The sequence below is a fragment of the Haliotis cracherodii genome, unplaced genomic scaffold (assembly GCF_022045235.1).
Source record: "Haliotis cracherodii isolate W230 unplaced genomic scaffold, xgHalCrac1.p SCAF_13, whole genome shotgun sequence".
Lineage (NCBI taxonomy): Eukaryota > Metazoa > Mollusca > Gastropoda > Lepetellida > Haliotidae > Haliotis > Haliotis cracherodii.
The window spans coordinates 36,877,969-36,942,787 of NW_027266268.1; the positions used below are offsets into that span (position 1 = coordinate 36,877,969).

General features: G+C 42.1%; 4 protein-coding genes and 1 long non-coding RNA gene across 5 annotated transcripts in view; 4 read left to right on the forward strand and 1 right to left on the reverse strand.

Annotated features, from left to right (window-relative positions):
- The window catches only part of LOC139459284 (uncharacterized), a 9,813-nt gene extending 2,070 nt beyond the window's left edge, over positions 1–7,743 (forward strand). The window contains exons 2-4 of the mRNA XM_071240734.1: positions 2,664–2,766; positions 4,465–4,591; positions 7,539–7,743. Coding sequence (XP_071096835.1) covers positions 2,664–2,766; positions 4,465–4,591; positions 7,539–7,650 — 342 coding nt within the window. The 3' untranslated portion in view covers positions 7,651–7,743. The remainder of the gene's footprint in view (positions 1–2,663; positions 2,767–4,464; positions 4,592–7,538) is intronic.
- A 7,728-nt stretch (positions 7,744–15,471) lies between these two features.
- On the forward strand, positions 15,472–20,896 carry LOC139459285 (uncharacterized). Its single transcript, XM_071240735.1, has 3 exons — positions 15,472–15,631; positions 19,134–19,251; positions 20,183–20,896. Exons 1-3 carry the CDS (start codon positions 15,511–15,513, stop codon positions 20,301–20,303), a joined length of 360 nt encoding a protein of 119 aa, XP_071096836.1. The 5' UTR covers positions 15,472–15,510; the 3' UTR covers positions 20,304–20,896.
- A 17,924-nt stretch (positions 20,897–38,820) lies between these two features.
- On the forward strand, positions 38,821–44,976 carry LOC139459286 (uncharacterized). The gene is made up of 3 exons (XR_011652684.1): positions 38,821–38,857; positions 39,848–39,884; positions 44,669–44,976. It is a non-coding gene; the product is annotated as an uncharacterized lncRNA (long non-coding RNA).
- Positions 44,977–47,124: 2,148 nt separating this feature from the next.
- Positions 47,125–57,406, forward strand: LOC139458682 (uncharacterized). The gene is made up of 3 exons (XM_071240096.1): positions 47,125–47,223; positions 53,812–53,851; positions 56,085–57,406. The coding sequence occupies exons 1-3, from the start codon at positions 47,125–47,127 to the stop codon at positions 57,404–57,406; spliced, it is 1,461 nt and encodes a 486-aa protein (XP_071096197.1).
- Positions 57,407–58,272: 866 nt separating this feature from the next.
- Positions 58,273–60,744, reverse strand: LOC139458683 (collagen, type I, alpha 1a-like). Its single transcript, XM_071240097.1, has 3 exons — positions 60,597–60,744; positions 58,824–60,488; positions 58,273–58,652 (listed from the first exon to the last, which is right to left on the reverse strand). Exons 1-3 carry the CDS (start codon positions 60,742–60,744, stop codon positions 58,273–58,275), a joined length of 2,193 nt encoding a protein of 730 aa, XP_071096198.1.
- Positions 60,745–64,819: the final 4,075 nt, after the last annotated feature.

Sequence of the window (64,819 nt, forward strand, 5' to 3'; positions counted from 1 at the left end):
TTGGGCGTTGGGTAGCCTAGTGGTTAAAGCGTTCGCTCGTCTCGCTGAAGACCCGGGTTTGGTTGCCAATTCTGGGTACAATGTGTGGAGGCCATTTCTGGTGTTCAGCCTCCATAGGGAAATATTTGCTAAATGCGGCTCACGCCACGGCTAAACACCATACTCACTCACTCTAATGTGGACCAGCCAGCAGGTCGAAAGCGACTATAATGATAGCATTACGCTGTGACATAATGTCTGTTTAGATATCATTAAACATGACGTCATGGAAATTATGTTATACAACAGTACTGGATATTACCGTGAAATTACGCTTAATTGTACGCGTGATGTGAATAAATTTATTCACAAGTTTATCTTTAATTATATGGGTAATAACGTGATTTAATGAGGATGGGTGAATTATGTGGTAGAGCTCCGCTTTGAACATCTGGTCTATATATTAGATACCTTAGACAACTGCCACACACCAACCCCCACCCCTTGTCCCCGACACACCCCCTTTGTTACCCCATCTTGTTCAATAAAATAGATGCCTCAGACAACTGCCACACAGCAACCCCCACCCCTTGTCCCCGACCCCACCCCTTTCATACCCCCTCTGGTTCAATCAAATAGATACCACAGACAACTGGCATCCCAACCCCGTGTCACAGCTCTCATATCCCGTCGTGTGATTGCTGCAACAGGTCTACAAGCGGCATAAAACATCATCGTCTCAATCAGTCATCCTCAAGAATCGGAATATATGGGCACACACAACGTCCTTATGATCAAAGTCTCCCTTTTTGAACGCTATTCTGCCACAGCAGTACAACAGTACCACTCGCAGGGTTAATTCATGCCAAGTCCGTTGAAGAGAACATTAGCTGATTCTATAATCTGCTACAATTACCATTTACATAACGCTGACAAGTAATCCATATATTAGCAGAGCAACCGAATGGGAAGCTTGGACTGTAAGCGGAATGAACAGTTCTTTAATAACACGACAGACAGTCGTATTCCGCTGCCTTAAGTTAGAAGAGACAAACATCTTAAGTTTATTGAAACAAGGGACAAATCCGCATTTATATGAAAGATGCTCTTTCTACATAGATGTCAAAGAGCCTCATAAACCTAATGCCAAAAGTTGGTTGAGCATGGTTACAACATTCAAGGCCTTCGAAAAACTTTCAAAGAGTTTTATGCCAGATATATATAAGACATACCTTAGTGACAAAAATATCTGATGTGATGACATATTTTTGCTTTGTACCATATATTCCCTTACTTCGTCAGGTCAACAATTGACTTGCCTTTGCATGTGTTTGTGACGGATGCGGTGGGCAGAGTACGCTCACCTTTTCATTCATCTGGTATCACAATTTGAGTGATTTATTAAACCATGGTTATTATATGGACGGAATCGTTCACTGGACTACGTGTTAGACAAATATTTGTTTATTACTGTAGGCAGGACTGTGTCGCTTTTAGTTATATCTTACATGTGAATGAGAAGGGTTTAGATATATCATGACAGGACATTATGATAGTGTCCAGTCATTATAACGCCGTGGGAAATTGAACTCGGGGGTTTCAGCGTACCGTACTGACCGTTAGGCCTCCATTGTTCCTCTTCACATGAAGAAATGTCTTGTTGGTGGTGTCAGGCTCGCGATTTATTTCTAGTGTAAAGGCTCTGTTCACACTAAACGCTGCCTCCCAGGAATCCCATGCCTGTATCAGGTGAGTTATGGGTCTCGGGGGAGGGGAGAGGGGGGGGGGGAGGTGTTTACAGTATGTGTAATCTGAATGATTACGTCTCATTGAAACCTAATGATGGGTAATATGCCCAGCTCAGATGGCATTATGACATAGCTGGGCCTCCGTGACATAGCTGGAACTGTGAGAAATAACATTGACTCCACTCACTATTTCTCTTGCAGTCCTTGGAGTGCATGTTTAACACTGGATATTTATATTGTACCACCGTCTTGTGTTACTGTACACCCCGAGAAGAGTCTGGGGTAGAATTGTTGTTTAGCAATCTTGTCGTAAGAGGCGACTAACGGGATCAAGTTATCAGCCTCGGTGAAATGCAATTTAAATTGCGAAGATCGATGCTCATGATGTCAATCACTAGATTGTCTGATTATTTACAGACCGTCATCATAATGGCTGGAATATTGCGGCACTATACAACAAGCATACAAACAAAGGTTAAAGTAATGTTACGTATCGGAGATGCAGACACATTGAACGTCCCCAGATAGATTAGGAAAAGATTAAATAAGGAACACTTTCTTCCAATATCTGAACCAAGTGGTGACTTCGGCAAAGCTACTCAGTTCCTGAAAATCTAGTTTTTATCACTTTGCTGACCCAAAAAGTTAATCCTGCGCTAGATCTGGGGAATGGCTTTATATTGACAACGTTTATGTTGTTGTTTTTCACTTTTGTATTGAAAGAAATGGTTCAATACACGATAGGTACCTATAGAGTTGACATTAGGAAAAATGATTCACTGAACCAAGTTTTATTTGATACTGGTAGTAATACATTCATTTGGGATTTTTTACAAATCCGTCACAATATTCAATGCTATGCATGTATGTTTGACCTATATTAACATTAGATTGGATACAAGGATGAATACCTCTAAAGTGAGGGTTTTGTTTCAGGGCATCACCATGAACCAGTCTCTGACATTAGTCATCCTGCTCTGCCTCCCCTGCCTCATCACAGCTTCTTGCATGGCCGGCCGGGTCAAGACGAGGACAAACCGTAAGAGACGTATTCATCACTCACTGGCATAGACAATAAGAAATACACGTATGTTATACTTCAGGTTACCCTAAGTGACCTTCACCATAATTGTGACCTTTTACCAAATTAAATCAAGATCCAATTCCCTTCCATCGATGTCATTTTTTTCGCACGCATTGTAGTCTTACAGTCTGAGTTATGACTTATTCATTATCAAGTTTTTTTCATTTGTAGAGGAGTTACGTACGTGCGTTTAGGAAAGGGGACTCTTGCAATTTCCCCTTAAATATTATTTTCGATAAATATAAATATCCTGCACACGCCAGGAGTTGTGAAGTCGCATGTTATCCAGATGGTCGCTCGCTCGTCACGCCGAGGATATAGGTTTGATTTCTTAAAATGGGCGGCGGGGTATCCTAGTGGTTAAGCGGTCGTCCTTCTCACCGAAGACTCAGGTTCCACTCGACATAGGTACAATGTGTAAAGCCATTGGTGGTGTCCCCCGCCGTGATATTGCTGGAATATTGCTTACGGCGGCGTAAAACGATGCTCACTCACTCTTACAACGGCACAACGTGTGAATTAGGTTCTTCACGTCCCGTCTTGTCAACCGATGCTTGACGTAAAAGGCGGCTATGCTTGACGTAAAAGGCGGCTATGCTTGACGTAAAAGGCGGCTATGCTTGACGTAAAAGGCGGCTATGCTTGACGTAAAAGGCGGCTATGCTTGACGTAAAAGGCGGCTATGCTTGTCGTAAGAGGCGACTAACAGGGTTGGGTGGTCAGGCTCGCTGAATTGGTTGATGCATGTCATTGGTCCCAATTGCATAGATCGATGCTCATGATGTCAATCACTGGATTGTCTGGTCCAGACCCGATTATTTACAGACCGCCGTCATATAGCTGGAATATTTTTAGCGCGGCGTTAAACAACCACAGGCAAGCAAACAAACAAGCACGCAAACAAACAAACAAAATCATATCCCACGGGGCAGTTGGTTGGAATGTTGCATGGTGGCTATGAACGGATTGCTCTCATCTGGCCTACACCTTATATCGCCTACACCTCATATGGCCTTCACACAGACTCTAGTAGACTAAAATCTAGTCTCTGAAATGAACATATCGTACATAAAAACAGTTGTTCAGTTATCTTAATAAAAATATAATAAAAAGGAGCCCAGTGACTCTCTTCATTTTCAGATACTGCAGTGATCTAGACTTGCCAAACATTATAGACTTGCATGGGCTGTATTTGATATATATTTGTATCAGGGTCTGTAAGACAGACTAAGACTCTAGCACACGCCTCATTTGGGTTGATGGCATGCCATATTTTTCTGAACATATAAAATCCCATTTCGCTCGAGTGAAAGAGGCACCACTTTCTGTCGTGGTGTTTGCTGATACTAAGATGGGTAAGAATAATAAGTGGTAAATTTGGCTTTTCTTGTAACATAATAATGTTAACCTAAATATTGAAACAGGAAGATGTTACTGCCATCAGGTCACTCGATATGGGAAACATGTTATTTGATAGGAGAAGTCAAATATCTTTTATTGATTGAAAAGTTACGTTGTTGGATAAACAGCCAAGAGGTAATTGTATATTTATTCTAACCGTCAGTTGTGGGGGTTGAACATGTCACACGGTTATTCTAATATGCTCCGGAATGAAACTACCAAGGGGACGTAACCGCTTCCTTGTATTTGCAGAATGGACTGGAGAACAGGAAAAGTACTGCAAGTATGGGTCAAACACGTTCGGCGTGAACGAGTACTACTTTGACGAATCGACCTGCATGAACTGCACATGTTCATCGTACTCGATGTCATGCTGCGGGTATGTATTTGCTGACTTGTTTCATGTCCTACTTTATCAATTGTATTGCAAATTCAGATTGACGGGTGTCGCGCTCACCATATCTATGCTCCCTAACAGTCATTGAGTAAGTGAATGTGTGAGTATTTGTGTGTGTGTGTGTGTGCGTGTGCGTGTGTGTGTGTGTGTGTGTGTGTGTGTGTGTGTGTGTGTGTGTGTGTGTGTGTGTGTGTGTGTGTGTGTGTGTGTGTGTGTGTGTGTGTGTGTGTGTGTGTGTGTGTGTGTGTCTCTGTGTGTGTGTGTGTTTGAATGTTTTAGTGTTTGAGTGAGTGTATAAGTGTATAAGTGTGTGAGTGAGTGTTTGAGTGAGTAAGTGTTTGAGTGGGTGAGTAAGTGAGTTGTTGGGTGAGTCGCGCTCAACACATCTATGTTTCCTAGAAACCAGTGTGTGAGTTTTTGAATGACTGAGTGAATGTGTGAGTGTTTGAGTGTGTGAGTGAGTGTGTGTGTGAGTGAGTGAGTGAGTGAGTGAGTGGGTGAGTGAGTAACTGTTTGAGCTATTGAATGAGTGAGTGTGTTTGTGAGTTTTTAAGTGAGTGGGTGTTTGAGTGAGTCAGTGAGTGGTTGAGTAAGTAAGTGGGTGTTTGAGTGTCATTGAGAGTTTGGGTGTTTGAGTATTTGAGTGAGTGAGTGTGTTAGTGAGAATTTGTGTGCGTGAGTGAGTGAGTGTTTTAATGAGTGAGTGTTTGAGTAAGTGAGTGAGAGAATGACTGTTTGTTTGAGGAAATGTGTGAGTAAGTGAGTGAGTGAGTGTGTTTTGAGTGCGTGTATGAGTGAGTAAGTGAGTGAATGTGTCAGTATTAAGTGAGTGTTTGAGTGTGTGAGAGAGTGTTTGATTGCGTGTCAGATTAAATGAGTTGTGTCTGTAGTAAGTGAGTGAATATGTGAGTGTTTGAGTGAGTGAATGTGTCAGTGTTTGAGTGAGTATTTGAGTGTGTGAGTGAGTGTTTGATTGCAATTTTTCGTGTCGTGTTTTTGAGTGTGTGAGTGACTGTGTGAGTGTCTGAGTGTATGAGTGAGTGTTTGAGTGTGTGAGAGAGTGTTTGATTGCGTGTCAGATTAAATGAGTTGTGTCTGTAGTAAGTGAGTGAATATGTGAGTGTTTGAGTGAGTGAATGTGTCAGTGTTTGAGTGAGTATTTGAGTGTGTGAGTGAGTGTTTGATTGCAATTTTTCGTGTCGTGTTTTTGAGTGTGTGAGTGACTGTGTGAGTGTCTGAGTGTATGAGTGAGTGTTTGAGTGTGTGAGTGAGTGAGTGAGAAGTTTTTGAGTGAGTGAGTGATTATTTGAGTGTAGTGATTGAGTGAGTGAGTATGGTTTTACGCCACCTTTAGCAGTATTTCAGCAGTATCACGGCGGGTGACACCAGTTATTTGAGTGTATGAGTGTGTGTTTGTGTTTGAGTGTGTATTTGAGTGTGTAAGCGAGTGTTTGATTGCGTGTCAGATTGAGTGCGTGCGTGCATGAGTGAATGGTTGAGTGCGTCTCTGAGTGAGTGAGTAGTTTTTGAATGAGTGAGTGAGTGATTATATGAGTGTATGAGTGTGTGTTTGTGTGTGAGTGAGTGACTGTGTTTGAGTGTTTGAGTGAGTGTGTGAGTGTTTGGAGTGTATGAGAGAGTGTTTGCGTGCGTGAGTGATTTAACATGTGAGTGTTTGAGCGTGTGACTGAGTGTTTGAGTGTGTGAGTGAGAGCTTGGAGTGTATGAGTGCGTGTTTGAGTGCGTGTCTTAGTAAATAAGTGAGGGAATGTTTGAGTGTGTAAATGAGTGTTTGAGTGAGTGCATGTGAAAGTAAGTGTGTGAGTGGGTGTTTTACTGTGTGGATGAGTGTTTGAGTGTGTGTGCAAGTGAGTGATTGGGTGAGTAAGGGGGCGTTAGAGTGAGTGAATGTTTAAGTGCGTGTCTGAGTGATTCGGAAGTGTATGAGTGTTTGGATTGAATGAGTGAGTGTGTGATTGAGCGACTGTCCCCACATGAATTTGTCACGCTGTGAAATAAAAGCAAACACTCATTTGTAATCCGAACTGGCACAGGTTGTCAGTGGTTGATAATGTAAGCATCGCTTCATGCATCGGGCAGAGTGTTCGCTTAACGAACGTTTCGTCCCTATAACTCTCTTGTGTGAGACCGCCTCTGCACATACCTGGTCCAGTGGTAGAGCGTCCGCCCGGAGAGCGGAAGGTATGGGGTCTCATCCCCGGCCGCGTCATGAGACGTTAAAAGATGGTACTTGTTGTTACCCTGTCTGGCGCCCGGCATTAAGGGCTAAAACCAAGGCCCTGGCGGCTCGGAGTCAGTATACTGTGTCTGAGTGGGGTATTCATGTTAAACTGCGGCATGCTATCTCAGTTCGCTAGCACTATAAATCGGCATCAGTCCGGACTAGTACTTCCACATCCACAACACACACACACGTGCATATACGTCGCTATATAAGTGCAATAATCTTGGACCCGAAGTTAAACCCCATTTCACCTCACCCTCACCTCTCTTCGTTATATTGGGGCGGTCGGGTAGCCTAGTGGTTAAAGCGTTCGCTCGTCACGCCGAACACCCAGGTTCGATTCCCGACATGGGCACAATATGTGAAGCCCATTTCTGGTGTCCCCCGCCGTGATATTGCTGGAATATTGCTAAAAGCGGCGTAAATTCATACGCACTCACCCCCACCTCTCTTCGTTATAACGGGGGTTCGCTGTAGAGGCATCATGGAAATGTACAACAGTACATGTATATTGCCGATGTAGCTGGTATTATTAAGGGTGACTTTTCTAACTAATGTGTGATTGGCGTGACTTTTTTTTTGCAACAGTGTTAATTACATAGAAAACGTGTTTCTACCGTCCATTTTACACAGGCTTAGCTTGTATTCCAATATCCAAACAACGTCGGGCTTTATTTGTTTCAGAGTTGGGCAATCAGCTGGAGTTATGCGAGTAGCCCCTCCTTGTAAGGTGAAGAAAGTCGGCCAGTGTGGGGTAGCCATCGTCAGAATAGACAACGAAGACATCCCGTGCTAGAATATAGTGTTGATGGCTTGAGTGACGGCCAATCTTACTCGGCATCTTATGCTGGTCTACAACAGCTGGAATAAACCATTTTACAACTATCAAGGACTTGTTTATTGTTGTTATTTTCTTTTTAAATGAGTGAGTGAGTGAGTGAGTGAGTTGGGTTTAACTTCGCTTTAAACAGTATTCCAGGTTTTCACAGCGTTTCAGCTTAATGTGGGGGAAAAGCCCGAATAAAACCTTTTCTGTGTTTCGAGATGACAATAACATTATATATGATCCAAGATGATAATACCATTACATATAAGTTCCCAGATTATAATAACATGATCTATATGGTCCCAGATGATAATAATATTATATATATCTTCCCAGATGATAAGACGATTGTCTTTATGTTGCCAGATGACGATAACATGTTCTGTATGTTCTCAGATGATAATAACATTATCTGTATGTTCCCAGATGATAATAACATGTTCTGTATGGTCCCAGATGATAATAACATTATCTGTATGTTCCCAGAAGTTATTACATTATATTGGGGTTTCCAGATGATAACATGATCTGTATGTTCCCAGATGATAATACCATTATCCATATCTTCCAAGATAATAAGACGATTGTCCATATGTTCCCTGTCGATACTATAAATAATAATAAAATAAAATAATAAAGTCCACGTCAGTCCAACATCTTCTTTATATCAGTTTCAGACATAGTACTTTCACTGTCTCATGACAGCTATTCTGTGTGACTGACAATGACATATGAATGACGTCATACTTATGATTAGGTCATAAATTACAATTGTCATAATGTTTTTACACACTCCAGGGACGACACCAAGTACTTGAACAATTTTAGGGAGACATTTTAATTAAAATATACATTATTTGTAAAGTAGCAGTGCAACATTTTCGATTGAAATGACAAATGTATTTATACATTCTAGAGTTCAAGTTGGGTTTCATCAACTGGATAAACATTTGTTCTTTTTCCAGTCTCTGCTGCTTGTTACTGGTAAACAATTTATAAAACGGAAAAATACTAAATTTCTCGTTTCCGCAATCACCAATGTGTTTGTTGACACTTAAGCACGCAACGTTAGGGTCTCTAATCTGCTGTTTGTGTATAGTGATTCGATCTTTTAATTCCATGCCGGTTTCACCGATGTAGTTTTCGCCGCATCTCGAACATCGCATAACATACACCACATCTTTGCTGCGGCAGTTCATGTCGGCTTTCACAATGAAACCCTTGTCATTTGCAAAAAGGAAAGTAGTACCTTCACTTATGATGTTACACGTGCCACATCTTGGTGTGTTACATCTACTTACACATGATACACTCTCTGTACAAGAATATTTGGATGGACAAAGAAGTTGCTTGAGATTTTTTGGTTGCCTGGTACTTTTTATAATTTTAAATTTATTCAGTCCTTGTTTCATTTTATCATTTTGCTATAGAATTGGGAGGTTGTCCCTTATGACTGGCATGACATCACAGTTATTAGGATGTTCCCAGATGATAATACAATTGCCTATAAGTTTCCAGACGATGATGGCATTATATATCTCTATCCGAAGCTACAAGCCACAGACGCCATCAACATTTTTAGGTCGACAATTAATTATAAATCGCAACACCACAGCAGGATAGTTAGCCTCTGGCACTTTGACATTCCGTAAAAGCCAACGGCGCATTAAATATAGAGTTGTAGTTTGCATACAGCTACCTCACATTGATGCAAACAAACTCTGCTCAAGTGGATTATATTATTATCTTTATTACTGTTATAGTATACAAATAATTATCATTCATCTGGAGAATGTTTAAGAATTAACTTTCTCTTTGTGTGACTTCATTGGAGTATTGACCTTCATGGCGAGAGAACCAAACTGTGTGATTGTTGAGATTACGGCTCTTGTTTGGCCCTCACTCTATCAACTCACACAAAGTGAATGTCAGTCCTTATTATTTTTCTATCACCATTTTTAAGCTAGACGTAATAATGATTAAAATGTGTGACTTCGAATTCACACTGACTGTATACTACAACCAGCTCTATCGCGGAATGAGGTGAGGTGAAATGGGGTTTAACGTCGCGTCCAAGATTATTGCACTTATATAGCGACGTGCATGTACGTGTTTGTGTTTGTGTGGCTGCTTGTACTAGTCCAGATTGATGCCGATTTATAGTGCTAGCTCACTGAGATACCATGCCACAGTTTAACATTAATATCCCACTCAGACACAGTATACTGACTTCGAGCCGACCAGTCCTTGTTTTAGCCACTTAATGCCGAGCGCCAGACAGGGTAACAACAAGTACCATCTTTAAACGTCGCGGAATGAAGTAGTGCCTCAACAGGAGAGGTTTCATTAGCATGCGTATGCTCAAGTTGCTCTACAATAGCACCTGTTGTTTGATTACAACAAATAGATTGAAATAGCATATTCATTAGTACTAGTCCCGACAGATACTGAATTTTAGTGCTAGCCCACTGGGATACCATGCCGCAGTTCATGAATACCTCCCAAGACACAGTCTACTGCCTCCGAGCCGACCAGTTCTTGTTGTGGTCACTTATGCCGAGCGCCAGACAGGGTAACAACAAATACCGTCTTTTAACGTCTTTTGGTATAACGCGGCCGGGGATCGAACCACTCTACCACTAGACCACGGTCGCGTCTGTAAGAGGGAAGTCCCAGGGGTTTCCGCAGGAATGTGGAAGGAGTTCGTCAGTGTTTACGTAATTTCCAGGGATTTCCGCGGGAATGTGGAAGTAGTTCGTCAGTCTATACGTTATTTCCAGGGATATCCGCAGGAATGTGGAAGTAGTTCGTCAGTGTTTACGCTATTTCCAGGGGTTTCCGCAGGAATATGGAAGTAATCCGTCAGTGTTTACGTTATTTCCAGGGGTTTCCGCAGGAATGTGGAAGTAGTTCGTCAGTGTTTACGCTATTTCCAGGGGTTTCCGCAGGAATGTGGAAGTAGTTCGTCAGTGTTCACGTTATTTCCAGGGGTTTCCGCAGGAATGTGGAAGTAGTTCGTCAGTGTTTACGTTATTTCCAGGGGTTTCCGCAGGAATGTGGAAGTTGTCCGTCAGTGTTTACGTTATTTCCAGGGGTTTCCGCAGGAATGTGGAAGTAATCCGTCAGTGTTTACGTTATTTCCAGGGGTTTCCGCAGGAATGTGGAAGTAGTTCGTCAGTGTTTACGTTATTTCCAGGGATTTCCGCAGGAATGTGGAAGTAGTTCGTCAGTGTTTACGTTATTTCCAGGGATATCCGCAGGAATGTGGAAGTAGTTCGTCAGTGTTTACGTTATTTCCAGGGATATCCGCAGGAATGTGGAAGTAGTTCGTCAGTGTTTACGTTTTTTCAAGAATACAGTCTCGTGAAAAACGTATGAATGTCAAATTGTGTCATTCACACACTTCTAAACGTCAGTTTCGCGGCCGCGTAACCGACTTTCGTCCAAAGGAAAAGCCGTATATCGTATAAACTTCCCATTTGGTCCATTTGGACGGCTCTCACGGCCAGCATAGGATGCTGGGGAGCCATTGTAACCTGGAATCACCACTGTTGTTTTCGAAACGTGTTACGAGTTGAAAACGTACTGTCAACAGTTTACATATAAATCAACTATATAAAACAATTCATGGGGATTTAGGTTAGATATTTATGTTGACAAGACTGGCATCAAGTGGAGACATGAATTGATTACACTTGGACGATATTATATGTCATGTGAAACGACATCCCTCCATGTTCCCCCACGAGTGCTGTCCGACACACCAGCTGACTGTAAATCAACCACGCCAGGGCGTGTGTATTGACACAACCCGTTGTTTATTTCAGAGTAAGTGACGTAAATGATGCGATGATGGATGAACACATTCACTGGACAGTCAACCAGCACGCTAACGAAAGGTCACAGGAGTCTATGCCATTCCTTCTCATTATCTCCCCTTCCTGGCAAAAGTTGCAAAGAGGCGCTCGTTCCACTTAGAGAACCCCCGGAGTTCATGAATATGTATGACGCCGTGTTCCTGCGCAGTACACTCTGGAGGCCTACTGTGACGTGGCACTTGTCACATTTACACAGCGGTTGGATATATTTGTGTATTGTGTTTCACAATATATACATATGATTTGTGTTGTTAAAAGAAATTATAATTCCGTGCGTGAATAGGTGACAGGCCAATTTGGGGGTCACTGCCCTTTTTACAGCATTTCAGTAAATTTACAGCATAACGTGGTACGAAATTACAAAACGGCCATGCGCCATGATAACGATGGTGTGGTGAGAGACCAAACATCTTCATCAGGGTGAGATAGGGATTCCAAGACACAACCACCTGGCGGTAAAGGGACGTAATTCAAATTACTCTGCCCCGTCTCTAAAAACATCTTTTGTTGCCAAATTAGAGTTTCTTTTTCTTTGGTTTTGGTTGTGTGGTACCTGTGTCAATGTTTGTTGCATAAGATATGTGTCACAGGGCCTTTTAACGGATATGTTGCCACGTGTTTGACCTGTTCTATAGATTTTTGTCACTGTAAACCTAAAATGGTGCTTCAGTGTAATTTGATAATTGACTATTCATTTATCCTGTGTGGTCATTTACTGATTTCGCAATATAAGTCTGTACGTACTTACTTTTGTAAGCCAGACTTTCTTGTAGATTCAATTTAGATTAATGATGGTGAACGTATTTTTCTGGGTTTTTTTTATAGTACCATTTCTTTTAATTGTAATGTCTCTATCACAAGAGGGGACACGGATGGCCCAGTCGTCTAAGGCGCCGCGATTCGCTGTGCAGAGTTGTGTCCCTTGGGCACGCCAGAAACCTATGATTGTGGGTTCGAATCCCGGTTCGCCCCGATTATGTTTCTAGGTTTGTCTGCACCATACCCGTGCTCGTGGGTTTCACCGAAGTGGTAAACGTCTGAGACCTGCATCACTTCGGGCTTTCCTCCCACATTAAGCTGACTCGCCGTGATATAACTGGAAAACTGTTAAAAGCGGCGTTAAACCCAACTCACTCACTGTACGTACCGATTTCTGAGGTAGCCTTTGCGTTTCAACTTGGGAATCATCTCGTTTTAATAGCTGTATTCAAACCGGTTAGCGCTGGTGGCGGTGTTGAGGCTACTGTAACTAGTGGTTGTAGACAGCTTAGTAATGTGGTCAATTTTGTCTGCTCGCTGTAACATGCAGTCTGGCAAATGTTAAACTGTATGACAAAACAAAGGTTTAATGCAGATACATGTATGTGTCTCTCTAGCGTCTATTTTCACGAACCAATTTTGTAACTTATGTACATGTCACAACTGTTCCAGCAACATCTACAGTCATCAATAAACAGTAGATACATATATGATATTGCGAATACAAGCTACGGACTAAATGCAGTATATGCAAGGAGAATATAGTGATCAATACCACAGCCAGCGACGATCGGAGAATTTGAAGAGGGAGAGAAGGTCCATTATGAGACGGACAGAACATTACGAGCCGAAAAAAAAGTATATTTTAAGAGGTGATCATAAACAACATATGAGAGAATACGGTGGACGGTGGACGGTGGAGAGAGCAGATGAACGAGAGAATAAGAGAAAGACGACAGAATATATATATATATATGCGGGTTTGGGAGAGAGAGAGTGAGTGAGTGAGAGAGTTTGGTTTAACGCCGTCTTTAACAGTATTCCAGTCATATCACGGCGTGTCAGCTTAATGTGGGAGGAAAGCCCGAAGTCTCGGACGTTTACCACTTCGGTGAAACCCACGAGCACGGGTATGGTGCTGACAAACATAGAAACCTAATCGGGGCTAACCGGGATTCGAACCCACAATCATAGGTTTCTGACGTGCCCAAGGGACGCTACTCTGCACAGCGAATCGCGGCGCCTTAGACGACTGGGCCACCCGTGCCCCCGAGAGAGAGAGAGAGAGAGAGAGAGAGAGAGAGAGAGAGAGAGAGAGAGAGAGAGAGATTCCCGTAACACGTCAACCCTCACGATACAAGCTGCAAATGAATTAACTTTGTCTAGTATAAACTTTCTCACGTACTGTTTCCAATTACACACGAGAACCCTGATCTATATTTAACCTTTACACGCTGTTATCTCGTGGTACATATAACCACTGTGATAGATGCTTGGGAATGAAAAACCACACCAGTACAACTTGCTACAATTTAAAATGATTAAATATTCAATATTATAATGTTAATCTCATTTTTACCAACTATCCTTCCAAAACGGAGCATTATCTCCGTAAGGTTAATCAACCAGATACAACTGCTCCAGATCATCGAGTGTTAAGTATTGCGAGCGGAAACTACATGCGCCTATAATTACGCCATGTCCGGCGAATGTCTGAACCACGAGGGACCCTTCCCTCACATCTCCCGTCGACACTGAGGGAACGCCATCTGTCACTAGACGGTTAATATGTTGATGGGATAATGAGAGGTCACTTGAAACAAGATAGAGTCCATGTTGTGAAAGCTCATCACTCCATTCCAGACGGTGTTGATGCAAAATGTGTCATATGAAATTGGAAACACTTTTTTGTATCATTAATCGACACAACTGGAAATACAACAGCTCACACAACAGATTGCAAAAAATGGAACAAGAAGATTGTCAAGCATTGGTCAGAAGCCTCCATACAAACATTCATGCCTCTACTGCTTAACTACAAATACATATATTTATTTTAAAAATGACCAGGACATTTAGTGGAGTGTTTTTTTATTCAGACGTATCTGGGGAATAACAGCTGCTTTCTCATGAGCAAATGTTTTCTATTATTATTAAATGTTGTACAAGTTTATCAGTACGTGTTGATGACAAAGCTTTTAGAATCGCTTTAAACATATGATCCATGTAGCGTCAACCAAAGAATATTCTGTTCTTGTTATTTTTGGTTTATGCAATTCATTGGTGGAACGAATTTTATATATGCAAGAATCAAACACTTTCCTCTGTCTCCAACAGTAGGGTAGATGGGTTTCTTTAACGTTTTTCTTTATTAATATGCAGCATAATATCTGCATTTTTACACAGCAGACGTAATTCAAAATTGACATATTGTTTTTATTAGTTTACAAAAATCAGTAATGGTACTATCGTGTCACTGGATTTCTGACCCGTGAAGATTCCGGGGTAAAATAGGTCTTCAGCAACCCATACTTGCCGTAAAAGACGACTTTGCTTGTCGTATAAGGCGACTAACGGGATCGTGTGGTCAGGCTCGCTGACTTGGTTGATACATGTCATCGATCCCAATTGCGTGGATTGATGCTCATGATGTCAATCACTGGATTGTCCGGTCCAGACTCGATTATTTACAGACCACCGTCACATAGCTAGAATATTGCTGAGTGCGGCGTTAAACAACCAACCAACCAACCACTGGATTTCTGGTTCATCAATCACTGGATTGTCTGGTCTGTTTACAGGCTGACGTCGTGCGGCAGGTGTATTTCTGTGCGGCGTCAGGCAATACATACTTACTTTTTTCTGCAAAATGTATGAATGAAGGATGCGACCGGTAGGGCAGCACATGCCTACTATTTTCGCGAACACCTGGTGTCATCCCTGATTTTCAGTTGTCCATTCATATAATTTCCACAGCTACGTTTCCCTTTACGACAAATGGAATCTGTTTCGGCAGAAAATCTAGGATGGTTATTCTCTCGCATTGACAATTTATATATATAGTTCGTGTATTTATAGACGAAAGTACTTATACTACATAAGGTGAGATGACATATTTCACAGGGAACTGCATTTGGTTCACCGGTCACTCTTATTATAAGCAAGGCAGTGGGGCAGTGGACAGTTATTGTCCATGTGTGTTTTGATGCAGCTATACACAATGAAGATCTTAGTGTTACTCTCCCTGACGTTGATGCTGATGTGGCGGGTGGAAGGAGGATGCGAGTACTCACAGATCGAGGTGACTCATGATGGTGAGTTGTGTATCATCTGATGATACACGATTATACTTACTTTTTTTTTGTTGTTGTTTGTTTGCTATTTCCAGTCACCATCCTTATCCTGCTGGCCGTACATACTCTTTACTGTATGTAGTACACCCGTGAAGATCCGGGGTAGAATAGGTCTTCAGTAACCCATGCTTGCCGTAAAAGGCGACTATGCTTGTCGTGAGAGGCGACTAATTGGATCGGGTGGTCAGGTTCGCTGACTTGGTTGATCCATGTCTTCGTATCCAAATTGCGTGGATCGATGCTCATGATGTCAATCACTTGATTGTCTGGTCCAGACTCGATTATTTACAGACGGTCATCATATAGCTGGAATATTGCTGAGTGCGGCGTGAAACAACAAAAAACAACATCGATTAGTAAAAAGACAATCTTTTCAAGCATTATTTTTTGTTTTTTTGAATTACCGTGCTAGGAAGATTCTAACAGAAAAGTCAGAGTTGGTAGCAGCCAAGCAAAAGTAAATTTGATACGATGAGCGCTCAAAAAGTGTTTGTTGGCCGTCTGCAATATTCAAGCTATATGGCGGCTGCTTGTAAATACTTAAGTTTGAAACAGACAATCCAGCGATTGATATTGTGGGCAACGGTCCCCGCCGTCTGGGTAGGATGTCACACAATCAACCACGTCACCTGGGTCTGACCACCCGATTTATTTAGTAGCCTTTCCCGATCAGCATAGGTTGCTGGGTACTTACACATGTACAACCTATACATGTATGGCACAATGCAGCGAAAGTCTTTTCGAGTGAACTGTAAAATACAACGGAAGAGTCAAGCGTCGCGGATTAATTACTGTCATGTGTTTAAGGCAACGTCTTGCGTTATTAAAATGTGTGATGGATGTGTGATTAAGTGATAAATAACAATGAACAAGTTACAGTGAACAAGGTACACTTTCTACTTTGCAAACATAAAATGTTAACAGTAAAATATATGTTAAGTTAATCAATTCTTAAGCTGACTTTAGTTCATGGTTGCCGGTGTACGTCATGGGACTAACCGACAGCCTCCGTGGTCTAGTGGATCCAGTGTCCGCCCGGAGAGCGGTGGTTTGATTCTCGGCAGCGTCATACTGAAAGACGTTAAGAGATGGTACTTTATTATTTGTATACTGTGTCTGAGTGGGTTAAGCTACTACAGCCCATTAAATTAAACTATTAAACACAAAAAACAAAGACAGTAAACACATGATGACAAAATTCATTATACCATAAATTCATATATGTTTCTGATGTGAAGTTTACACGATATACGGCTTTTCCATTGGACGAGAGGTTGGTCACATAACCACGAAACTGAAATTCATAAGTGTATGAACGGCACAATTTGACGTTTTTCACGAGACTGTATTCTTGGAATGCAGTAAAGGCTGACGGACTACTTCCACATACCATATGAAACCCCTGGGATGACATGCCGGGTACAGCGGGTTGTTATATGACTGTCAGTGTCAACAAGAAGTCACACGTACTAAACATAATTTTGAATAGATCAACATCGTCCGATGTAAAAAATAGTGATAAAAAAATAGAGTGAGCGCCAAATACGTGCATAGTGTTAGTTCTGTTGGTTTTGTAAAAGTTTGCATTTCTAAATCCAATGACAGCGAATAGTCTACATTGCACTGCATCTGTCAGATGTCCATCCTGCCATTGTTACGAACCAGTGAGGAGGCAATATCCATTTTCCATCTTCCCGAGGCAAGGGAATTAACTAACTGTAAAAGTCCAACGACGAACGAGGCTGGAATTCCGGAGTTACATTTTGGCTGGATTAACGAGCATGTGCATAGCCAGTCAAAATGGCGTAACGAACTAGACTTCCAGTTCGTAACAACATAGAATTGTCCGTGCAGAGTCCGATCGACTGCAGGATGTGTACCGTCAACTTGGCGTCGACAGATATTTTCCGAATCTTTTCATGTTTGTAATCTAGGTGCTCCAATTACTTGATGACTTCGCGAGATAAGACCCTTTTTATTACAATAGAGATTCTGACTATCGATCAGATCGTCTTGACTGGGCGCCTTCATTTTGTATGAAGCAAATGAATGTGATATGAGGGGTGGAATCTAATTGGTCAATAGGAGGGACATAGAAGGGATATAACTCGTAATAGCCACTGGTTGCGCCACGATGGAGCCACCCAGGAAACTGGACTTTTAAAGTCAGTTTACTCCCTTGCTTCGGGAAGATGCCATTTTCAGGCATCCAATAAATCGTTTTTTAAACATTTTGTAGAACAAAACAATCGGCCCCTGAAATGATCAAATTAAGTTAAACTTTAATAAGTGACCCAGAGGCCAGAGTACCGAGTACACAATATGTGAAATGATGGACTTTGACTGATCCGAATGTTTATGCATATGAATCGGAATTTCTGCTTCATTAAAAGTAAATTTCGTCAAGTCATGTTACTGAATCTTCAGGTATAGCGATGATCGGATATCATTCAATAATGGTAACATAGCCAATTTCCTTCCACTGCTTTTCCCAGCTGAACTAGAAATGGAAGAGATAGGTATATCTGTTTCATATTTAGATCTGTGCATAGAAATTAGTTGCTTTCGTTTATATCCGACTATTAGTATATTCTGTGCACGTAAGCAAATTGTTCCCATCATGTACAAGCTAATGACAGTTACAGGGAACTGACACTGTGACCTTTATGTTGTAGATAAGGAACAGTGTATATTACCACGTCAGCGTACACTGTAGCAGGTTCGCGACAACCCTGGCACTGATTTCCAACAGGTCTTTACTGTCTGAGTATTAACTTATCAGTTCACTCGTCAGTGACCGATCATGCTGTCCTAGTTAAGGATGAAGATATACATCGATGTGAAACAGCTGATCTACTTTCTTGTTGCTGATCATAAGCATCGATCCACGCAATTGGGATACGATGACATTCATCAACCAAGTCAGGGAGCCTGACCACCCGATCCCGTTAGTCGCCTCTTACATCCAGAAGTCGCCTTTTATGGCAAACAAGGGTTGCTGAAGACCTATTCTACCCCGGATCTTCACGGGTCTAGAGGGGCACGGGTGGCCTAGTCGTCTAAGGCGCCGCGATTCGCTGTGCAGAGTTGCGTCCCTTGGGCACACCAGAGATCTATGATTGTGGGTTCGAATCCCTGTTCGCCCCGATTATGGTTCTAGGTTTGTCAGCACCATACCCGTGCTCGTGGGTTTCACAGAAGTGGTAAACGTCTGAGACCTGCATCACTTCGGACTTTCCTCCCACATTAAGCTGACACTCCGTGATATAACTGGAATACTGTTAAAAGCGGCGTTAAACCCAACTCACTCACTCACTCACTCACGGGTCTAGTCTGTCAGGACTTCAACCATGGTCATGAATTCACAGATCTACGACATTCGCCACCCTGGGTTCGATACCAAATTTACTCCGTACTGTAGCTGAAATATTCTTGAAATATATTCACTCACTCACTGTTACAGAGGGCCAGCTATACTTCCACTGCCCTCACATAGACTTTATACTGAGGCCCGGCCAGAGTCGGGTAGCATCCAACTGCAAGCTGTGTACCTGTACCATGAGAGGACTTCGATGCTGCGGGTGAGTGTTGGCTAGCTTCATCACTGATACAGAACGATGCATGTTATTCAAACGGTAATCATTATCGTAGCTGGCAAAAAAAACCGAAAAATAATAATAATGAATTATCGATGGTGGTTTACCACTTATTGTGTAGGTTTTGTGATACGTACTCTCAATATACACAGTCAAAGCTGTTTTTAGACCATGAACACAATCCTAAACGGTCTATCGTAGTAATCAGATATTTTTTGACTGTCAGATTCGAATTCTGTTCCCTAGATAAGTGATGAACTGTTAGGCACACGGCAACAACACATTAATGAACACAGTTTCGTTGGCACACCCACCAGCATCCTCTGTATTTGTCGTCCTTCACCTGTACAGCGTACAATGTCATCACAAATGTCTATTTTCCCTGCCACTATTTCTTTATCTGTACTTTGTTTTACATGTTAATGGTGTGCCAAGTTCGTTGTAAGTCCTGGTGTTATATGCGTTATGCAAGATTTTCTCCTCCAAGTGCACAAATTATTATACATCTTATCCGTATTGTTCTTAATGCATCGTGATATACGCTTTATTTACACGTTTAAACATGTTTAGATTGTTGGAATTATAGATAATGATATGCATTTTGTCGTAAACATGTTTAAATTCTAATTGGCACTAAATATGTTTAAATTTACGAGGATGTGGTGTTTAGGTTGTGTTTAAGCTGTTAGATGGTCGATCATTTCAAGTGTATTCCGTTTAGGATTAAAACACATTCCTAAACATGGGATCTAAACATGTATATGTTTACATTCTAAACCCATATTTTACAGTGTATGGGATGGAAGCTAAAAAAGTACTCTTTATTAGAAAGATACGTGTCCAATTATTAACTTGTTAGGAAAGAAATAGAAGACTTCGTTCTCAAAATATGTTTTTATCTTTCAAATGTCATCAGAATTGCCAGCCATAACATCGGCACCATGCATCTGCCCAGCGGTTGCCAGGTTGTGCAGTCAGACGCCAGCAGATGCGGCTACAGAGTAGCTCGGAGGTACGACAACACCATCGACTGCTGAACACCATCGTTGTCTCCTACACCATCAGCAACGAGCAACAGAGAGTACTAAAGCATTGAACAGCCTTCAATCGTCATGTTTCAGTTGACGGTGTGTCAGTGTCATTGTCATGAATTGACTAATGTTTTAATGTATGACAAACATACGAGACACATTTGACTAAATCGTCTCTCCTAATATCTGATACGAGAATGTCAGTATAATCTTCCCGAGGCAAGAGAGTTAACTGACTTTAAAAGTCCAGTTTCCACCCTTGCCGAACTAGGCTAGAATTCCTGGGCTCTATCGTAGCGCCACCAGTGGCTATTACGAGTTATATCCCTTCTGAGCCTCTCCTTTAGACCAATCAGATTCCACCTCTCGTATCACTTGCATTTGCTTGAAACAAAACAGTGGCGCCTAGTCAAGACGATCTGATCGATGATCAAGGCCGATGTTGTGATAAAACGAGTCTTACATCGCGCAATGCGTGAGCAGCTTGATTAAAAACATGAAAAGATTTGGAAAAAATCTGTTGACAACGAGTTGGCGGTGCACATGCTTTGCAAAACCTGCAGTCGACCGAAATCTGCAGGACAGTTTACGAACCGGATTTCGATAAACGATTTTGATTGGACTATGCATAGACTCGTTAGTCCAGCCAAAATGTAACTCCATAATACCAGCCTAGTTCGGCAAGGGTGGAAACTGGACTGTTTTAGTCAGTTAACTCCCTTGCCTTGGGAAGATGAGGTAGCACGTGCTTTGAACATCTTTGCACAATCATTTATGTACCCTTCTTTTGGAGCGACTTCAGTTACAGGAAGATACAAATTCATATCTTGCATGGCACGCCTTACATATAGAGCTACTTTTAGTTAAATTCATAATCATTGTACTCCAATACTCTATAATCTCAGTGTCCATATACTAAAAATAAGCAATTAAAACATTGAAACAACTGATTGTGCCTCTGAATCATTGAGTGTTAGACTTTGACAGACAAAATCACTAAATAAACTATTTGCAAAACTTGACTGGTTTGTGATAGACAAGAAGATGATGATGATGATTTGATCCTTTGAGTAAAACTATCATTTCATATGACACGTTACCATGTGTTTTATCTCAAAGTTGGAACCATGTGATGTTACCTCCCTTGGACAGGCCACAGTCAGCACAATACCCGTGCTCGTGGGTTTCACCAGATTGGTTAACGTCTGAGACCCGCATTTCTTCGGGATTTCCTCCCACATCAAACTGATACGCCGTTATAACGGAAATCTATTCAATACGGCCTTAAACCCAACTCACTCAAAGTTGGAACCAGAAATGTACTTGAAATCGTATTGGTAGTGGCGTCAGACATTCTGCTGACTGAGTGAGTTTGGTTTAACTCCGCGTTGATCAGTATTTCAGTCGAATCACTGCGTGCCATCTTGTTTTGTGAGGAAAGCCCTGAAAGATGCCGGTCTTAAGACAAACATTCTGACAATTCCCTATGTTTTATTTCCTGACAACCACTGCAGCGTAAGAATCTGGCGTCAACAAGTACTTGCAGATACATGCACCAATTGGCGATCGCTTTGTTCCAAAGGGCAATAACTCTCCTTTTGAAATGATATAAGCGACGGTCTAACCTGTCGCTTCCGGTCTGGTTCCCAGATCAATGTGCGCTACGACAACTAGTTTGTGACATGTAGGGACGGAGCCAAGCTACCACGTTAGTCTGTTGCACCATCCAAATACTTCATGTGCTGAGTTGTCTGTCATATCTTTGATCCTATGTCTACCTCAAGTGAACTCAGTCGACAGTGTATAATATAGTAAGGATCGTGATCTCGCACATATTTCAATTCAGTCCCAAAGGTCTCATTGTCGCTTTGGTAAATCAGGATCCAGTGTAAATACTTTATAATATGGTGTAGATGATGGTTCAACTTCTATAATGATCTGGGCCCACTTGCACAAAGCGATCTTAGCTCTAAGAATACCGTACGCCTATGTTAAAGTACGGTAGTTACGATCATCTTAGCGCTAAGATCGCTTTGTGCAAGTGGGCCCTGGTCTGGGCCATGATCAATGTATTTCGACATATATATCTTTTAAGACAGATGATGATGAATATTTCAGAAAATTAACTGTATCCACCATCAATATGGTTAACACTCATTTTCATCTTATCACCCGTGAAAGCTGGTGCAGCTGACAATTTACTACTGACGACGGTACAAATGGCATCTTCTTGAGGCAAGGGAATTAATTGACTTTAAAAGTCGGGTGAAAACAAAATAGGATTCAGAACATTATTCATTATAGAATAGCTCGTAACAAGGGATGATTTAAAGAACACATGCACAAGGCATGCCACAAAATCATAAAAAATAAATAAGGAGAATCATATTTACGTCCTTTGATCTTTTTGCCACAAAATCAGAAAAAATAAATAAGGAGAATCATATTTACGTCCTTTGATCTTTTTGCCACAAAATCAGAAAACATAAATAAGGAGAATCATATTTACGTCCTTTGATCTTTTTTTGATTGATCTTTTAATATTAGTCGAGGAAAGGTCTTCTTCTGGCTTGATTAACGGCCAAGGAACAGAAGGCAAAAGTCGGTATGGACGATACTATCAATAACAGGATTGGCAGGTGTGATATGGGATTTGACCCGAATCCCAAGTGGTGGATCCTGCATGGGTTTCTTCTGGAACTGTTCCTCGTGGAGGGGAATAAAAGCAAAGTCATAAACAGTACTTGACGGATTTGAACGCATTTTAGTAATGAATTAAAGGGACACTGATACACCGCTGAGTTTTAAAGTAGGGCTTTCATCCTCGACGTGGAGACTACCAAATTCTTGATTATTTACCATACATTACTTGGTTTTTCAAACATAACTCTTTAACGATGTAGGACGATAACTGCGTGCATCTGTGGCTATTCCTAGTGGGACATCAATGACTATATGCTGCGAAGGAGGAAACTTCCTTGAAATATTTGATCAAACATACCTACATTAAATACAATTCAAATACATAATGCAGACAAATGCTTCTGTTTGAGTCTGGTGCGGATTGCAATGACAAATGTATTTCAACAAAGACAGACTGTATGACAGTGAGTTGTGTTTAACGCCAATTCTAACAGAAATGGTGGAAGCCTCATACGTTTACCACTTCGGTGAAAGCCACGAGCCCGGAGTTTAAGGCAGATGGTAATGATGAATATTTCACCAAACCAATTGTATTGAACAGGCTAATGAATAGTATCTGGTGTATTGCTTTGTCATGATCTGGGACAAAAGCAGTTTAGAGTTCTTGTAGTGGAAACACTTCATTGTAGTCTTATTTGTCGTGGATTCTTGAAGCTTCTGAGATTGAAGATTATGATGGACGTAAATTGACGCTGAAAATGTTTGGCCAAAATTTCTCCTATTTGATTCGCAATATCAATTCCATTTGCTAATACATTTCTGCCATAGTTCAGATGGTGGAAGTAGATTTTGATCTTTTGCCTTTGATTTTCTGAATAAGGTTCCAAACCTTAGTCATAATTGTGGGACTAGGAATCTTTCAGACAGTTCCTCAAGAACTGACTCTTATTTTGTTTGAATGTGCGGCTTTCTTCCCACTTGTATTAACATGATTAAAATTATGTACAGTTGATGTCCGCGGAAATACATCTTCGCTAGTATGATTCTAGCTTCTTTGCAATCAGTATTAAATCTTGGTTTGCAAATATCTGAGTTTGCAGAGGAATATGTATGGTGGAGAGAGTTAGAGCTTTCAGTTCAGGGAAAGTGATAGTCCTAAAAATAGCAGGTCCTTACATACCATTATGAATGATGACCAATTTGCTTTTGTATGTTCCATGTTGATGAAGATGGTGTTATATTTGGGCGATTGATTGTAAGTATAGCCAAGAAATAATTACTCCCTCACACGTCATCGTGGACTGGTCATGTCAATTTCTTTTAACAAATTAGAATGCTTTCGAGGGAGATCTGAAGCAGAATATGTAGGAGCACTTAGCTTTCGGGAAATAAGTGTTTCCTTTGTGTTTGATTGTGACATTATTAAAAGAATCGCAAAACGGATATGCTTGGCAACGGCAGCAAACTTAGCGGACCAAGAGGTGCAAAATGAAGAGTTTAATGTGATATAGTGTCATTGACAAATTTCCTGGATCGAAATAATCACAACAAGGTCAACCATTAGTCGGGACACACGTACGATTCGGAAAAACGCACCCAGTGCATTCACAAAAGTGCCATGGTGCTGCACGCACTGCACGTGCAGCATCACTATAAACCGAAGTGGAGTACTTTTTATTGCCTGGCATCTGCGTCAATCGAACAGTGACAGTTCAACAACATGCCAAGATTAACAGAAGTGCAATGAAACAATGTCATAGGCCGCAATGCAGGCAGGGGAATCCCGATCGGCTGTAGCCAGGGGTTTCAATGTAGCGCCGAGCACCATGACAAGGCTATGGGATCGGTTTCAACAGCATGGGTCAACACGTGATCAGCCAAGGTCGGGACGACCAAGAGTAACCACCCTCGCCAAAGATTGCTACATCCGACTGAGCCACCTACGTGAAAGGACGACCACAGCCACATCAACCGCATCCCAAATACTCCGACTGCACAGAATCTCCGACCAGACCGTCGTTTAGGAGCAGCAGGTCTACGAGCAAGACGTCCTGTTCGACGCCTCATATTGAGTCGACAACATTGTCAACAGCGACTTCATTGGTGTCATCAACACAGGGTATGGCCACAACTGCGATGGAGAGATGTCTGGTTCATCGACGAATCAATATTTTCCGACCGTCGATGGGGTGGAATAGCACGGGATTACAGACGTCGGGGAGAACGTTACGCCGGAAACTGGGTACAGGAAGTGGACAGGTTTTGTGGGGGTAGCGTTATGATGTGTGCGGTTATCTCTCATCATGGCAGGACAGGTTTGGTCCATATCCAGGGCTCAACGATACATCGACGAAATTCTCCTTCCACATGATTACCCAAATGAGCCAACGGCAACGTTGTATTCCAGGAGGACAACGCTCGACCCCATACAGCACGGATCACAAGAGCCTGTCTACACAACTACAACGTTGATATTCTCCCCTGGCCCGATAGAGAACCTGTTGGATAAATTGGATAGAATTCAAGACGTTGCAGCAGTTGGCTTTTGCGTTGCAGGCCGATTGGGCTACCATTCCCCAGGATGTGATTCGCATACTCGTCTCTTCCATGGGCAGGAGATGTCAGGCCGCTATCGATTCCAACGGAGGACATACGCCTTATTGATGGTAGCTGACCTTCGCCTTGGGCTTTTCCTGTGTACCGATAACTGAGATGACTACAATCACCAAGTGTTCTCTTCACAACACTTTGGCTCAATACCTTGGACGGTACGTCGTATAAATGCATTTTCCTACCTCAAACAGAGGCTTTGCGTTTCTTTTTTTGAAGAGTATATGTTCTCTTTGCCTTTGTTCATGTGTTCACTTCAGCATTTTGAAGTGTTTAATTGCCGTTAGCCTTTTATATACGTAGTTACTTACTTAGGAGTTTTTTATCCTGAACATATTCAAAAGATCCTTTTTCACAAAGCGTTCATGTTGCAAGCTAGAATGTTTACATCACGTGATGGTCAGGTGCTAACTGGATCGACGGGACAAATTTAGTCCCGGCCTACATTTCCTACAAGACCCCTCCGAGTTGTTTTCACCGTTAATGGCCGGTCGTGTTCATATTGCCCAAGACAGTGTATACACCTCTAACATGTTTTTTTGTTTGTATGTTGTTTAACGCCTCACTCAGCAATAGTCCAACTATATGACAACGGTGGTACTTATACCATCTGAATCGATTAGGAATAATCTATCCGCCCTGATTCAACAATACCCAGGTCTAATGGACGTTTGAGGACGAGGCAGTGAGATCGAAAGGAGATATGTGTTTGTTTTAACAACATCCCCATCACTTTTACTTCACTTACTTTAGAATAACGATGCTCCTTATCTTTAACTACAAGTCATCAGCGTGGAGAAGCTCTAACTTGGATGTTTACAATGTTCTTGACGGTGCATAAATTGGCTGCTATTTTAGCGACTTTCCATTCAATTTGGAGACATCCATAGCTGACTTGTTAAACAGGTTTGACATCCCCTACCATGCCATACAAAGCCTTTAATATTACAAATTGATGCTGTTCCCACACTTCGAACAGAGACTTGAAGATACAGAAAAGAACTAAAAGCTCACAGGTTGTGTTTGGTTTGTAACCAGGGACAAGTAGATATGAATATTCTTTTTACCCCACATTTTATATATTTAATATCAACTATTGTCAACTGATGCATACACTGTTACTTCGCCACCTTTACTCATAAAGCAATACGGTTGCGACGTTTGTAAATTACATCAAAATATATCATATATTGAAGATACAAATATCTCACACTGGGTTGGAGGCGGCACGGGTGGCCCAGTCGTCTAAGGCACCGCTATTCGCTGTGCAGAGTTGCGTCCCTTGGGCACGCCAGAAACCTATAATTGTAATTTCGAATCCCGGTTCGCCCCGATTATGGTTCTAGGTTTGTCAGCACCATACCCATGCTCGTGGGTTTCACAGAAGTGGTAAACGTCTGAGACCTGCATCACTTCGGGCTTTCCTTTCACATTAAGCTGACACGCCGTGATATAACTGGAATACTGTTAAAAGCGGCGTTAAACACAACTCACTCACTCACACTGTATAGGCTGTATCATCCCACCTTACATTAGAACACAAGCTTCTGATTGGTTAAGGAGCGGGCAATTATTTTCCATTATAGCCCGCTAATGTAGCCTGTTCATGTACCCCGCAGCGACATCAGTCGTAACACACCTCAGGTATCGTGGAGCTGAAATGAACCGATGTTTGTCTGAATGCAATGAGTAAAGGGAAGTAACTAGCTTGGTTTCCGTCATCTGCTAGCTGTCAAAATGGATGAATCAAAGCGGTGTACGCGTCATCCTGTGGACATTTGACATATTTTGGGGATAAGATGATTGTACAGTTAAACTGTTCAACATCCCAACATCATATCCGGCAATGAATAACTTAAAAACATGCTGGTGGATCTCTCCACTTATAATACTGGGATGGTATACTCCAGCATACTAATCTAAAATAAACCTAACCACCAGCTTGGACTATGGGCCACAGCCATCAAGGCATATGACTCTGGGCAACAGTTTTCTTTTAATTTCAAAATATCTTTGGTACATAACTGAGCGAGGATCATACAATAATGTAAAGGCAACATTTGTGCAAATACGATAACTGCACACGTTTTGGTATACCAGGCGATTGATTGGATCGGACCCATCCTACAATTGGTCTTGGTGAAGTAAGGGTCGCACTGTATAGGGCAAAGGGACACTTTTCCTAGAACCAGTGCCCTCAACCACCGGACTCCCGTCCTCCATCGACAAAAGGTCGCAACCAACGGCAAATTGATTGTCCAATTTAGTCGCCTCTTGCGAATAACAAACGGGTAACGAACCCTAGACAAACTCAGACTCGTCCGGCTAGCGACCTTGACGTGACCGCCACCCGTATGTTTATACTTGAGTTTAAGTTTAACACAAACATACAGCTCAACAGTTTATTTCTGCAAACCACTGGCGGTGGTACAAAAGAGTACAAAAGAGCAAGCATGTAAACAAAGTATTAATATGTGGCAAGATGACACTATGTCATGCATGGATATGTTATATCTTTTCTGTTTTGTGTTTTCTTACTGCTTTAAATATTTCATCAATAAAAGAAACTACAAATATAAACTTCCACCAAGACACCCCGTAAAAGCCGAATTACCCCACACTGCAATATTGATCCTTTGCTAATACGTAATATACAAAAACATGAACAACGATCTAAATCCAATAAATCACAGTGTTGAGCTCTGGTTTGGCTTCTCAGTGATATTTTTTCCAATTCTGGCTAAATGCTCTATGTCGGGTGTATCAACACATCAGTGCATATCCATGATAATTTCTTGTGGGAATCAACCTGTACCTGGAGATGAATGCATTGTCTTGAATGTTTTACCTTAATGACACGAGATTATACCATTATTTACTTCATGACAGGAAGTGCAGTGAGGAAGGATTTTAAAATCTGTCGGCGTGGTCGTGATAAACGGATATCTTTAAGTATCTGATCAATATGTTCGTCATTACTCGTGAATAAGCTAACCAGCCCTTATGAGTACTCATTACGCATTTGCGCCATTACAGCTTTCTTCACAGACCAGCATCAATGGAGACACTTCAGATCCACTGTACATGTATAGAGGGCCATGGCAATAACGTTCACACTGGATGTGACAGTGTTTGCCTCTGTCCTGGAAACTGTGGAACAAGGCTCGATGAGCGCACTGACGTCACAAAACACTTTGAGAATCGTATTTCAAATGCTTCTGATCTGTAGTGTAGAATCTTGAGGACGTTCGTGAACATTGAGTATAACCAACGCTGATTTGTTTCTTTCCTTAGCCATTCTTGCCATTATTACTGTCTCCATCTTTTGTTAAGAATCCTGAAAAAAGAAGTTTAAGAACACTCGATTCTTTCATATTACTATTGTTAATATGTCATGCCATGATAGATTGAATATAGTCAAATGAAAGAACCGGGTGTACTTTAACTTACGTAGTATACGTTGGTCTCTTTCTATATTCCATGGCATTGTGCTCGTGATATATTCATGTGGCATTCGCGTTTTTAATGTGTTTTTTTTCATTTTTAGATAACGCTTTTCCCGATCCAGTGTTTACTCGTCTTCTAGACACGGTGGGGGAACGAGTACATCATCAATCACATCCTGTCCTTCAGAAAGAATTTACTGTAATTATTTGTTTGTACTTATTGATACCATCATTGAAGTAAATACGATCAGGACACATCTATAACACTTTATGGCAGTAACTGATGATGCCAGATTTTTCCTGCCTTTGTCCAATATATACATCACCAGCTTTCGCAATCGATTTGGCATATCACGTCCTTTTGATATCCTGCATAACTGCATGGCTGAAGACAAGCGTGAAGGTCGGGATGACTGATGCTTAGTGCCATCAGGCATCTGCCCGAGCGGGACCATACGGGTAATTCTAAGGACTTAAGACTTATCCAAGCATACATTGTTTAGGTACATCTTTGTGATCAAATAATGATACGCTTTTCTTCTGTTAAGCAACAAATATGAATATCAAGTACAAAATAACAACACAAATTGATTCTGTTTACAAGTAAAGCGAGCACATATATTTCAGTCGTATATCACGCGATATTTTCGAAATGTGATAACATGTAGATTCCCAAATTGAAACAATATGTTTACCCAGAAATCTGCACATGAAAGAACCTAGTGTGAAACCAACAAACAACCAACAAGCGGTATACAACCAACAAATGAATTACTAAAATTAACAATGTTTACAAATCAATACAAATTGCTGCACAGCAATCACACTGGCAGTACGCAATAGTGGGATAGACAATATCCACTAGCAATACGTAATATGATGGCAGTGGTCAGTGTCAAATACAAAAATACAGTGGTAATAGCAAATGTCAGTGATAATGATGTATATTCACCCAGCGGCGACAGTGGTTAAGCTCCCGAGATGGGCTAGGCAGGTAATCAGGGATGATGAGCGATCCTCACATATAAGCTGGTTCCGATGTGATGACAAATGGGTGAGAGATACCTAATCACGCTCTTGTCCCACTATTTATACAGCCTAACAGAAAATTGCTACACCAGTCTAACTGCACTAGAACATTAAAGCAGTTTCTATAACATACTGGCACCGTCCGCTGTATACCGGACGGGAAGTTTACACTCAACACTTGCATTTAAATAAAGTAGCTTCTTGGCGACTGATCACTGTCAAAACACAATGCAATGGGCGTCTACCGAATCTCGGCAGAAACAATGCAACACGGCTTCATTAACTGTTACAAACAATAACATACACGGTGGGGTAGCCTAGTGGTTAAAGCGTTCGTGCGTCACGCCGAATCCCCGTGTTCGTTAGTTAATCTATTTTACTTCAGCAAAGACAGACATGCGTACTTGGTACTGTATGCATATAATTGACTACCCCCATCAGGAAAACGTTACCAGAATGCAATGGCCAGCAGCTGGGATTGGGTACAGTTGGGTTGGGGACAGCTGGGAATGGGTACAGCTGGGATTGGGGACAGCTGGGAATGGGTACAGCTGGGATTGGGGACAGCTGGGATTGGGTACAACTGGGATACGTTAGTCAAACTGTGCCAGACGTTGTCAAATTATCACGTTCATACTTTAGTGCACACCACTGTCGTCTTTCTTACATCTGTAATACTATTAATCTGGTGTCGTTGTTTTTTTCCGAATATCCCCTCCTTTTCTTTTTCTTTTTTTTTTTTTTTTTTTTGGGGGGGGGGGGGGGGGGGAGAGAGGGGTGTTAGTATGTATAGCGTGTGATTGTCTGTGAGGCACCTTGTTTCATACCCTAGTCGAAAGCCAGGCATGTAACAACAAGTAAAAGATTTGACATATGTTGGTATGACGCGGCTAGGGATCCCACTTTCAGGAAGGTCTATCTACTAGACCACGGAGGCTATCTAACCACACAAAATCAATAAATGATCAATAAATATACATTACACACATAAGCTTTGGTTAATAATAAAAAGGGGCAATAGGACAATACAATGGGTCAGATTAGTTGCAGCAACATAAAGTAACTGGCTCTAGAAATAATGTTTGGGCACTCACGAATATTCAGATTTTGTTCACTGCAAGCATCAGACCTCCTGTGAAATAACAAGGTTTCATACCGATCACACGCCTCTAAAGCATTGTTTTGTTTGTTGTTTAACGCCGCACTCGGCAGTATTCCAGCTATATGACGGCGGTCTGTAAATAATCGAGTCTTGACCAAACAATCCAGTGATTGACATCATGAGCATCGATCCACATCAGTAATTACAATTTTAACACTCGACAATACTATGTTCGTTTTTGAAACAATGAAAGTTACAATAAATTGATCCATATATCCAGAACCTGCAAAATTGTTATAATCAGATCTTAACATTTTGATATTTCAACGTCCAGGTGTTCTTTACGCATCACGCAACAATCTTGGGCTGTCGGCTTGTAAATCCGCGCATGCGCAGTCAGGGTGAGTGTAAAAGCTGCTTTCGGAAAAAGTGTTGCAATGTTCGATAAAATTTACTCAGTCATGTTTTATCCAAAGAAATTTCGAAAGAGAATACTTAATAATGTAAGAGTCTGCCACTGAAATAGAAATCGACTGGGCAATTAATGTCAATACAAGTTAAACACACACTGCAGAGAAGAAAAACACTGAAAAAAAAGAGATGTTATGTTTTAAGGGGATTCAAAGAAATAATAACAACGTCATTAAATTATGAAGGTCTCTGATGTTTACGAACATTTCTAGAATAAATAACATAAATATTATTCCAAGAGTAAAAATGCTTTGAAATAACTATGGCAGGCATTGTTTATGCATCGCTTCTTAGTGAAAGGAATGTAGGCAGAAATTAAGTTTGATTCTAATGGAAATGTTGTTGTAATAACAAATGCTGGTTAAATTGTTTTAATAGAAGTTCAAACAATTCCGTACTGCGGATAACAAACATGTAGACGTGGGAATTGATAACGTCACAATTCTGGGAAAACCTAGCCACTTGACATGAGTTTATGACGACCCTTGGTATACAGAATAGTGAACATTGTACCCCTGCTATACAAAGTAGCATCCGTTCATTACAATTTGAAGACATACACATTTTCGTTACAGATCACATCAATCAATAAACATGACACGTATTAATAAAAAAACAGAACGTGACGTAACATGGCGTAATGCGATGTAACTGAATATATATCATAACGGGACGTAACATGGCGTAATGCGACGGAACTGAACATATATCATAGCGTGACGTAACATGGCGTAATGCGATGTAACTGAACATATATCATAACGTGACGTAACATGGCGTAATGCGACGTAACTGAAGAGATATCTTAACGTGACGTAACATGACGTAATGCGACGTAACTGTGAACATATATAATAACGTGACGTAACATGGTGTGATGCGACGTAAATGAACATACATGATAACGTGACGTAACATGGCGTAATGCGACGTAACTGAACATATATCATAACGGAACGTAACATGGCGTAATGCGATGTCACTGAACATCTATCATAACGTGACGTAACATGGCGTAATGCAACGTAACTGAACAGATATCATATCGTGACGTAACATGGCGTAAGGCGACGTAACTCAACATATATCATAACGTGACGTAGCATGGCGTAATGCGATATAACTGAATGATATCATAACGTGACGTAACATGGCGTAATGCAACGTTACTGAACATATATCATATCGTGACGTAACATGGCGTAATGCGACGGAACTGAACATATATCATAGCGTGACGTAACATGGCGTAATGCGATGTAACTGAACATATATCATAACGTGACGTAACATGGCGTAATGCGATGTAACTGAATGATATCAAAACGTGACGTAACATGGCGTAATGCGATGTCACTGAACATATATCATAACGTGACGTAACATGGCGTAATGCGATGTAACTGAAAATATATCATAACGTGACGTAACATGGCGTAATGCGATGTAACTGAACAGATATCATAACGTGACGTAGCATGGCGTAATGCGATGTAACTGAATGATATCATAACGTGACGTAACATGGCGTAATGCAACGTAACTGAACATATATCATAACGTGACGTAACATGGCGTAATGCGATGTAACTGAACAGATATCATAACGTGACGTAACATGGCGTAATGTGAAATAAGGAACGTAGAATTATTTCATAACATAACTTAGCGAGCTTACTTAATATAAGCGTGATGCTACGTAACAGAACACATATCGTGATAATACGTAACATGGCGAATGTGACGAAACAGAACATAAAGTTACATCATAATGGTTTGGTTTTTTTTGCTTGTGCTTAATCGCCACAACAATATTCCAGCTATATGACGGCGGTATGTAAATAATCGAGTCTGGACCAGCAAGCGTTACTTAACTTTACCCTAGCTAACAGGAAACAATGTAAGATTAAACTTGTCTTTATGTGATTGTTTATACTAATTCGTAAAAGAAATAACATCCTTCACAGCACCATAGGGCCAGACATCTAGATCTGTTTATATACTACATAAACATGACGTAATAACTCGAAATAGTGGGTACTATCGAACACAGTCGAGTTATCAGTAATGCGAAACAAGCGGCATGCATGAACCATGGCCAGTATTGGGGCACCTTGCCGATAACGATTTTGTCGAAACCAGCGCTTACATCGCCTTACGCAGTTCAAGTTCATTAATCAAGATTGCATACAGCAAACACACAATGACTATTAGCTCCCCTTAAATATTGTTCCAAGTATGTACCAAGCATGTTTATCTTATATATGGAGTAAATATAATTGTCACTCTGCTGATAAGGAAAGGTAAATAATCATAACAACGAAAGAACGTTCGTGCCATTGTCGTATGCCAATTTCAACTTTGCAATTTGTAAATTTAACTTTGTTGAGATCAACGTCAACTCAAATGTCAATAATATCATTATATATATATATACTTTAAAAACCTTTCTGTTTCAAAGTTTTAATGTGTTTAACTTCGGCAACAGTTTCTGGTTTTGCCCACAGTCAACATGGGTAACACGTTCGTGCTAAAACTGATTCCATGTATTGTCGATATGCTCAAATCTTTGAACACCGAGCAGATACTCAGTGTTTATTTATGTATTCCTAATTAAACACATGTGACAAAGTAAACAATGTGTGGTTGGAAGCATTAACAATATACTATAACTATGCAGTTATAGCAAATGCATTTTCTTCCGTGCAATAGAAAAGATATTTATTACAGATGATTCAATATGTGTACCATCTGCACGGGGATATATCGATCAATACGGAAATGTATTACCTCTATTTCGTTAGGTTTATGTGCTATTACAATTCTTAAAATATAACCTGAACTCTCAAATATGTAGATGATATATTTATTTATTTATTTTGACTATCCATGGTATTCGAAGACGTGATCGAGTCAAACGAATATTCGAATTGAAAACGCCAACGCAACAGAATATCTGTATTGGTGTAACAGGCAAATAGCGGTGAAACTTATAAGAAGGGATCACAATGAAAATCAGTGATGTTCACGGGTAGAGTATGAGTGTCCTGCCCAGGCGGTAAGACCCACCACTCGTACATTTTTCATTAAAAGAGTAAGTGCCAGTAAGTAAGGTGTTATTTTGATATGGGATAGCACCGCACGCCATGTTGCTAAGGAACGGGTCATACTTAATACATTGTCTAAATGTCTACCGTGTCCTGCAGTCCTGGAATGACTTACAGGGCAAATAAATGATTGCGATTTTGTTGCGAATTTCAGTTTTAAAAGATGAAACGTCAATTTCTTAGGGAGAAATATTCATACTATTCGTGTTTACATGTTTACAGTTTTAGTCAGAGATTTGGATTCGGCGAGAAAACGAAGTGAAAAGAGAAGAGATAAAGCCAAATCGCCAAACCACAAAGAAAATATTAGGTTGCGTGGGACGAGTGGTCAAACGGACTAACGATCTGTGATATCATTCTTAAGATCGACATATAACTGTCCGAAACAGACGCCGCGATGGACTTAGGCCTGTTAGAAAGTTCTGTGTCGGCGGTAACGCTACCCCGAGTTGTGGGAGAGTGAAGGACACGAGTCAGTCCCAGAAGAAAGAGAACGCTCTCGGCAGATGATCAAGATAGTAAACGTAAGAAAGTAAAGAGTGATCATGAGGTGAGAAGTGACACTGACAAAAAACATTCAGAATGTCAACGCGCATGCTGACGGGGAATTTGCTCTCGGGGAAATCAAGGACAAAATCGACATCACTGTCCCGGAACGTTTTATGCACAACATGTAAACAACAAATACACAATGAGCGAAATACCTGCTCTGACAATACTCACAGCGATGAGCGGACCTTCCAGCTCAGGCGTACAAGAGGTGAGCAGAGCTCCAGCTCAACCTCAGGACGTTAAATTTCCTACAGGCGGCACATCCTGCTCGAGGTCGTCCCTACACCAGCACTCGGAATACCAAGCTGACTAACAGTGTAATGGTAACACATATATAGTAATGAACAACAATAGACAGACGATGTCGTTGCTCTGGACATGGGACTTCTGGGGGAGATGAACCGACACAGCTCAGGGGATGAACAATTAAGGCAAAAAATGTCGTACTATAAATAACAGTAATTAACGGGAAGTGATAATATCATAGTAGTCCAGGTTGGCTGCCAATCAATATACAATGAAACTTTGGTGAGGTTATCAACGGGGATTAGCGCATGAAAACGATAGCCGCCCACATCATAACGATACCCCCACAAAACCTGTCCACTTCCCGTTATGCAGTTTCCGGCGTAACGTTCTCCCCGACGTCTGTAGTCCAATGCTCTTCCATGCCCTTGACGGGGGAAAAATCTTGATTCGTCGCTGAACCAGACATCTCTCCATTGTAGACGAGGCGATAACCTGTGTTGACGACACGAATACAGTCGTTGTTGACAATGTTGTCGACTCAATATAACGCGTCGAACAGGACGTCTTAAACGGTTTCGTACAGACTGGTCGGAGATTCCGCGCAGTCCGGGTATTTGGGATGCGGTTGGGGTGGCTGTTGCCGTCCTTTCACGTAGGAAGCGATCTTGGGCGGGGATGGTAAATCTTGGTCGTGCCGACCTTGGCCGATCACGTAATGAACCATGCTGTTGAAACCGATTTCATAGCCTTGAGATGGTGCTGGGCGCTTCATTGAAAACACTGGCTACAGCTGATCGTGATTCCCCTGCCTGCAAGTGGCCTATGGCGTTGGTTCTTTGCACTTCTGTTAATCTTGGAACGTTGATACCAGGCAATCAAAAACCCTGCAAGTTAATACCGTTCATAGTGCTGCTGCACGGACAGTGCAAGCAGCTCCGTCGCCCGTTTGTTAATGCACTGGGTGCGTTTTTCCGAATCGTACGTGTTTCCCGACTAATGGTTTGCATGTCCTTGTTTTGATAATTTTGATCCAGGAAATTTGTCACTGACGCCAAACCTCTTCATTTTGCACCTCTTGGTTCGCTAATTTGGCTTTTATGGTAAAACATATCCGATTTGCGATTTTTTTAAGAGTATATTTACAATGGTCGTACGGTTCCAAGTCCGAACAAAGAAAGGAAGCTGGCACTAAGATCACTTTGCTATGTCCTTTTCTGTGTCGCATTTAATTATAATATCATACAATTAAGCAACACAATCTGTAAAGCACACAGAAAGGCCTCCACAACACCAGTGTGCTCTGAATGTAGACTAAGCACATTTATTTACTTGTGAAAAGTCCAATCACGTGATATACAAATTAGCTTATGGCAGTGGTGTAATGATAAGTCATCAATGCACAGGGGTGTGGTATATAGGTTAGCAATGACCAACGAATCCAACGATTGCATATTACCATTGCCAATATTCCAACTGAAGTCATCCACATGAGAGGCGTCAGAATGTCATCATCTGTAGGGTGATCAAGTGAGTGAGCATGGTTTTACGCCGCTTTTAGCAATATTCCAGCAATATCACGGCGGGGGACACCAGAAATGGGCTTCACACATTGTATCCATGTCGGGAATCGAACCCGGGACGAGCGAACGCTTTAACCACTAGGCTACCCGACCGCCCTTTGTAGGGTACCAAAACTGTTCTGGGTGAACATAGGCACACTTCCAACAACGTTTTCATATAATGTGGGGTAGGACCAAGTGAGTTTGTCAAGCGCGGTCACCAGTCTATCCAGTATACCTTGCAATATGACGTGTGGGTGTAAGAGTCTATCCAGGTCCAGTTTATAACTTGTTATGAATATATTTGTGTGTAGATATGTTGCATTAGAGACAAACATTATGTCTGATGCAATTCCCTATTTTGACTTGTATCCGTGTTTTTACAGGTGAACGATTGATTTGCCTTTGCATGTGTTTGTGATGTGTGGCACCGGTGGGGCTGGGTAAGCTGAACTTTTCACGACCACCTGGCATTATCACTGTTTAATAGTGCTGCATAAAAAACATGCTTTTAATATACAGTGAAACCCTGATAAGTAGAATATGAAGGAACCTGAAACATCTCAACTTGACAGGTTTTCTAGATAACCAACTACAACTTGCGTGCCATTATTGAATCATCTACCGCACTTACAAGCTGCATTGTTAGACACGCTTACATTGGCGTTAGACACAAATATAAACTAGATTAAAAGTCATGAGGTTCACAATCTTTACTTCAATCTAATTCTAAATAAACATTAAATTAAATCTCTTCTCCAGAAAAAAAAACCTATGAAGTTTATTACATGTATATCGTTAAGCAAGCAATTTTTCATTAGCGAGATTAACTGAGTGCGAGCATATTACGAATTAACAGCGTAGTTATTGTTGGGATCAACAATTCAAATTGTCTTTTAGTTACTCAATTGAGTAGTGGCGGCTAAGTTAGTTAGTGTTTACAACCACACAGACTGTTATTCTAGTGATCAAGTCAAATTTACTATGTGACGTATCTCTTTGGATCAAGGAAATGTATTTACAGAACATGTTTTTCTACTTATCAGCTATAAAGCAATGACAATTATTAAGTGTGCTTGGCAGGGAAAAAGGAAAGTATCTACATAGAGTTTTTTTCCACTTAAAAACCTTTCACTGTAAGATGAATCGTACAACAGACTCTGAGCAGATATTTCTTATGAAGATGGATATCGGTTTTGTCGCTAGACTGGGGGCACGGGTGGCCCAGTCGTCTAAGGCACCGCGATTCGCTGTGTAGAGTTGCGTTCCTTTGGCACGCCAGAAACCTATGACTGTGGGTTCGAATCCCGGTTCGCCCCGATTATGTTTCCAGGTTTCCCGTGCTCGTGGGTTTCGCCGAAGTGGTAAACGTCTGAGACCTGCATCACTTTGGGCTTTCCTCCCACATTAAGCTGACACGCCGCGATATAACTGGAATACTGTTAAAAGCGGCGTTAAACCAAACTCAGCCACTCACTATATGGACTTGATGTGAACATCACTTTAAATTTTACACAAAATAAGAATCGTCCCCGACAGCGGAATATATTGTCAATTGTTCCAATTGATTTATTTTGATAAACAAAACACGCCTGTGTGTCAGTAAGAAAAACAGATCGATGAACTCAAGTCACTGCTGGCGTACACGTATTGTGTTTGGTGTAGTTGCCATGGATTGAGATCGGTAAATGAAACGATAGCGGGTGTGAAAGATGTGAAATGCTGGGTTGATACAGAAGCCATTCGTTTGTGGTACTGGAGATCACTCATCAGCACAGCTGATTCTTATAAGGTTAGTTGTGAACATATACCATAGTATGTTTCTGTATGTGACGGCGTTTGTTTGTTTGTTTGTTTGTAGTTTAACGCAACACTCATGAATATTCCCGCTATATGACGGTGGTCTGTAACTAATCGAGTTTGGATTAGACAATCCAGTGATTGACATCATGAGCTTCGATCAACGCATATGGGATACGATGACATGCATCAACCGAGTAAGCGAGGCTGACCCCCCTTTCCCGTTAGTCGCCTCTTACAACAAGCATAGTCGCCTCTTACGACAAGCATAGTCGCCTCGTACGACAAGCATTGGTTGCTGAAGACCTAGTCTAACCCGGATCTTCACAGAGGCATGCGGCTGTGTGGAGGCATATCAGGCATCGTAGGAGATGAAGCGAAACTGAGTGAATTTGTTTTATTTATGTGAATATTTATTTATTTACGAATGGGAGTGGTTTATCGTACAATAAAACACTGAGCGGCACAGCCCCGACAACAATGATAATGGAAATTACTTTGTCGATTGTGGATTTTACTTTAATACCGCTACATGTCATGTCCTTGCGATGGCTGGTTCCGGAGGGGCAGGGTGCATACGCAGACTTCTCCCCGGACACCAGGTGCCATCACTATTTGATAGTGATTTATAAAAACATGCTTTATGAAATACGTGATTTCGGTAATTCGTTGCAAATTAGGTGTGTCGGAGTCGGAGTGCGAGGCTGTTGGATTAACGCGTCTATCTAGCACTGATTTAATCTGTTCCCATCATAAGTGTCAGATAAAGCCGATTGTCGGATTAACGAGACTTGACTGTTGTCGGAATCGTAGAATGGATCTCTTATGATTATGGAAAGGGTTGTGTCGCATTGTTTAGTTATATAAGAAAGATTAGTTAAAATCATTTCATTGTGTTTAGTTATATAAGAAAGATTAGTTAACATCATTTCATTTTCAGATATGAGAATTATAATGAATAATGCCATGATTTATTTTGCAGATGGAAAAGGCGTTAATCTGGCTTTATCTCTTCAGAGGTAAATAAGTTTTAACTTTTGGTAATTAACGCAAATATTGGTGTCAGTGTAGCAACACATCATACTGTACGTAGTACGGCATAAGATATTGTCCAGAACGGGTGTGTGTGTCTCCCTGTGTGGGCTCCGGGGAAGAACAGGTCCCCAGTACCCAATGCGTGTCTCCCTGTGTGGGCTCTGGGGAAGAACAGGTCCCCAGTACCCAATGCTTGTCTCCCTGTATGGGCTCTGGGGATGAACAGGTCCCCAGTACCCAATGCTTGTCTCCCTGTGTGGGTTCTGGGGAAGAACAGGTCCCCAGTACCCAATGCTTGTCTCCCTATATGGGCTCCGGGGAAGAACAGGTCCCCAGTACCCAATGCTTGTCTCCCTGTGTGGGCTCACTGATTATGATATATCCTAATAATATGTGTATTGCTTATATTTGGGTCCAAATCATAGTACGCACTGATTGTGATATATCCCAATCATATGAGTATTGCTTATATTTGGGTCCTAACCATAGCATGCACTGATTGTGAGGTATCCTAATCATAGTGAGTATTGCTCATGTTCGGTTTAGGGGAAATAGGGTAAGGTTTATTCTGGGGAGGGATAGAGATGGTCGGGTGTCAGGCATATTTATTTGAGGCAGATTATTTTTTTTCTGGAACTGTTTCAAGACATGTTCTCTGAAAAGAAAAACCGAACCGATATTTGGGGAATGACATAATATCATTAAATCAAATCTTTTAATACGATACAATACGTCTCAAGATCTAGGGACACCTCCGGAGGAGGTCGTGTCAGGTGAATTTGGTGAGGTTAGGTGAAATGAGTGAGTGAGTGAGTGAGTGAGTGAGGTTTTACGCCGCTTTTAGCAATATTCCAGCAATATCAGGGCGGGTTAGGTGAAATGGCGTGCGTGTGTGTGGCTGCTTGTACTAGTCCGGGCTGATGCCGATTTATAGTGCTTGCCCACTGAGATGTCATGCCTCAGTTTAACATGAATACCCCACTGAGACACAGTATACTGATTCCGAGCCGACCAGTCCTTGTTTTAGCCCCTTATTGCCGAGCGCCAGACAGGGTAACCACAAGTACCATCTTTTAACGTATTTTGGTAAGACGCGGCCAGGGATCGAACTCCGAACCTTCCGTATACACATCCAGCATGTCTACTTGTTACGGGACGATGTCTAAACAGAATTGCAAATGGTAACCCAGAAATCCAAATTGTGAAACTAAACGGCCAAGCAAGATAAAAAAATATTCAATAAATTATTTTTAAACACACAGTTTTAATATTGCAATGATTTAGTCAACACAATGAGTCAAATTAGTGAGAGCAGTAATAAGTAACATGCCCTAGAAAAAATGTTAGTACACTCACGAATACTCAGAATATGGTCCCTGCTTTCAAAGAGGCCTGTATACGTTTTTGAATTCAGAATAGTCATGGAAGCAGGCAGACATTCGGTGTTTTCAAGTACAGCATAATGTACATGTACCCAACAAAGGCAGATAATCTAATTCCGGTAAACCATTCTGCACATATCCATTGCCTGCTTATGACTACGGTTCATATCTAGTCACGACAGCACTCGACATTTTTCACCAGCAGTTGAATCACCTATTGCCCCCGACAATCACCACAAACAGACTGACGATCATAAGAAAGTATACCGAACGTTATTTTTTAAATATAAATAATTTACGTACATAGCGGGCCACACAGGTTTATAGTTTTGTTGGACAGACCGTAACAAATGACAACATAGTCCCCAATCTTCCTGTGTGGGCTCCGGGGCAGAACAGGTCCCGAGTACCCAATGCTTGTCTCCCTGTGTGGGCTCCGGGGCAGATCAGGTCCCAAGTACCCAATGCTTGTCTCCCTGTCTGGGCTCCGGGGCAGAACAGGTCCCCAGTACCCAATGCTTGTCTCCCTGTGTGAGCTTCGGGGCAGAACAGGTCCCCAGTACCCAATGCTTGTATCCCTGTGTGACCTCCGGGACAGGACAGGTCCCCAGTACCCAATGCTTGTCTCCCTGCATGGGCTCCGGGACAGGACAGGTCCCCAGTACACAATGCTTGTCTCCCTGTGTGGGTGGGAGATTGGGTTTCGGGGCACAAAAAGTCCGCAAGTAACCAATGCGTGTTACGCACTGATTGTGAGTATTGCTTATATTTGGGTCCCAATTATAGCACGCACTGGTTGTTATATGTCCTAATCATAGTGAGTATTGCTTATATTTGGGTCCTAATCATAGCACGCACTGATTGTGATATGTCCTAATCATAGTGAGTATTGCTCATATGTGGTATGAAGCGGCCGGGGATCGAACCCCGAACCTTCCGCTGTCCGGGCGGACGCTCTTCCACTCGATCACGGAGGCGGTCTCAAGTGAACTTTCTATGTTCTACTTTCCAATCAGCCAATCAGCATAGTAGCTTTTAGACAAGCACATCCTATTTCTGAAATTTCGAAAAACGAATTTAATCCAGCAATTCCGAATGCAAAAATGAAAAGCCGTGCAATTATATTGTTGTTGATATTTAATACTCCCAGTCGCTTTTGAACGCCAGGGCATTTACACACACAGGTTTATAGCTTTGTTGGACAGACCGTAACAAATGACGACATCGTCCCAAGTCGGGGTTTCAATGTGTGGCATGGCAAACGAACGTTATCGGTCAACTGAACTAAACCCAAAAGAACCCAAGGACATAGCAAGGCGAACTGCTGAACATCGAGAGAGGGCAATTGGTTTGGTGCAGCTGGCAGCTTACGCGCGCACGCCTGAAGAATCAGGTACTATGCGAAAACGACGGTCGGTAAGTCGATTACATGGTGACTGGAAGACTTGCAGACAGGCCACAAAGTTGAAGACCACGCATCATTGCACCTACATAACACATTCCTCACTGTAACTTCATCTGCACTGACTGCGCCTGATCGTGTTATCAATCGTCACCTCAAACGTCACCGACTACGAGAGAATGGTATCAGAACCTGTCAACCATTTAAAGGTATGACATCAGCTTTGGCGTTTACGTTCGACACGCCAAGTTCAACGTTTGCCGTGTCGTCGCTGGAGACATGTGTTATTTTCTGATGAGAGCAGGTTGAAATCGACGGGAGAACACAGATCTGGGGACATGTGTTCAGGAGACTACCGTTTGGCAGTGGAGGAGTGGTGGTTGTGGCTGGGATATGTGGCCGAAAGAGGACACAACTGGTTGTCATTGGTGGAAATATTAATGCCAATCATTACATGCACCTCACCGTCGTGTTGCCGTTCTTGCAGCGCACCCCAAGCACCTTGTGTGAAGAGGACAATGCAAAACCAGCCACAGCTCTTGTTGTGTAACAGTTGACAAGATAGACACAATTTTATCGATAACAACTTCTTTAATACTGTGAAAAGCGACGTTTCGGAATAGATCCTTATACCGTTGTCAAGCCAGTCTTGCTTGACAACGGTATAAGGATCTATACCAAAACGTCGCTTTTCACAGTACTAAAGAAGTTGTTATCCATTAAATTGTGTCGATCTTGTCATCCGTCAACATCTAAGTAATGCCTATCAAACAATTTGTGCAACAGTTGCTGGACAGAAACATCGTCAGTGGTTTACCATGGCCAGCCCTTTCACCAGACATAGAAACACTTCGGGATCATCTTGACAAGAACATCCGACGTCATCCAGTTCCTCCAATGAACAGACATCAGTTTGAACAAACACACAGTGAAATGGTGGGCAATTCGTTATGACGTCATTAGACGTCAAACGAACGATGTCCGACGTCGTGGGCGCGCTTGTATGATTGCACGCGGAGGCAATATACATTATTGTATTTGCATTCATTTAGTGACAGTAATGATCATGTGAACTCACATCTCGCCTTTGTGTAAGCTGTGAACTAACCCATTTTTCGCCTAGCGCTCATTCGTGACCAACTCGTCTTATTTCGGGACAAGCGGAATAGCGGCTCGTGCCGATCTCGTTGCCCTTTTTTATACTGGGTTCCGTCTAAGCGCAAAGGGGCAAAGCAAAAAGATTTATCAACTCATTGCGTAATGATTTACGTATATTCACCCACTTAATTACAGTATCATACAGTATGATTGGACACACCTACTTGTATCATCGATGTATGTTTATATGCAAGACATAGGCAAAATCAAAAATTATTCCTGTGGGCTTCTTTGACCGAAGTACTTGACGTCATACTCTCATTCTGACTGGTTTGTCGTATTTTCGCATAAAACATCAATCGATAGGGGTGAGTCTTGCAGGATACGGAAATGGGCGAGTGGTGACGAATGCTCCATTGCTGTGTGGGATCTGTTATGTCGACACTTGATGGCCAATAGTGTGTTTATGTCTCGCCCACTGATTATACTTTCAAAATACAACATTTGCATCAACATGTGGTTTGTATTTTTTTTATCATTTTGAGAAACAGATCGGTTTTACTATCTTATGATCGTCAGTTTATATCCACAACAGTTTCTTCCGCCAATAAAATTACTTTCATATAACACCAGTGAGCAATTTCTTTTCAGTTAGAATTGTACAACCTGTTCGATTTTTAGAAGCGTTTTCATTAAAGTGTGCGTTGGTCGATTCATAGGCCTTGACCATATTTGTAAGTAATGTATACCTTTTGTCGTGATAGGTCCCCATCATATCGTGAAATGTAATTGCACATGGAATTTAGGTCAAAGCTATGGATGCATTGATCTTTGATTAAATTCTCAAAAGTTACATATTATCAATACACTTTTCCGACTGTTTCAGGTTTGCTGTGCTGCATATTTGAAGGAACCGATTTCATGATTGTATCCCCTGTGTTTGAGAGTGAGAAACCTGGACGCCTCCTTAATATCATTGCCCATGGGCAAGAAGGGACGACAGTTACGGTTTTGACGGAATCTCCGCCGGATGAATATATTGAAACAATTACGACCACTGGTTTTGCCCAATTCGTCCTTGAACACTCCACCCACACAATTGAAATTAAAGGCGTTCCATTTCCAGTAGAGAAGAATGGCATTCGAGTAACGGCGACTGAACCCGTCGTGGTTTTCGTTTGTGCAGATGACAGTGATGGCTATACCGCCATCGCACGGAGAAACAGCACATCGTATGTAGCGGCCTCCTTCACCGCATCCCACCTTAACAACATGGCAGACAAGTCCTACATTGCAGTTGCGGCATTTGAGGAGGGAACAGAAGTGAGTGTAAGTGTCCGATATAACGAGGACGTGCATGAGGTCCAGTTTGGTGAAGCAGAGTACAGGAATAATGATATTGTCACTACCACCATCAATGCTCATGACGTGATGTTTTTATGGTCTTTTAACGACATGACAGGAACTCAGATTGTTGTTAATAAACCAGTGTCTGTGTTTGCTGGTGCTACATGTGCACACATCCCTGTTGGAAGCTCTAGATGTCAGGCCCTCGCAGAACAGATGATACCCAATGACTTATTACAAGGTGACGTGCTCAATTTTCCAGTGTTGGACATACCTGATACATTATTCAGAGTTGTTTCCGTTGAACCTACAACCAATGTAGTTGTGGGACATACTATTGAAAATCAGGAACTGGCTCAACGAGGTTCCATTTTACCCTGGCAGAGTTCATCCCCACATGGACAAATGGTATCAAGCAACAAAACCGTTATGAACGTACAGTATCAACCTGACGGTGGCAGCATGGTCTGGCCTCTTCAGACCACCATGTTGCCATTTGGTATGTTCTCGGCCACACACAGAGTGTTTGCTTTACCTGGTTTTGACGCCCAAGTTGTCATTATTGCATCGAAATCACTGCAAAATAGTTATGATTTTGTTTTGGATGACCAACCAATGACTACCTTCACTATTGAAGAGGTACACAGTGACTATGTAGCCGTGAGGGTCACAGTGCTCCCAGGCCTTCATACAATAAGGTCAGCGGACAGCCAGGCTGTGGCTGTGTACGTGTACGGCTATGGGGCAACTGCAGCTTACAGTTTCCACGGAGCCTGCACTACTGAGAAACTAACGGGTAAGATTCTGACTTACCTTGTCTCGACTTTTACAGATAAACAACAGACTGTCTCATTTCATAGACACTAGCGGACCAGCGAAGATCCGGGTTAGAATTGTTTTTCAGCAACCAATGCTTGTCGTAAGAGGCGACAGTGGTCAGGATCACTGACTTGGTTGATGCATGTTACCGTATCCCAATTGCGTAGATTGATGCCCAAGAGGTCATTCAGACTCGAATATTTACGGACCACCGCCAAAGAGCTGGAATATTGCTGATTGCAGAACCCAGAAAAACACACCATCGTTAACATTAACTGATTTCCATACAAATTATAGACTTAGGATGGTCCCAAATCTGAGATATTCGGTTGATGTTCTGTTCATGAGATTATTTTTGTTATCATTAAAATGTTTCAACGGGTAAAGTATTCAGTCTGTTTTGAAATAATCTTCTGACACAAGAGAATGTATTGTCGACGAAGAGGCAAAACAATAAGCGGATATTTGGGGAATAGAAGCAGAAGCGGGTAAATATTTGTTTAGTTTGTTCAGCTGCATCTATACTAAATGATTCATATTTCAGAGGAATCCACCATCACTATGGAATCATCGTCGCAAGCTGCTCCAACGTCATCTGTGGTCATCACTCAATCGTCATCTACCCTGCCCCAATCATCAACGCTGGCATCTACCCTGCCCAAATCATCAACGCTTGCATCTACCCTGCCCCAATCATCAACGCTGGCATCTACCATGCCCCAATCATCAGCGCTGGCATCTACCATGCCCCAATCATCAACGCTGGCATCTACCCTGCCCCAATCATCAACACTGACATCCACACTGCCCCAATCATCAACGCTGGCATCTACCCTGCCCCAATCATCAATGCTGGCATCTGCCATGCCCCAAACATCAACGCTGGCATCTACCTTGCCCCAATCATCAATGCTGGCATCTACCGTGCCCCAATCATCAACGCTGGCATCTACCTTGCCCCAATCATCAACGCTGGCATCTACCTTGCCCCAATCATCAACGGTGGCATCTACCCTGCCCCAATCATTACCACTGGCAACCACCATGCCCCAATCATCAACGCTGGCATCTGCCCTGCCCCAATCATCAACGCTGGCATCCACCATGCCGGAATCATCAACAGCGGCATCTACCAGCTTCAGCTTGGCAAGCTCCTTTGATATGTCAACCACGAGAATGACAACGTCAGAGACCGACACGGTGGACAGCGACATTGTGTATGACAGCAGTATTCTGAGGACATCTGTGGACTCAGTGATGGCGACTGGTGTTGCAGTAACTGAGACGTCTCCTGAAACCACATTCATCTCTTCTGTGACACCCTCTATATCTACATCACTATGCACACCCATATGCCAATGCCTTCATGATACGCCAACCAATATCTCGCAACTGATACACAACCTGACTCTCCTAAAGAGTTCCTTAGGGTCATCAATCCGGAAACATATCAGTATCCGTGACGACAGACCATCAGCAAGGGGAATTGGTTACACTGGCGTTGTGTTGGTCGTTGTACCCATATGCTTGTTGTTCTTGGGTGACTTGAATACATTGATATGGGCTATCAAGGGTCGTATACAATGAGGGGACGTTAGCCTGGACGTCTACTATAAACGGGATTCACTTCTATGTCATTTTTCATCTTTATTCAAACGTCAAGTGAGCTACAGTTAAAGGGGGAAGTCATTGTAAGTTTGATTTATATCACTGGGAACCCAATTGGTATGTCACAGTAATGTCCAGTTGTCCATGGCTATCACCCATGGGCGCCAATTACCTGTTAGCTTCCCTTGTTAAGTTTCCACCTTAGTTATCTTATTTATCTGCTCACACGTGTGTTGATGTGTTAAAACGTTCTCTGATTGAACTATCTATATTTGTAATAGTCCTTAGAAAAGGGACCTTAAAAGGGCAAAGTGTGAAAACTAGACTTTGATGTAGGCTAGTGGACACTCTTGTCTCGAAAAGATGATATCATTTACAGGGAATGAAGAGTCACCAGAGCAACTTTGAAGATATTGATATTGATATTGATATCACAAATGCTTGGCCAAAATTGAATTTGAAAAACGGAAATAGCGTAAAAAAGACGATAAAGACACTGTAGGTGACTACTCCCTTGTGTTGTTGGGATGAGCATTTTGTTTTTGGATCGTAGCAAACGAATGCTGGTATGCAAGATTGGTTGGTTGGTTGTTTTGTTGTTTAACGCCGCACTCAGCAATATTCGAGCTTTATGGCAGCGGTCTGTAAATAATCGAGTCTGGACCAGACAATCCAGTGATTGATATCATGACCATCGATCCACGCAATTAGGATCGATGACATGCATCAACCAAGTCAGCGACCCTGGCCACCCGATCCCGTTAGTCGCCTTTTACGACAAGCATAGTCACCTTTTACGGGAAGTATGGGTTGCTGAAGACCTATTCTACCCCGGAATCTTCACGGGTCTGGTATGCAAGGGGGTAATAACCCCGAGAGAGTAGCTTGAAGTTGATCCTCGGTGTAACGGGCAAGAAATGGTGTCGTTTTAGAACTGGGGAGATGTGGTCAAGCTTTGGGATTTTTGTAACTTATCTAGCTGAAGTAGTGTGAGTGAGTATTGGTTTTACGCCGCTTTTAGCAATATTCCAGCAATATCACGGCGGGGGACACCAGAAATGGGCTTCACACATTGTATCCATGTCGGGAATCGAACCAGGGTCTTTGGCGTGACGAACGAACGCTTTAACCACTAGGCTACCCGACCGCCCCTCTCGCTGAAGTAATCTGTATGTGCTGTAAACGTTGAATCAGATCTTTGCTGATCTTTGAGGAGGCTGTTGCAATAGTCCAATCTGGATGTAACGAGACCTGTCTCTATTTTCCCTACTGCATCTTCACGAAGATAAGCTCTTATTCTGCCGATGCTACGAAGATTAAGAGAAGCTGTTTTATGTGACACTTACTATGTCATGTTCATAAAAAAAACAAGATGTTTGTAACTTTTCGCACATGTGGTGTCACAGCCTCTTCGACAGAGATATATGTAGCTGAACCTGATTTATTGATTGCCGAAATTATGCTTTTCTGTCATGAATTCAATCTATTGTCCATCTAATATAAAAACAATGATTCAATATCTCTACAGCAAGCTTCGGAATCGCACATATTCTGGCATCTATCTGACATTTATGACAGAAGACATTCGAGGGCAGTATCTGCGATTCCAAGGTCATTTCCCATTCTGTTTAGTAGTTGTCTGTGGTTGGTCGTATGAAAGGCTGCCGATCCATAAAGCGACTCTCCCTTTGTCAGAAAGTCATTTGTCACTTTCAGAAGTGCTGTCTTAAACTTGTCTGTGAGCTGATAGATGTTTCTCGAGATTGCAGCTTGTTTCACATGTCTACTGCTTTTTCAAGCACCTTTGACAGGGATGAAATTTTGGATACCGTTCGATAGCTTTTCAGTTGACTATTTGTCGATATATATAAGAGCCTACTTGCAACACAACAGACATTCTTGCAGAAGAAAGAAAGACATGACGTCAAAAGTCAAGCAGCATTGATATCACTGAATTTGACAATACACTCTCTAAAGTATTTGTTCGTAAAGTTTTCAGCCGGGAATATATATTGCCACACTTAATGTAAATAATTTAATATCCGCAACACGGTATTTAACAATGTTAAGGAAGTAAGATCATAATTTCAAATTGACAATCTGGTGGGATTAGCAATAAATATTTTCTTTCGTATTAATGAGTTCATAAGTAAAATCATTGTCTAACGTAGATTCGATACTGCTGGAGGACCAATCAGAATACAGGATTCTACCATGTCATGGCACGATGAACAATGCTTCTTTGTTCAGACTGAAGTATTGCCCACAGCTGAATCTCACAATAGAACCCTCCTTGCAATGTCAAGCATTATCTATCTATATGCCTGTCGCGACTTCCTGATGTCGCCACTGATTTCAGAGATCCATTCATATAATCTTGCATTTTTCGCCCAATGGTGGATGATCGAGATTCGCTCTTCTCTGGAGTAGACTTTGCATAACAATTGTGTTCTATGTCGTTAATGCATTATTGCAAATAATGTATTGAAAGAAGGCAATGTACTCTACCTAGATCCCTGTATTTTGATCAATCCATCGACTCTTCATTAAAACTGACGGAAACGCCATCGGCGGAAATTAATCCAGTCCAACACGACAGGCTGACAATGCTTTCATATTCTCTAATATATCCTCCTGTATTCATCTCTTTGTTTCCTAATAAATGAATAATTGCAACTGATTCAGTGGTATTAGATTGGCTACAAAGATTTCTTTTGCGTTTCTGCTTGTTTAGGAAAATGTTTTGCATTCACTTGTGGTGACACGTGGTCGTGTGCACAGCGCACAGATCACTAATCACGTGAAGTTAAGCAACGTCGGTCTCGGAGAGTAGCTGGATGGGTAACCACGTTTCTTAACTCCTGAGAGTTTCTAGGCCTTCGGTCCTGCCCTGCACTGAAGCACAAGTGACTTTGTTCGAAATGTGCCTCTGTTCACCCAGCAGTTACTGGGTACCCAGTAGGATGTGATGGTAATGTGGCTATTAATCTCCTAGCGCCTCACAGGCAGCTTGGGTTGTATACTCCCCAGGGACCTGAGAATGAAAATCGAGTGCTCACTGATCCATTGACCTGGGTAATAATAGTGTAGCGCTATGAGCATCCACTTGGTGAATGGCATCTGGCGCATTATAGAGTAGAGTGTGTTTATTACGGTAAAGGGGCCACCGGCCCATTACACATGAAACTTGACATAATAAGCGCTGAAGCGCCATATAATATGATTACAGTTTCTGTTTATGCAAATATTAAATGATGGACATCCATATTATGCAAAATATTTACTACGTTTCTTTAAAGCTAAAAAGATAAATTTAGCCAAATTTTTGACCGGGATTTTCCGTGATGTGAATAATAAAATAAGCTTATTATTCGATGGGAATTTATAATAAAATTCTAGAATAAGACTTTCTCTTAAGTCCTGATAAAATGGACATTCAAGACAAAAATGTAGTTCTGATTCAATATTAGGTATTACGCAAAAGTGACAAAGGCGATTATAAGTGCACTTATTATTATTGAATAGATACATTTTACAATTTGATTCTGTGGCATATGATAGATGCACCATTGATTCACACAAAGACGTTGCCTTTGAAAGTGAGCGAGAAACGCGTGTAGCACGTGCGACATTGAGTCCATTGTTCTATAGGGTCAAACAACTCAAGTAATTGTGACTCACATAACCGTGACCGAATCTGTGGTCTTGTGGTAGAGCGTCCGCCCGGAGAGCGGAAGGTTCGGGTTTCGATCCACGGTCGCGTCATACCAAAAGGCGTTATAAGATGGTCTGACGCTCGGCATTAAGGGGCTAAAACAAGGTTTGGTCGGCTCGGAGTCAGTATACTGTGTGTGAGTGGGGCATGGTATCTCAGTGGGCTAGCATTATACATCGGCATCAGTCCGGACTAGTACAAGCAGCCACACACACACGTGCATGCACGTCGGTATATACATGTAAGCGCAATAATTTTAGACGCGACGTTAAACCCCAATTCACCTCACCTCACCATACATAATCGTGAGTTTTCGGTTTCATAACTACCTACTTTAAGCACTACTTCTCTTTCATACATTGTACTATCCAAGAATAGAAGAGAGTCTAAGGAAATAAAAAAAAGGCCTTTTTTCTATTTGTTTAGGTTTCGAACTGGAATACGCAGATAGTCTTAAATATAATGTGTTTTACGTAAAAATAAACTTTTGATTTAAATCCATGGGTCGTGTTTAAACCAAGGACTGGTCGGGTCGGAGTCAGTATACTGTGTCTGAGCGGGGTATCTATGTTAGACTGCAGCATGTTAGTGGGCTAGCACCACATAACCGCCATTAGACCAGATTACCAAAAGCAACCACACACACACACACACACACACACACACACACACACACACACACACACACACACACACACGTGCGTACAATCACTGTATAAGTACAATATATCACCTCGCCTCACGCATTATAATTACACGTTCAGATATAAATGAGATATGTGAGTGAGTGCGTGCGTGCGTGGGGTTAACCTAGAGGAGTCGAAAATGATACATGATCATTCATTCAGGATCAAATTCTTCATTTTCAAATATTGGAAGGGCACAAGCACATTCCTAAAGTTTTCCATTTTCCAAATGTCATATACAATACCTTTTCGCGTACACCTTGTGCCCTCGCTATTTGATCCTGATTCATAGACACGTGCTCATGATAAAGTCGGAAAGCATTTTGTTTTTGCAGAGATTTTTTATGAACACGTTATCATTATTATTTAACTGACTTGTCACAGCGAAACAATTTTCTCACTATACTCAAGTTTTGTGTGGATATACCTCTATGCCATCATGTTTTGTTAACAACAAAAGATATCATTAGGACTCAATTACTGTTATCTGAGGCTTAGAATTTCATACCTCGCACGACTCGATCCTGTTTTTGGCGCCAACATTTCTCAAAATTGCTTAAGCTAATTGCTGAAGAGGGTGAACATTTCGTGAAAGGTTCCGGGGAACATTGTGCTAAAACTAAGCTATTCATTCAGAGTTATGGGTTACAGGACCATGTCATTGCAGAAACGTCATGGCAGAGAGTTAATAGTAATGTTATGAATATGACAAGGCGTTTCTTCTCACTCATTAATTACTTAGTATCATAATCCAACAAAGCCATTTGCGAAAGCCAACATTTCAACGTCCCAGCAAGTTCCTTCTGGTCAATAGACGCGGTCGCATTACGCGGGTTTAATGATTACTTCTTTGTTGCGCTCTTTGCGTTTCTGACTCAGTTTATATATCATAGACTTGAGGTCACCTTGTATCCTGTCGATTGATTTCCCCTGAACTTAACGAGCAGCATCAGTGTCTGTGGTAATTGCCTTCAGACCACAGCTCTCTTCGGACCACTGACGATGGTGTCTTACAAAGGAGCTGAAGTAAGTTCATTGCGTCTGTTCATACATATAGTGTGTTTTAGAGCTACCTCTGTCTTCTTATTCTTTATCACAATGAAATTATGATGTGTGTTGAGTTTATTTTTATTGTTATATTTTTTAAAGTATGATGAATATTACTTTATAGGCGGTTTCATGTTGTCTTAATATAAGTTCTTGAAATAAAAGACATGCTCATGGTGAATACATGTTTTTGTTCATTTATCTAATTGTAAAGGACATCTTCCCCCTCACTGTAGACGAGTCAATGCTTCATTGCTTCATGGTTTCAAGTTTGCAGAGAACATCCATTCACACGACATATACTGCTTTATTATATGTCTTCATTATACGGTTAATCGATGCTACATTTTAGATGGGTTCATTGGCATTAAGTGTCCTTTTTGCTATTTTCTTATTCTGCGTCATTGTAAGGAAAAATAATGTCACATTCTTCAGATGATCGGAATTTCCAGAAATATATTAACACCAATTATACACATAGTTAATTCATTTGAAAAGACAAAATACGTTTCACTCTTTGGATGCGTTCATCCTTTTTGAACATATTTTAATCAATAAAATACATTGTTAATGTGTACAATTTTTCATTTTGAGAATGATTAGATCTGTTTCATTATTACGACCTGTCACAATACGGCCTCACTGTGCCACGGCACCAATGTTCTGCAACATTTTAGTCCTATAGTTACCTAGGTATCATGTTTGTCGGTTCATTTTATCAAATTGCTTTTAGACAACGAACAAGAAATTCAGCATAAACCTACTCTCGTCATTATGATCGTGACAGTCCTATGCCATCTGTTGTAGGTGTTGCTGTTATTCACGCTGTTCCGTGGTGTTTTGCTGGGTGAGTATTCCCCCACAGCAGTAAATATGCGGTACTGAATTTCGAACACCTGGTGGTATCACTGATTTTCAGTGATCCATTCACATTATTTACACCGCTATTTTATGGTCATATCTGTTTCGGATAATCGAGACTGTTATTCCCAGGCGGTGACATTTTATATGTACACCTGGAAATTGATTACGCACCACTGAAATGCAAATGACACAGAATGATACGTTTTGAAAATGAGTACGTTGTATCCATATATTAGATAGTATGGCCCTTTTCCCACGTCATGCCATTGCCAAATGCAGGTGTCAACGTGCGTGATGTTGCACGTGAAGCACAATACCTATGACTTGTCTAAAAACATATTGGTCGTGAACATTTCAGGTAAACATTTCTCTGCGCAGGCTTGCATTCTCGTTACAAACCATGAACATGACACGCCGTTGATAGTCTGAAGCGTTATTGGAATGCAAATGCAGGAGTGTCTTGTAGGGAAATTAGACGTCAACGCGGACGTCACCATACTGTAATTTCAAGATTAGTGCAGAAATATTAAACAACAATGAAGTTGAGGACAGATCAGCCTCGCACGACATCGATGAGAGAAGATACAGCAGTATTAAGACCCGTTAGACGACGTCCATTTGACAACAGAACAGTTTAAAGCACAGTGTCTTCAGCCAGAACCATCAGAAATCGCCTGACAACAGCTGAGTACAAAGCCAGAAGACGAATCAAACGTCCCTTGTTAACTCGGTTTAACGTTTAATTTGAATATTGCATCGTGGTGGAAAGTTCATTTCACTGATGAAGGTCGGTTTCTGTTACACAGGGTAGATGACCGTATACGTGTCTGGTGTGGTGAGGTGAAATGGGGTTTAACGTCGCGTCCAAGATTATTGCACTTATATAGCGACGTGCATGTGTGTGTGTGGCTGCTTGTACTAGTCCGGACTGATGCCGATTTATAGTGCTAGCACACTGAGATACCATGCCGCAGTTAAACATGAATAACCCACTCAGACACAGTAAACTGACTCCGAGCCGACCAGTCCTTGTTTTAGCCCCTTAATGCCGAGCGCCAGACAGGGTAACAACAAATACCATCTTTTAACGTCTTTTGGTAAGACGCGGCCGGGGATCGAACCCCGTACCTTCCGCTCTCCGGGCGGACGCTCTACCATTAGACCACGGAGGCGGTCACACACGCGTCTGGAGTCACACAACTTTCTAGAGACCCATCCAGTTGGTGGGAGATCGGTAATAGTATGGGGCTGTGTTTCATTCACTTGTAAACTTGACTTGATCACTGTGCAGGGTAAACTGAACGGATACTCAATATAAGTATGACTGAAGTAACCTGGAGACGGCATGCGTTGGCGTTGGATGATAATGCTCGACCTCACAGATCGCGTAATGTTCTGGAATGCCTACGCCATAATGACATCGAGAATCTTCCTTGGCCAGCAAGGAATCCAGATCTTTATCCACAAGAACATCTGTTGGACACTTTAGACCGTCAAGGTCGACAGAGAGACCTATCTGTCCACAATGTACGTGAACGTACTGCTGGTTTGGATGCGGAATGGGCTAGAAAACCTCGACGTCAAGTCCAACATCTGATTCATGGAATGAGAAGGCGTCTGGCGGCACTCGTTCATGTGCAGGGTGTTTACACCAAGTATATAAAACGTTTGTTTCTTGAATCTACTTACTTTGATTCAGGACTTGATACAGTCTTGTTTGAATCAGTTCAGTATATGCTGTGCGACAAATACAATGTCCCCTTTGAACTTGGTGAACATAACGCCTTTCTACAAAACGCCAGCAAATGAGAGTAAACATCATTGTTCTGATTCAAACTCTTGTTTCGTCATAGCTGATGATGGTAAGCAGTAAACACCATTGAATGCTGTTACCTCGAACGCATTTTGTACCAAACCGCAAGTAAATTGACTCATTCATAAAAATATTGGTGGTGCTTAATTAATTACCAGGTGTATATACTTGGTGACACATAAATTGGCCAATACGGCACCACAATACATTGTGCCCCGTTATATAACCGTGTCGGTATTCACTGGTCCGCAGAGTGAATCCCATATTTCCCCCTGTTAGGTTGTTGGTCGTCACTGGCAAAATGGATTCAGGTGCGATGTTTATGTCATGGATTGTTTTAAATCAAACATGCTGTGCTGATCTATCTTGTTGTATTTAATTAATCACAATGATTTATCTACAGAGCCAAACACATGCATACACCAAGGCAAGGAGTTCCTCATAGTCATGCCCAAGATAATTCCCCCATCAGCATCAAGAACATACCACCTCATCATTCAAGGGCCTCCCACGGCGACCGTCACGGTGATTTCGCCATGGAATGATACGTTCAAGGAGACGATAGGGAAAGACTCGCAGATAACCTTCCACGCTCATGATATCAGAATCAATGCTAACTTCGTAGAAAACCCAGTTCAAAAAGTGGCTTTTCGTGTCTCGTGTCCAGTTCAAGTAAATGTGTATGTTTACAGTGACGGCGCGGACGGATACACTGCATTACATATGCCTTATTCCAGATTAAGTCAAGATGTATCACAGCGCTATGTTATTGCTTCCTACAAGGCTGGGAACGGCTGTAAAGCATACATTGCACTTGCAGCAATCAAAGAACACACCTTGGTAAACGGGACTGTTCGAGTTCAGAACGGAGGAAAGGCGTTCATTGGCTCTCAACCGCTGGACGACGGACAGTCATTCACGAACATACAACTTGGAGCGCTTGATGTCATGTACATTTGGAGCTACCAGGACTTGACGGGTTCTGGTATCCTGGCTGACAAGTATATATCTGTCTTCTCTGGGTTTGACTGCACGTGCCAGCCGGGTGGAGGAGACAGACTGTGTCATGGAATAATCACTCAGATGCCCCCCGTTCCTAGATTAAAACGTGAGAATCTACCAGTGCCGGTGTTAGGCTATAGTGATGACACGATCTTTAGAGTCATTGCTATCAAGACAAATACCAGGTTTAGGATACCACCAAACAGCACATTTCATACGACACTGGTAAAGATTGGAGATTATGCAGAAATACACAGTGCCAGTCTGTCGCCTGGCATTATCAGTGGGGAAAAGGAGATATTAGTTATGTCCTATGTTGAAGTAAATGAAGCAGGGTCGGGATTTTTGTCCCTCATGACTTTGGTTCGTCCTGGATTACAATTCAAAGAGGCATTTCGTGTTTATGCTATTCCATCGTTTGATTCATCAATCCTTATACTTCATCCACTGTCCCCATCCAACACTTACTCCATCATCATCAATGACACCACATTGATTTCATTTGACACCTTTGATGTCGGCTTAAACTACGTGGTCTTGAGGACAGAGATTGAGGCAGGGTACCATCTTATTACTTCCGCCAACAAATCAGCCCGAATCAGTGTGTTTGTGTATGGCAGGGGCGACGGGGCGTCTTACAGCTTTACAGGCGCATGCGTCAGGAGAAAAGAAGAAGGTAAGATATATCGGAATGATTATAATCTCGATCTTACATACGGTTGAGACAAAGATTGTTTTCGAGCGAAGGTGGGAGGATGTCGGTTTTCAATCTGTTGTGATTGAAAACAAAAGTGATGAGGGACTAATATTTTGCACACAAAAGATGTAAACAAACACAATATGGGACACATTGAACTCGGCTTTTTAATGCAATGTCAGTTGTAAAGCTTTAAGAACATCTGCTTCATACATGTACTTGTGTTAGGAAATCAGAACATTTTTTAGGGGGATGGGGGCGCCATACATGTGTGACGCACAGGATTGATTGTCACGCGCGGTTTATGAAAAACATTTCCATTGTTGCCTTTTATATTTATAGCGTAAATTCATTGACATTGACAGAATGGGAATATATAAAAATACAGCCATCTTCGCTCGCATCTGTCTGTACCTGTACACAATTGTGAATTATAGCATTTAGAACTTTCTTTGAGAGGAATAAAATTGACCCATTGAAATCATTTTCAACTATTTTGTTTTAGTGGTAGGTTAAATATAGTGTGTTATAAACATTCCCTCCAGACACTTACACTTATTCCCTTATTTGTTACAGATACCTCTTCACTGATCACTCAAAATCTCGAAAACAATAACAGTCCGGTGCCAACACCAGCCACAAGTAGTCAACTTCAGGGGTCTAGTCACTTTGCAGCGCCCGTAAAACCTAATTACACCGTACCACCTGCAGATCCCAGTGCATCGTTAGAACCATTGAAACCCAGGGACACATTGACACCTTCACATCCTGGTGCCACCTTAGCGCCTTCAGATCCTAGTGCATCATTACTGCCTTCAGGACTAAGTGCCACCTCAGCGCATTCAGCGCCCGTGCCCAAATTAGCGCCTTTAAAACCAAGCGACTCCTTCGATCATTCAGGACCTACTGACACCTCAGTTTCTTCAGATCCTAGTGTCACCTTAGCGATTTCAGATCCCAGTGTCTCCTTAGAGCCTTCAGATTCTAGTGTCACCTTAGTGCCTTCAGATTCTAGTGTCTCCTTAGTGCCTTCAGATCCTAGTGTCACCTTAGCGTCTTCAGATCCTAGTGTCACCTTAGCGCCTTCAGATCCCAGTGTCACCTTGGCGTCTTCAGATCCTAGTGTCTCCTTAGTGCCTTCAGATCCCAGTGCCACCTTAGAGCCTTCAGATCCTAGTGTCTCCTTAGTGCCTTCAGATCCTAGTGTCACCTTGGCGTCTTCAGATCCTAGTGTCTCCTTAGTGCCTTCAGATCCTAGTGTCACCTTAGAGCCTTCAGATCACAGTGTCACTTTAGCGCCTTCAGATCCTAGTGTCACCTTTGTGCCTTCAGATTCTAGTGTCACCTCAGCTCCTTCAGACCCTAATGTCACCTTAGCGATTTCAGATCTTAGTGTCTCCTTAGCGCCTTCAGATCCTAGTGTCACTTTAGCGCCTTCAGAACCTAGTTCTGCCTTTGCGCCTTCAGATCCTAGTGTCATCTTAGCGCCTTCAGATCCCAGTGCCACCTTAGCGCCTTCAGATCCTAGTGTCTCCTTAGTGCCTTCAGATCCTAGTGTCACCTTAGCGTCTTCAGATCCTAGTGTCACCTTAGCGCCTTCAGATCTTAGTGTCACCTTTGTGCCTTCAGATTCTAGTGTCACCTCAGCGCCTTCAGACCCTAATGTCACCTTAGCGATTTCAGATCTTAGTGTCTCCTTAGCGCCTTCAGATCCTAGTGTCACCTTATGGCCTTCAGATTCTAGTGTCACCTTAGCGCCTTCAGATCCTAGTGTCACCTTAGCGATTTCAGATCCTAGCGTCACCTTAGAGCCTTCAGATCCTAGTGTCTCCTTAGTGCCTTCAGATCCTAGCGTCACCTTTGCGCCTTCAGATCCTAGTGTCTCCTTTGTGCCTTCAGATCCTAGTGTCTCCTTAGTGCCTTCAGATCCTAGTGTCACCTTTGCGCCTTCAGATCCTAGCGTCTCCTTTGTGACTTCAGATCCTAGCGTCACCTTAGCGATTTCAGATCCTAGCGTCACCTTAGAGCCTTCAGATCCTAGTGTCTCCTTAGCGCCTTCAGATCCTAGCGCCACCTTTGCGCCTTCAGATCCTAGTGTCTCCTTAGTGCCTTCAGATCCTAGCGTCACCTTAGCGATTTCAGATCCTAGCGTCACCTTAGAGCCTTCAGATCCTAGTGTCTCCTTAGTGCCTTCAGATCCTAGTGTCTCCTTTGTGCCTTCAGATCCTAGTGTCTCCTTAGTGCCTTCAGATCCTAGTGTCACCTTTGCGCCTTCAGATCCTAGCGTCTCCTTTGTGACTTCAGATCCTAGCGTCACCTTAGCGATTTCAGATCCTAGCGTCACCTTAGAGCCTTCAGATCCTAGTGTCTCCTTAGCGCCTTCAGATCCTAGCGCCACCTTTGCGCCTTCAGATCCTAGTGTCTCCTTAGTGCCTTCAGATCCTAGTGTCTCCTTTGCGCCTTCAGATCCCAGTGTCTCCTTTGCGCCTTCAGATCCCAGTGTCTCCTTTGAGCCTTCAGATCCTAGTGTCTCCTTAGTGCCTTCAGATCCTAGTGTCTCCTTTGCGCCTTCAGATCCCAGTGTCTCCTTTGCGCCTTCAGATCCCAGTGTCTCCTTAGTGCCTTCAGATCCTAGCGTCACCTTAGCGCCTTCAGATCCCAGTGTCTCCTTAGTGCCTTCAGATACCAGTGTCACCTTAGTGCCTTCAGAACCTAGTTCTACCTTTGCGCCTTCAGATCCTAGTGTCTCCTTTGCGCCTTCAGATCCTAGCGTCACCTTTGCGCCTTCAGATCCCAGTGTCTCCTTTGCGCCTTCAGATCCTAGCGTCACCTTTGCGCTTTCAGATCCTAGTGTCTCCTTAGTGCCTTCAGATCCTAGTGTCACCTTAGCGCCTTCAGATACCAGTGTCACCTTAGTGCCTTCAGAACCTAGTTCTACCTTTGCGCCTTCAGATCCTAGTGTCACCTTAGTGCCTTCAGATCCTAGTGTCTCCTTAGTGCCTTCAGATCCTAGTGTCTCCTTAGTGCCTTCAGATACCAGTGTCACCTTAGCGCCTTCAGAACCTAGTTCTACCTTGGCGCCTTCAGATCCTAGTGTCACCTTAGCGCCTTCAGATCACAGTGCCTCCTTAGTGCCTTCAGATCCTAGTGTCTCCTTAGTGCCTTCAGATCCTAGTGTCACCTTAGCGCCTTCAGATCCTAGTGTCACCTTAGTGCCTTCAGATCCTAGTGTCTCCTTAGTGCCTTCAGATCCTAGTGTCACCTTTGCGCCTTCAGATCCTAGCATCACCTTTGCGCCTTCAGATCCTAGCGTCACCTTTGCGCCTTCAGATCCTAGTGTCTCCTTAGTGCCTTCAGATACCATTGTCACCTTAGCGCCTTCAGAACCTAGTTCTACCTTTGCGCCTTCAGATCCTAGTGTCACCTTAGCGCCTTCAGGTCCTTATGCCACCATAGCAGATTCGTTTCCTAGTACGACATTAGCGCATTCAAAACCTAGCGATTCCTTAGAGCATTCAGGACATTGTGAAACCTCAGAGCCTTCAAAACCAAGCGACTCCCTCATTCCTTCAAGACCTATAGACACCTTAGCGCCTGCAGAACCCACCGCCACCTTAGAGCCTTCAGATCCAAGTGTCACCTTAGCGCCTTCAGGTCCTTATGCCACCATAGCAGATTCGTTTCCTAGTACGACATTAGCGCATTCGAAACCTAGCGATTCCTTAGAGCATTCAGGACATTGTGAAACCTCAGAGCCTTCAAAACCAAGCGACTCCCTCATTCCTTCAAGACCTATAGACACCTTAGCGCCTGCAGAACCCACCGCCACCTTAGTGCCTTCAGACACTAGTGCATCCTTAGTGCCGTCAGAAGCCGATGACAGCTTATTGCCTATAATTCCCAGTGACTCCTTTAACCCTTCAGAACCTTATTTCACCGTGGAGCCATCTGGATCTCATAAAGACGCGAAGTCTTCGCAACCCGGTGACGCATTGTTTGCACAAACACCGACGCCTTCTGAAAGTATGCTTGTATCTCCGAATGATATTTCGATGACACCCTCATACAATGAGATAATCGTATCTCATGTTAGCTACTTACCAGAAAAGGACACGGATTATGATGTAAGCGTTTCGTACACCACTATAACGACATCAACATCATCGACTGGTGAACGAACACCGGAAACAGAGACAGGGATGTATCCTTCAACCGTGTTCTCTCCCCCCTCGTCAAGACTTTGTTCATGCCCCTGTCCTGTGGCTGCAAGGCAAGCAAGGAGTGTGCTGCAATCAGTTGTATCAGTGAGAAAAGCAAGCCTTACACTGAATACAATGAGTCTATCATCTCAGATTCGAAAGCGTCGCAGCTCGTATGACGGACGGACCTCGTCAAAGGCGTTAGGGTACGCCGGGATGTTGGTTGTGTTTGTACCCCTGCTCATGGTTTTCTTTGGCGATGCAGCCGTAATTCTAACACATGTGACAGGTAAAACTTAACAACACAGAGTAGAACGTCTAAGATTGAGATGTTTTCGTACTCCGTCACATGCAAATAGAATTCGTAATTTAAAACGGTTCTGTAATGGATGCATATATGTTTTGTTTGCTTAATGCATCAAGCAGCTGACCCTTGTCCATATTTCCATCTTACACATGTCCAAGACACAAAACTAGAGGCATATTCCCATCTCACACACGTCCAAGACACTAAACTAGAGACATATTCCCATCTCACACATGTCCAAGACACCAAACTAGAGACCTATTCCCATCTCACAAAACATATTCCCATCTCACAAATGTCCAAGATACAAAACTAGAGGCATATTCCCATCTCACACATATCCAAGACACCAAACTAGAGACATATTCCCATCGCACAAAACATATTCCCATCTCACGCATGTCCAAGATCTAAAACTAGAGGCATATTCCCATCTCACAAAACATATTCCCATCTCACAAATGTCCAAGACACAAAACTGGAGGCATATTCCCATCTCACACATGTCCAAGATGCAAAACTAGAGGCTTATTCCCATCTCACACATGTCCAAGACACAAAACTAGAGGCATATTCTCATCTCGCACATGTCCAAGACACAAAACTGGAGGCATATTCCCATCTCACGCATGTCCAAGATGCAAAACTAGAGGCTTATTCCCATCTCACACATGTCCAAGATGCAAAACTAGAGGCATATTCCCATCTCGCACATGTCCAAGACACAAAACTAGAGACATATTCCCATCTCACACATGTCCAATACACAAAACTAGAGGCATATTCCCATCTCACACACGTCCAAGATGCAAAACTAGAGGCATATTCCCATCTCACACACGTCCAAGATGCAAAACTAGAGGCACATTCCCATCTCAAACACGTCCAAGACACTAAACTAGAGGCATATTCCCATCTCACACATGTCAAAGACACCAAACTAGAGACATATTCCCTTCGCACAAAACATATTCCCATCTCACGCATGTCCAAGATCTAAAACTAGAGGCATATTCCCATCTCACAAATGTCCAAGACACCAAACTGGAGGCATATTCCCATCTCACGCATGTCCAAGATGCAAAACTAGAGACATATTCCCATCCCATACATGTCCAAGACACAAAACTAGAGACATATTCCCATCTCACACATGTCCAAGACACCAAACTAGAGGCATATTCCCATCTCGCACATGTCCAAGACACAAAACTGGAGGCATATTCCCATCTCACACATGTCCACGATACAAAACTAGAGATATATTTCCATAGCACACACGTCCAAGACACAAAACTAGAGGCATATTCCCATCTCACACATGTCCAAGATGCAAAACTAGAGAAATATTCCCATCCCATACATGTCCAAGACACAAAACTAGAGACATATTCCCATCTCACACATGTCCAAGACACCAAACTAGAGGCATATTCCCATCTCACACATGTCCAAGACACCAAACTGGAGGCATATTCCCATCTCACACATGTCCACGATACAAAACTAGAGATATATTTCCATCGCACACACGTCCAAGATACAAAACTAGAGGCATATTCCCATCTCACACATGTCGAAGACCCAAAACTGGAGGCATATTCCCATCGCCGAAATGGCTCAAGTTTTGCCAATACTAGAAACGTATTCCCATCACACAGATGTTCCAGGTAACATTAGAGGCATATCCCGATGTATGATGTGCCTTATTCCTAACCCGTGTTGAGATAATGTTGACAGAAGCATGAAGCCTTAATCGGTTCTTGATTTCAACAATGAAAACGCTGTATATATTTTCCCAATTTGTTGATCAACTCCGTGTGTTTCATCATGAATGTGGTGACGCATATACGACTGTGTGACAAGTACACTGCACATGGCGTTATCCAACTCTCCTTGAGTAGGAAAACAAATTAAACAATGCTAGGTTACAGGTGGAGTTTCACCAAAGTGGATCACTACGGGCTCGAACATCTAACGCCATAATTATTGAAAGCGGCGATAAACCAAACCCTCTCACTTACCACTTACAGTGTAATTGTTTACAACGCATACGATTGTGAAGGCGAATGTGATGGCATAATCGCTATAACTAATAATTATTAGGCTGTTATTGCTACCGTCGTTGTTTGAAAAATGCACCATCTCTGTTATAGTGTCATCACTATTAAAGCCTACTCATCACTGTTATAGCCTAGTGTCATCACTGTTATAGCCAAGAATCATCACTGTTATAGCCGAGTATCATCACTGTTATATCCGAGTATCATCACTGTTATAGCCGAATATCATCACTGTTATATCCGAGTAACATCACTGTTATAGCCTAGTGTCATCACTATTACACCCTAGTCATCACTGTTATAGCCAAGAATCAACACTATTATAATCGATTATCATCACTGTTATAGCCGAGTATAATCGCTATAACTAATAATTATTTGGCTATAATTGCTACCGTCGTTGCTTGAAAAATGCCCCATCTCTGGTATAGTGTCCTCACTGTTACAGCCGAGTATCAGCACTGTTATAGCCGAGTATCATCACTGTTATAGCCGAATAGCATCACTGTTATAGCCTAGAGTATTCACTATTACAGCCTTGTCATCACTGTTACAGCCGAGCATCATCACTGTTATAGCCTAGTGTCATCACAATTACAGCCTAGTCATCACTGTTATAGCCTAGTGTCATCACTGTTATAGCTATGTGTCATCTCTATTATAGCTAAGTATTCTCACTGTTATAGCTTAGTGTCATCCCTGTTATAGCTATGTGTCATCTCTATTATAGCTAAGTATTCTCACTGTTATAGCCTAGTGTCATCACTGTTATAGCTATGTGTCATCTCTATTATGGCTAAGTATTCTCACTGTTATAGCCTAGTGTCATCACTATTTCAGCCTAGTCTTCACTGTTATAGCCTAGTGTCA

Excerpts from the sequence above, each read along its gene's own strand:
- LOC139459285 (XM_071240735.1), top strand. The coding sequence starts at position 15,511 with ATGTGTGTTTTGATGCAGCTATACACAATGAAGATCTTAGTGTTACTC. Across the intron at positions 15,632-19,133 it reads GATCGAGGTGACTCATGATG|AGGGCCAGCTATACTTCCAC; the intron begins GTGAGTTGTGTA and ends TCACTGTTACAG. Across the intron at positions 19,252-20,182 it reads AGAGGACTTCGATGCTGCGG|AATTGCCAGCCATAACATCG; the intron begins GTGAGTGTTGGC and ends AAATGTCATCAG.
- LOC139458682 (XM_071240096.1), top strand. The coding sequence starts at position 47,125 with ATGACAACGTCAGAGACCGACACGGTGGACAGCGACATTGTGTATGAC. Across the intron at positions 47,224-53,811 it reads TGATGGCGACTGGTGTTGCA|GTGTTGCTGTTATTCACGCT; the intron begins GTAACTGAGACG and ends CATCTGTTGTAG. Across the intron at positions 53,852-56,084 it reads GTTCCGTGGTGTTTTGCTGG|AGCCAAACACATGCATACAC; the intron begins GTGAGTATTCCC and ends ATTTATCTACAG.
- LOC139458683 (XM_071240097.1), bottom strand. The coding sequence starts at position 60,744 with ATGGTATCTGAAGGCACTAAGGAGACACTAGGATCTGAAGGCGCAAAG. Across the intron at positions 60,489-60,596 it reads GGAGACACTAGGATCTGAAG|GCGCTAAGGTGACACTAGGA; the intron begins GCACTAAGGTGA and ends TGTGATCTGAAG. Across the intron at positions 58,653-58,823 it reads AGGCGCAAAGGCAGAACTAG|GCTCTAAGGTGACACTAGGA; the intron begins GTTCTGAAGGCG and ends TGTGATCTGAAG.